The sequence below is a fragment of the Dryobates pubescens genome, chromosome 17 (assembly GCF_014839835.1).
Source record: "Dryobates pubescens isolate bDryPub1 chromosome 17, bDryPub1.pri, whole genome shotgun sequence".
Taxonomy (NCBI): Eukaryota; Metazoa; Chordata; class Aves; order Piciformes; family Picidae; genus Dryobates; species Dryobates pubescens.
In genome coordinates, this window is record NC_071628.1 from 807738 (window position 1) to 879826 (window position 72089).

The 72089-nt window shown below is 39.2% G+C and overlaps 1 protein-coding gene across 3 annotated transcripts; it reads right to left on the minus strand.

Moving 5' to 3' along the window:
- Nucleotides 1–7059: 7059 nt before the first annotated feature.
- Nucleotides 7060–57227, minus strand: LRRC28 (leucine rich repeat containing 28). 3 transcript variants are annotated; one of them, XM_054168863.1, is made up of 10 exons: nucleotides 57144–57221; nucleotides 54515–54743; nucleotides 50132–50172; nucleotides 47569–47606; nucleotides 46692–46829; nucleotides 23231–23437; nucleotides 16855–16957; nucleotides 13107–13282; nucleotides 10518–10677; nucleotides 7060–7615 (listed from the first exon to the last, which is right to left on the minus strand). In XM_054168863.1, exons 2-10 carry the CDS (start codon nucleotides 54680–54682, stop codon nucleotides 7543–7545), a joined length of 1104 nt encoding a protein of 367 aa, XP_054024838.1. In that variant the 5' UTR covers nucleotides 54683–54743; nucleotides 57144–57221; the 3' UTR covers nucleotides 7060–7542. The 3 variants fall into 3 exon arrangements, with proteins under 3 accessions (XP_054024838.1, XP_054024836.1, XP_054024837.1); XM_054168861.1 differs by lacking the exon at nucleotides 50132–50172 and having other exon boundaries at nucleotides 57144–57227; XM_054168862.1 differs by lacking the exons at nucleotides 46692–46829; nucleotides 47569–47606; nucleotides 50132–50172 and having other exon boundaries at nucleotides 57144–57227.
- Nucleotides 57228–72089: the final 14862 nt, after the last annotated feature.

Below are 72089 nucleotides of genomic sequence, written 5' to 3' on the forward strand. Positions count from 1 at the left end.
CAATATTTTTCATCTTTGCAGCTTGGGGCCAGAGAGCAGTGAGTTGGGCAAGGATGTCAGACAGCTGCCACCCAACACAGCAGGGAAGGGAACTGGCTCAGTACTGACCTGGACAGAAATTTCTAGCTGGTATGTATCAGTTCCTGTACCATTTGAGATTTCTTGAGCAAGAAAGGAAAAATAAGAGAATTACATAGAGCTTTTCAATTTAAACCTTTCCCCAGGTATCCTTATAAAACTTAGACATAATCTTGGCTACATTTTAGATGGAGCTTCTAGAGAAATTTGCGCCCCCATGTTTCATAATGGAGGCCTTAGAGCCAGGATTAGATACTGCTAGATCAAAAAATCTGATATGAAGTACTGCTTTAATATAAATGAATCCATTAATTTAAGTCAGGTATCCTCTATTCATCTCCAACCAGAAGAGAATGTGTATTTGTGATCTAGATGATTTTACAGACATGTGATTAGGTGCTTTTGCCTGAGAGAAGAACTTGTGTCACTGTGCAGGTAACACACCACTTCTATTAGACTGGGAGAGTAACAAGTGTATCAGTAGAAGTATAAAATCAATCTTCATTCTACAAAGATGTAAGATAGAAACCAACCTCCTGCCTGGCAGTTACTAATTTTTTTCAGAAACAAAGATACAGAACAGCAAGGTGTGCATATACAGAATAATTAATCCTCTTCACTGCTCAAATTGTTTTTCACACTACTTGAAAAGGAGCACTTACCTAGAATTCATACTGGCGACTCTGCCAGCCCTATTCCAAGGTAGGCTTTCTGCAGAAAGTTAAAGCTCTTTTTCTTGGTAATTCTTCTCTTCATGTATCACCTGCATTGACTTGGCTTTTTGCAAAATGAAATTACAGAGCCAACAGAGACAAGGCAAAAGCAAAGACAGCCAAATTCATGTCCATGCTCAAACTGTTTTCAAACTTCAGTGCCAGAGAAGCAATCACAGTTATCACAAACTGACCCAAGAATATTCAACTCGATCCTTCTAATTGCTTTAACAATAAAAATCAATGGTTAGAACTCTAAAGTATAAAGGAAACCTAATAAGACTGATGGAATAACTGCAAGTTCAGAACAATAGAAGCCAGAATGTGGATCAACAAAAGCAGACTGGGGTGTATTCGATACCACCATTAGTTGACACTTGCCCCGGAAGGAACTTTGGTTACCTTTTTGAATACTTTTTTTCCCAGTGTTTTCAGCATCTTCAGATCATATCTCCATTTTATCATGAATTGTGCTTCTAGCCGTTTCTCATTCTTAAACCAACATTAGCTTTCCAGTGGGCCTTGCCTCCATCAAAGTGGAATTTAACAATGCAATTTTTGTTGTCTTACTAGAATAGCTTCATTTGCTATTATAACAGTGCACCCAGAGAACATTCATAGTACCTACCAATAAACAAACACTACTGCATTTTTCATGACAAGAAAGCTTTCTCAAGTGATCTGAAGAAGAGAACTGAAACCTCACAACTTTATGAGCTTCACAGAATATGACAGCAGAACACCTGCAAGGCCCTGGTCCTCATACTGCGGTTGTAGTCAAGTTTAGCAACAGAGCAGGCAGCCGTGACTGACAGCTTTCTGTGACAGAAAGAGCCAGTCAATATTTACACTCCTCATGAACACACAAAAGAGCATCAGGGTACTTGAGAAATTAGCCCTTGATTGCCACTTGGAAGGCATCATCAGAAAGTCAAATCACTTCAGCACCTCCAACAACATAACTGCTTTCATTCTTGAGACTCAAGATCCCTCACAGATGTGTCACGGTCTTTTGCCTGGGAGTCAGGAGATGTCTGAAGGGCAAAATGGCTGCTGAAAGGCTTTATTATGTCAGAAGATAACGACAGCACTCGGTCACCACTTGCTCTGTTTCTCCTGAAGCAGCAGACAGAAATCTGATAGTTATAAAAGGCCACTCCTAGGTTCCTGAGCCAGCTATAGGGAATACCAACAGGATTTTTCAGTGCACAGCAGAGAGGTCTACTGTCATGTCACATGATCACCAGAGTTGGGGGACACTGATGCAGTGGTTCAGTTCAGCCCTCCAGTTCCCAAAATGTCACCACATAGAACAGCCCAAAATCTTGGCTTAAAAGTCACAAAACACCCAGTGCCTTTCCAACTGAGATCTCAGATCCTCTCATTTCCAGCATACAATAGCATTATTCAGCCACTGAAGTTTCCATTTAGCTTGCATTAATGCCAAGTACTTTTAATTGCAAAGGGAAAGGATGTTAAGCTCTCCCATTTGTTTCCTTCTAATTCATAAGGGATGAAGCAGTGGTTGGTAAAAGTTAGAGGTTAAGAGTTGTTCTCCCCCCACCTCCATCTCAGTTATGGGACTTGCATCCTCCTGCTGCCTCACAAACAGAGGTTACCTATTACAAGGGCAGGAAAAGTGATGTCATTTGTCAAAATGAAAAAGGTAAGTTATTGTAAACTTACAAGGATGTCTCATCAGTATCTAAACCCCACAAGGCATCCCTTACAACTGATGTTCAGAGTCACCTTGACCAACACAGGTCCCATTTAAGGATGGATATTCCAATACTCACCCAAAACACGTACAATAATTCAGACAGCATCCAACAAAAAGAGCTTGTCAGATGGACACAGAGTAGCATCTTGGACTGAAGCAAAATGCTGCACAGCAAGCAGTGAAATAACTAGAAGAAGAGACGCTTAATTTCTACTTATTTTTAGCAACTTTGTTCCTGTATTTGTTAGATGAAGGGCAAAGCTGCTGAATGTGGTTTAGTAAATAATACATGAACCATAGCCACATCTCTGGACTATCAGGGCGGCACTTAATGCAGCCCTATTGAAATTTCTCTCTTTTGATAATCATAAAAGGGTCTAGAGTAACGTTTCCATATGGGGTTTGTTCCTATTATGTAAGATCTGGTGAACTACATTGTCTGAGGCAAAGGGATTAAGTGAATTGGTGGTTTGGGCTTGGTAGTGTTTAAGAATTGTCTTCACCCCACCTCTCCAGCCCTGGGACAAGAGACTTGTTAGGTTATTACTATGCACATGAACTGAAATGTAAATTAAATGTTACATCCTAGTATACCTTCCTCTTAGTAACCCCAGGAGCAAGAATTTAGATAAATTTAATGGACTGTAATTCTATCAAAAAATATAGTTTATTAACAAGCACATATAATAAATTGCACCACTAACTTTAAGTAAAAATCTATCGAGCTCACCTTCACACTAAGTGACACTTGGTTAATACACAGCAAAAAAGCAATACACATATGCTTTCCACAGACATAGAACAAACCCAGTTGCAATCCAAGTTCAAGTTGTAATCCGAAGAAGGGCACATAAAAGCAAAAGCAATGAAGACTTCACATGAACCTTGCCATTTCTTTCCATCAGACCTTTGGTCTCTTACAAAATAGGTCTGTAATACAAAACGTAATAAAAACTCTGGATTCAGTTTACTCAGCCTCTTCCATCACAGCTTAACTGTAATGTTTTGCAACAACGTGAGTAGTATTAAGAGGGAGGTAAGAGGCAAAGATAGTTATGTCTTGGAATTACATAAGTTCAGCTGCAGGTATGAACTTCAGTGTCAGTGTCCCAGTTCTTGCAAGACATACAAATAGAGTGAAACACATTCTTCTCTCTCGGCAACTAAAACTTGATTCATTCTCCCCTGACATCAAGACAAATGTTCTTCTGTAATCAGTGGTACTCTGGTGGGGGCTGCAGTGGCCTTCAAAAAACCCCAAACAGTCATCCTTTCTAGTGAGAAGTTTGTCACCCTCCAGTCTCAGCTTGGCTATGATGTCAGTAAAACCTGACACGCTGTTACCACACGGGTCTCAGAACAGTCTTGTCCTCCCTTGCCAGAAAAAAGGATTCAGCAGAATTTGATATATAAGAATTGAAGCCAGCTTGGCAATAAACAGCTCCGCTCTGCTCAGCGTAAGATCTTAACCTCACCACAATGGAGTAAATAGAAGGTTTGTAATGAACTTCAGTAGGAGCCCAAGAGAAGCATCAGGCCAAACCAAAAAAATCCACACTTCTTGATGTTAGACCTCGTTCTCTGCACAGGAAAGAGGGCATTTGTATTTCTGACCCTCTGGGGGAGTAACGGGAAGCCTCCCAAGAACAGTGCTCCAAATGGAAGTGTCCACGGTGAAAGAACTGAAGTAGTATTTTTAAACAAAGCCAGAAACTTCTCCGTTTCCTTTGTGGCAGAACAACAACAAAAAATCTCTCTAAGCATTAGGGTCCCAATTTTATTAACATAGTGCCTATCATTACAACAAACAAAAATTACTCCCCTGCTCCCTAATCACACTAGCAACTAATCTTTACTCTGAGAAATTTTACAGCAGTAACAATGGGTTCAAGACTTAGTTTCTCTAATTTCTCTCCTGCAATGGCCTCTGTATAATGTCTACAAAAAAACCCAAAACCACTAGAAACTTCTCCTCCTCACACTCTAAGCAAAGTTAAGATCTACTTTCATGACAAAAATCAGTTTAAAAAGGACAACTTTTTTTTTCCCCCCAACTGCTGGAACCAGACTTTTTGCAGGAGAAATATCTCTCAATGTGAACCTGATGAACAAAAGCAAGCAATCAAAAACTACCTAGAAATAAAACACACTAAAGGAAGTCCAAGTGTTGTGACACCTCCTATTGAAAGTGATGCACAGTTCAATCAGCAACAAGCTCCCTCTCCCTGATGCAACTTGCACAGCTGGCTCTCATGGTAGCTACTTATGAAATACTCTTACAGTACAACAACTTTAGAAAAAATTGGACAAGTGAGAATGGAGTTATTTTAATCTTGAACAATATCAGCCAATGATAGGGATGAATACAAATACTGTTTGCATAAAGAGAAAAAAAATCAGAGAAACATGGATTTAAGCTGCATTTTCAGTCAGTATCTTGGCTTTCCTCTTCCTTGTTTTACAAAAATAGGGTATGACATTTCAGCATCAATTGCTTATGTAAGAAATTTATTCATCAAACATTCCTTTCTTCAAATACCACCTATTAAAATGTTAGCTAAGATTCATCCCACTTACAGAAGAGACTAGAATTTTGTCTGAACTGCACTTGTAGACAATAGAGAGACTGATATGAACTCAATAAAAAATAGACTAGGGAAAAAAGAAAGAAAATTAAAAATAGTTTAGAAAATAGCAAGGAATCAAGCTCCAGTCATTGACTTCTACTGCCTCACTGTTTCACTCCCAATGAAACAAACACCAGTATCTTTTAGCTGATCAAAAGATTTAGCTTGGAGATTTAACTGTGTTTGAAAGGCTGCACGTTGCTATAAAAGGAGGACAAAAACTTCCACAATAAAACAGAGGAAACCACAGTAAAAATACTGAAAATTCTTGATCAATGTATTGTATCAAAGATCAGTATTTGTAACACTACCACAGTTCTCTTATCTTCCATTTCAAAAAATGGATTCTGTACTACACTTGCACACGTCTGATAAAGGTATGACTGCACATGAGTAATTTACATGTCAGTTGTATAGTACTGAAGGAAAGAAAAAACCTGAAGCTCCCTTCTGCTGCTTTGGCAGTAAACCCCACTGGGTGGGAAGGCCTGTTGGGGATACCAACATTGAAGCAAAGGGGTGAAATGACAAGAGTCAGAAATCCAATAGCACAAAGCCTGGCTGCACATGGCTCTTTCCCCTACTGCAAAGCAGATTTAATAAATGGGATTTATTTTAGAAAGTTTCACAATTCTTAAACAGTAGATGATACTTGCATTCCTGAAGGATTAAGTTCTACATTTCTTAATGCTAATTCAACTCTCTAAAACCAACCCAATAAAACCAGCAAAGCTTTTACAAGTAACAAGCACAACCTAAAAATTCCACCCTCAAAACTGCCTTTTTGGTACTCTTTTAAGCTCTTAAAGATATTCTATTTATTGAAGAGATGCCAGGAAGCCTGCAGCGGGAACAAATGCTTCTTTGGCAAAAGGAAAACATTTTAATGCCTACTCCCTTCGAAGTATGCACACCTCACCACAACATATGCTAATAGACTACCAAATAAGTCTCTTTATCTTGCCATTTTTATAACAAACTGTTTCATTCATATCTATTTCAGCTTGTAACTACCTACTGCACAGAGCACCACACTGTGCTAAATCAACAAGTAGTTTGTAACTATGAACTAGAACGTAAGAAAGAAAAAGGAACATACTATATTAAAAAAAATTTCTATGTTCCAAAACAAGTCAGGAGGGGCTAATTTTGTGTAAACTGTTTCAATATAAAATTAGAATTTTAAGTCCTGCAGGCAATTTTGGGCCTTTTCCCACCATCCGTTGTCCTTTACTTAAGAGGAACAAAATCTATGAGAAAAAGGATCCCCACAAATAGGACAGTGAGAGGGAATTTACACTAAATCTGCTGTTAATACAGGAAAACAAGCCTTGCAGCCCTTCTGTGAAGATACCTAGGTGTGCATATGTGCATGGGATACACATACCTCTCCCTGGATTTCCAGCCTTCCTCGAGGCACACACTCCACTGACACACTTCCAAAACCAAGCTAAACGCTGACTCTAGAGAAAGATGAAGACTGACTCTTCGCAGATCTACGGTCTGCAATTGCAAAAATAAATACAGATAAATATTTGCTACCATAATACTAGATTGCTTTTTTCAAGTGAAACTGATACTTAAAGTCATCTTCTTCCTGCAGAACTCAAAGAAGCAAAAGGGTAAGTGCTTTTAAAAATGAAGAACTCGAGTGATGAAAATAAAGAAAACACTCCCTCAAACATGCTGGAGCAAGACCACGCAGTGCAGGCACCAGCCTTCTTTACTGAGACAGGGTCTTGAGTCTCCAGGCTAAATCCTAGTCCCTCCAGTTAAATCAGTGTGGCTTCTAATGATACCAGAAGGAAAGATCTGCCTGTAATAGGTGGATCTAAATGCCCCCGTTAAGTGTGAAAGGCTTGGTATACAACTGCAGTAACTCTACTGAGGACATTATTAAGATGGGAGGGAGAAAATGGGAAAGTCACTTGGATCCATCAAAACTTCCTGTAGGCTTTGATCTATACACCCAAATCCAGCTGTATGGGTGAAGAGGATGGGGAGGGAGTAAGTGAAAACTTGTTTGTCACAACTGAACCTTCCCCCCCTGCCCCATTAGAGGAATCAAAATGGCCTCAAATGATGCAATGGTTCAACCTGAAGACAGCCACATTCAAAAAACACTGGAAATCCTGAAGTCAGAGCTTGTGAATTTGTTTGGTTTGCATGCTGTCCTGGAGGAGAGAGAAGTTAATACTTTTAAAAGCTTGGTATTTACACTTCTGAAAAGTTTGTGCACTTCATCCAAATTTGATAGGACAGGATTTAAGTGCCTCTCAGTGTTCCCAACCGGGCACTTCTGCTGCTTTGGCACAGGCGCACACACAGGATTCCAGTACCAATGGGATACGACAGCTAATGCAGCTTTAAACTGGCAGCACTCCTGAGCAGTTCTAAGTGTTTATCAACTCAGTAGGTCAAAAGTCTGCAGACACTGGGTGGAGCAGCAGTATGCCACAAAACTAACAGTTGTCCTCCTAGAAAAGAAGAAGGGGAGGGGGAGAGAACAGTTGTCAGTAAAAATTAAAGCTGCTGGCCCCAAGCCAGAGCAGATGATCTCCAGTTCATAAAACACAGGATTTGCCCATCTCACCACTTCAGAAAAAGAAGGTTCAATTGCTCTACAAGTGCCTGATACGGAGGCAGGGAAACACTGCAGGGGGTCTCAAAAACTTTCCTGGTTTCTCATGTACTCAGTTTAAAGCAGCAGCATGTGGTTTTTCTTTCTGCAGAGGGTGTGGCAGCGTTACAGCCAGTAGGTTTAACAGCTAAAAGGAAAGTAGCGGCGTAATTCTTCGCTTCAGCTCTGCTCATGTGTTTCTTAAATTACTGCTTGTAGGCACCAAATGACTGAAGTCCAGTGTCCTCCTTTGGTTCAGCCGAGTGAACCTGGGCCCAGATCTTCTGAAAGGACAATCGACAGGCAGTGCTGCTGTCGCGTTGTGGCAGGCTACTAAAGCGGGGGGGGCAACATGAAAGCATGATACAACCTCGCTGTGCTCACTGTGACCCTCCTCATGCCCCCTTCCTGGCAGGAACCTAGATATCTGCTTCAGAAATGTTAAAAATTATTCGTCTCTAACCCAGAAATCACACTTTGCCCAGTGCTCATGTGACCTGTGCTTTTTCAGATACAGAAATCCAGTTCAACACTTAACTATCCTTTCCTCTAATAGGATACAGAATGTGATACGAAAATCCAGACAGAAGTTACTGGCATGGATGTGGCATGTGCTATCAGTGCTGTTCAAATATTCAGGATCCAGACCCTGTGTGTTTTCATGGTCACTGTAAGCTCTTGCCCTTCACATCTTTCTAAACCAGCTATCACACCTCTACAACTCCACATAATCTTGCCATGTCAAGTGCACAAGCTCCAGAGAGAAGGAGGACAGGCTGCCCCATTTAGATCTCCTTTTCTGTGGATTTGCATCAAATGTCAGCTGCTTAAGACTGCATTCATTAAGGCATTTGGCAGAACACAGTACATTCTTACCTAAGGGAGGGAATGATAACCCTTTCCTAAACAAGAGATAATCATGCAGAAATACATCTTTTCAATTAATATAATTTAGAATGTTAATACAGTGTGCTTCCAAAATTGCCCCATAGTATATTTTTATTGAGTTGTAACTTCATGAATTCCTAAAGGTGTCTATCATCTCACAACTTAAGTTCTACAAAGAGCAATGGCTAATAATTCTATAGAAAGCAGAAGTTCTCTACTCCATTTCAAACTCTCTGTCAGTTTATTTCAGATAATACGAGGATTTAGTGACCAGCAAGCAGTTTTCCATCACCTTCTTGTTCAGTGCTTGAAATAAGTTCTTTACAGCATGATTATAACACCTTCTGCCACTCTGAATATTAAGACTGTAATGTGGAAGCCATTTATTTTAGTCAACATGAAAGCCAATGAATTTCAAGGTATGACTGAAGTGTGGCAGAATGGCAAGTTGAAGTATGCAACCTCTACAAGTAGATCTTTCTAAGAAAGATGACTTTTCCAAAATAGCATTTATTTAGCCTTCTGGCTGCTGTCCAGATTTGGCATACCTAAGGCACTTTCATTTCATACTGCTGAATTGCCAGTAAATCAGATTCTTATGCCAAAAACTCCCAGCAAAACAATTTATGATGTAGCTGTGGAAAACAGGTACCATTGACCTGAGTCACCACTTCATCTCTCCTTTTCCTGAATTTCTTCCTACTGGAAAGTAGTTGATTATTATGGAAGATAACTGTCAAATCAATGGATTTCAGCAGGACAAGAACTAAGTGGCATTCTTGTGCATTGTACACACCACCAAGTACTTTCAGAATCACTGGTTTACAAAGCACCTTTCTTTTCTGCTCCCCACCTTCAGGCATATGCTTTGTCATTAATGCCTTGATTTTCTAAACAGAACCTGAACATCACATTTGCTTCTTTAACTCCATGTGGCTTTTCTTTAAACCTTCCTTATTAGGCTTCAAATGATACTGTGCTTTTGGTCAATTAGAACCAGTTTCAATCTCTCTGATGATGCTTTTCTGTTGCAGAAAGTGGATTTATTGATGGTACAGCTCATGGTAGGCTACAGTATCAACTCCGACTAAGAGCGGTTAAGGCAAGAACCACTGCAATGCAATCAGTGCTCACCTTAGAGATGTTTTAAATCTCTGTCTACATGAGGGCAATATTCCCTGAACCATACCCCAATTTTGAGGCCCTTCTACGACTGTACTGTCCAGCAGGCCAGGAAGTCTATGTAGGCTTGTCTACTTGACTTGTGAATACTGCAGATGCATTCACAACTGCTACAACCATAAAAAACTGAAATATTTTTAAACGGATGCATTGCTATGAAATATATGTTACAATGCAGAATACTTCACAGCATATCTCAAGTTAATTAGTGTGGAAAGGAAAACCAAGAGTATTTTACTGCAGAACATTTAAATTAAGCTCTGGCTTTAGAGCTTTTTCCATCTTTAATCCTACAGCACTTTCACTTGGCAGTGGCATTCTCCCGAAGTTGCAGTTGAGACCATCAGGGAGGTAATGGTGTTGGCTAACATCTCCTTCCCAAGGCACAGAAGTGCCATGCATATGCTGCAGTACCACAGACAGGTCAATCCCATCCTATCAAAACCTTTCACCATCTTACAGCAGTCTGAAATAGGAAAGCGTGGTAGCCCTTCTTAAACAGTCCAACCACAGTACTGTGGTTGTCTTGCAAACACAAGACGTCAACTTCCACATGCAATCACAAGACAGGGCCTTCAGATCTGAAAGACTGCTAAGTTAAAAAAAATTAAATCCTTAAGAAAATCCTTTGTTCCATAAGGTGTTTTTCTTCTTAAATGAAACCCCAGTGTAATTTCCTGTATAATTACCCTTGATGCAATCCTGCCATTGGAGTTTCCCTCAAGGGAAAGAGCTTTGGGTAGACAATGGTAAACATAGGCTGGCTGCAGCGGTGGCAGTGTCCCAAGGGACAGTGCAGCAATTCCAAGAGGCTTTTGGGTAGTGAGATTGGAGTCAGAAAGTTCAAATCTAGAGGAAAAAAAAAGAAACACAAGAGGCTTCTAACAAAATAATTGCATGATCAAGTCAAACACAACAAACATGATCCATCAACAATCAGCTGTCCTACGTTCTGAAGACTTTCTCAGAACAGCAAGGTAACAAAGATTGCCACAATGAGGGTGAAACACATGGTGCTTTCCATGATACAAGTTTAAAAAGCTTGAGATCTATGTTTAGCATCTGTAGGCATAAGATTAACTGGGCCCAAATATCCAGGTGAAAACACCATAGCAGAAGCAAATAATAAACCCCAGTAATATATAATAAAGCATTTTTAGACTCAAAGATGACCTAGACAGGTGTTTGTTAATAAATAATACACAATTCTAAAAAGGACATCAGTACTCTTTGACTGAAGTATTTCAGCAACCAGTCCAGCAGGAGAGCTAAGCTCACTGAAAAGTCCAAATCTCACAATCAGCAAAAACCAATCTGAAATATTCAGAACCACTTGAAATAAAATCCAGCCCAGCATAATTCTGCTGGATCTAACTAAACAGACCCCCCCTAGAAAGCTCAACACATTCATAATCTCCTAGTGCAGCCCTACATTTTACCAGGTGCCAGGGTCTTTTCCTGGGACAGAGCAATCACTTTCTCATGCTTGGCCCAAGCCACGTAGTGTTTTAGAAATTAAAATCGGCATGCTAATCTCCATTTGGAATCTGAGAGACAGCCAAGACAGGTGAATGAGTTTATGTGCTGAGTAATCATGACAAGATGCAGTACCTGATAAATGAGTTTTGCCATATCACACTAGTTTCAGTTTTCAAATGCTGTAAGGTTTAACCCTCCCCACACGCACTGTACCACAACAGCCTCAGCTGAGATGATGAGCGTGAGAAATGGTACATTTGCATCAGAAAGAAAAGGTCACACTCTGTAGCCAAGCAAAGATTTGAAGAAAAGTAGTCCAGTTGCTGCTGTCATCCTTACATAGCAGCCACCAAGTATTTAACAGCACCCTTGAAACTGCAAATTTAGGCAGTGATAGATCAAATCTGCTAGTTGCATTGTGTGTGCCACCTGCTTCCCCCATACACCATTATCTTACACCTGTCTGAACTATGCATTACTGCTGCCCCACCGAAATGAGGGTGCTGCCAGTGGTAATGCACATAGCCTTTAATGAGGTCACTCAGAATTAGAGCTAGATGTGTATGCATATGCAAATATAGAAAAATCTAGACAGTACTGTGCAGCAAACTGAAAGTAGGCAAGATAGTTAAAAACACAGTCATATTCTAGCAACTGTTGTTCAAGTCACAGCTGGGTGAGAAAAGTAGTTACTGATGGTTTAGAAGATCTTGTACCTAGTGTTTCCAAACTCCTTTTCAGACAGAATTTTGCAAACCACAGTGCAACAACATTCATCATTGTGTAATTTTGGTGCAGTTAGTACACTTGTCCTCAACAGGTAGAAACCTCCCCTCTCCTCACCATATGCAGAAATACCAACAGTGGGGTCAGTTGGTACATTTTCTATGTCACTAAACACACTCTCCACAAAGCAGTGTCCTTTCCTTTGAACACCTAACACTATGGTTATCCCCTTCCTCCACTTCTTGTGCAGTATTATTTGCTGCAGAAATCCTTGTACACCTTTCCTAGCAAAGCAATAATCCAGCAGTTACAATTTCCTCCAGTGGCCATGGTACAAGTGACTCCTTATCATAAAACTTCTTAATCTTTTTATTGTATCTCTCTACCTTTCTGCTTTCCACTTTCACCTCTAAAGCCGATGGTGTCCCAAAATGCCATGAATAAGGGGGAGTCACAACACATCTACAGCTGAGAGAACCTGAATCTGCAGGTTATCATCAGATATTGCTAACTCATGTGACTGCATGATGCATAACCAGATGAGCCAAAGGCCACTTTGGAACGAAGAGTCTGAATTGGGGCAGAACTAAAGCAGCTCAGCTGTCATGCTGTACTGACATGGCCACGGGCTGCTAACATTTCTTTCGCCTTATGTACAACAAGTCTGCCAGTTTAGGAGTGTGCTGCCTGGCAAGAAGTTGCATTGTTGACTGATGCATCTAATCTTGCCTCAGGAACTGTATTTCTCATCTCTGTTTTCCATTAAAGACTTTCTCCTGCAAAAAGCATCCTTCTTTACACAGTCCTCAAGTAAGAAACCATTTGTAAGCACCTCTCAACCTTAGAAATAGTCTTTGGAGTTCTGTTATTGTTTTTTTGGGAGTTTTTTTGGTTTTATTTTTAATATTGGGCATTTTTGTTCTAACACAGCATTGCAAACATAATTTGATGAAATGACTATTTTAAAATATTAACCCTAGCCCAGATCTTGGAAGAGCTATTTAAAACGTTCCTATCACTGCCAGAAAAGCACTTCCACTCTTTCGGTAAACTGAAGAAGACAAATTTCTCACCCTTTAAAAACCTGTAGTAGGTGTTATAGAGGGTCCTCATGGCCAGCTCTTGCAAAGGCAACACGTGATCTGTTTCCGTCCCGATAGATTTCACCTCTGCTGGCAGGAACACGGTTAACTGGCCCGATGAAAAAGAGAGTAGTTTCACCTCTGAAACTTGAATTGGAGAACCACAACTAGGAGAACACAAGGTATTTAGAAAGTGATTAGAATAAAATTAATAAAAACAACTTTAAGGGAAAAATCCAGATGACCAACCCAAAGTGTGCCTGATACTGTTTTTCAGTACAGCACCCTTCAAGGATTCCTTGCAGAGTGCAATATATGCTGGAGTTGGACTAGATGACCCTCAAAGGTCCCTTCCAAACCCAAACTATTTCATGACTCTGTGCTGCCACATTTTCTCTAGATTCCCACCCTCTCTAATGTGCTAGCCATGGGACATCTGCAAGTCTCTACTTGGGACATAACTTTCAAAGGCTGGAGAAAAGAGAACACAATCCCAAGGAGGTGAAGCAAGTGCACTGTGTCCCCCTTCCTTTGCCAACACGCTGATCTCTTTTAGCCTCTGAATGTCATTATTATTAAATACTTCACCAAGGGGAGCAGTTTCATACCCAACAGTTGGCTTCATGTGTTTTAGATCAAGCAGTTGATAATAGTAAAGGATTTCTCAGCTATAGTACACGGGTGATGCTTTACTATACCCGTCCCCATCCACAGAGCAACCTTGGAGGGTGCAGGGGATTAAGTGAAGAGAAAAAAAAGGAACAGCCTAAGTTGTAGTGGGAAGACACCCTCATAAATCTACTAGCCTTGTCCTTTATAAAGCATATAAGGAAGAGGAAGATTATTTGCATCCAAGGAGACTTAGCTTTTGTAAAAATAATAACTCTCTACATGATCCTGTTGCAAACTATCATACCAAAGAGACACGCATAGGAAAATTCTGCTAAGAGGTTGGGGAAGTCAACAGGGCAATTGGAATTGTTTATGACAAATTAAATTTGAAGCCAAGAGCAACTTGTTAGGGCCAGTCCTAACAAATGGAACAGAAACACAGATTTGTCAGCCTTCCCAGATATTGGACCTAAAACGGAGGTAACTACACTCAACCTTATCTGATGTGAAAGAAATCTCATAGTACTTCTCTGATGACAAAGAATCTCATCTCTTCTGATTAAAGAAAAAACAGCCCAGAGAAAAAGGAAAAGAAGAGCAGCATCAAACAGTAAGTCAATAAGCCCCTTGTTTAATACTTTCCCACAAACCATTAATTGGATTAATACATATTATTGGAATGCAGAGATCAGCTATTCCAACAATCCGTTCCCCAGCAATCCATACCCAATGCATTATCTATCACAACAGATAAATCTATAATGATGTATTTCTGAGCTTTTAACCCCTTAGCAGCCTAGCTAGGAGACACATCCATGAACTCGCTGCAGTTACTGCAGTTCAGAGCTGAGCCGTGTGGTCTACTCTATAGAAAGGATGAGTCTACTATGTCAGACCACAACACTAAAAACCAAAGTAAACAAGCAATACAGGCCATCAAGAGAAGTCATCTTAGAGATATACACCCTTAAATCAGAATGGATGAAGGGAATGAACCTCAACTCATGAGTAATACTGGGTGCAAGAACAAAGCATTGGAATAAACCTACACAAAATCCATGAGGGTTAAAAAGTAGAATAGAGGATGAGCTAACTAGCTGGAAAAAAATGAAGCTGCAGAAGAACCTTGGTGAATAAATAACTGGGGAAATAAAAGCTGTGACCACCAATTGGCTGCCTTTAACAAGACTGACAGATACCTAGCTGGAGACTGTGAAATCCAATCTGCAAAAAATAAGATCAAAATTTATTTTGAGTGATGAGATCATCACCTCTTATATAAAAGAATTTTTCAGTCAGTCTGACTGCAGGATTCCCAGACAGAGATTCATTACTTACACAATGCAATTTATATTCTATTTCCAGAAATCTAGCTTTATGTTAGTAACAGCAGCATGTCACATTTTATTCTCCAGTGAATGGCCAGGCTGAGCATAAAGCCTGGATCTTCAGCTCTCTCCGCATCCATGAAAACCTTGCACTGGTCACTAGTGCTTTCTTGGAAGGAACAGAGGAATTTTTCACGTAACTATAACTACACAAGTTAATGTCACTCAGCACATCATCAGATAACCCCTTTGGTTTCTTAATAAAAAATAGAGAGTGCTCTTGCTGTGTTGAAAAGTTTCCTTTAAAATGATCTTTGACGTTTCCAGATGGTTTCACGACATAAAGACAAATATCTCTTTGGTATACAAGTCTTATTTTGCTTACTAAAAATGACTTTGTTTATTTTTTATTATTAAGGGGAAATTTTTATTTTATTCCACAGAAGCATTAGAAAAATTCATTCCATTGCAACACCTGCAACCTGTTTCATCTTTCCTACGTCAGATTTTAGTCTCCATCCAAAATACTAGCAGCCAGCCTCACCAGCAGCGTGCATGTACAGATGTACAGCGTAGATGCAAGGACAGCAGAAAGAACTGTTTGTATCTTCACAAGAGGTCAGTGCAAAGAGAAATCGTTTTCAAGCCAGTATAAAATTACCAAGGAAATAAAGACATGGTCGTTCAAAATGACCTGAAATAGGTAGGCGAGCTGGACCAAACTTGTTGGAGTATTTCCTGCACTCTCACTAGTGGTTTTAGTCACAAGCAACACAGTTCTACTACCATGAGTGTCAATTTAATGTCTGTCATTCCATTTACAATCAGTTCTGAAAGAACAAAGACGAGAAATTGTTTTGTGAAAAAAATCAAATCAGAATTTGGAGGCTGCACACAGTTCAGCAAAATTATAATCCAACTGCAAGTATTTAAATATCACACAACCAGCTGACACAGGAATATCAGAAAAACCTTAAAATGCCAAGGCTCAGCATCTCACATATTGCAGGAGAGTGCAGGCTGCAGAGAGGGAATTTATATTTAATGGGAGATTTGCTGAGAGCGAGCATACCAGAAATTTATAATTAGATGGTAATGGGGACAATCCTCTTCTGATCAGTTTTACACCAGTAAGGCTCCATTCATCAGTGGTACTGATCCTAATTTATGCTAGTGTCAGGGCAGAAAGAATTAAGCTAGTGTCCTAGACAGACCACTTTTTTCTCACATCCTAACCACAAACATGAGACAGCCTAGGATATTTTTAAAATCCACATGTAAAAATATACCTGTCAATCCCTAATTCCTAAAAGAAGTACTTATTTTAGTTAGTAGGCACCAAGACCTACACGAATCTGATACTAGGATGTAAAATAAGTGAAGGGGCTGCAACTGATATCCAAGATATGGCCCACAATTTACTGTGAGAACTTATGAAACAGATAGATGCTGCTACACATTTAAAAACCATTTTGTTCATTCTTTAGTTCTGGAAATACTCTGAAGCCTCAATTTTTGGCCAAGCCTTAAACATAGCTAGGATTCAGCTTTAAGCCTTTCATTATCATTACAAATTGCTTCAGAACTACTGTACTGCCAGTTGCAGTTTAATACTAAAATACTGCATGTCAGTCAGCAATAGATCAGAACGGGGAGCCACAACCATCTCCTAAAAGTAACATCAGCTCTGAATCAATCACAAACACACAAAAATAATCAGCAGTATCACACAGTAAGATATTTATGAGAAATGCTACGAGGCACAAGTGTGTGAGGTAGCTGAATTAATTCATACCTACCCACTGCAACCAATGACTTTATTATACAGATAAGATGGGAGGCCTTTCAGATGAATATTGTTATCCACGTAGACATACTGCAGCTCCCGAGAACGACCTAAATCTGGGTTTAGAAAACAAGAAAAGTCAGGAGGAGAAGGGATGACATAGTGACAATTATAAGCAAGGCAATTCTCTTTAATTATAAATAAGGTAATCTGACTAAATGTAAGCAAACACAAATTAGTAGTTCTCGGGTGTAAAATTTCAGCCACCAGTTTTATTATGGCTGAGCCAAAAAGCTGCTTAGAAAATAGCATTTAAAATAACTACCCCAAACCAAAACTCCTTTTCAGTAACCCTGAAAATTCCATTGTAAATAATTAAATTCAGACATTGACAAACTCCAAAGTCAGTTTGAGGAAGCAAAGGGACAATTGATTTCAGATCCACAGCCCGTACTTCAAGCTCAGAAGGCCAAAGCTGCTTTCACTAACAGGCCTCAGGTCACTGAAATCACAGCTCTGCTATCTTTGCTGAAGTGGTAAGGATGTAGAAGAATGTGGCTTGTCTCACTCTTTCTTCTCTTTTTTTCAAGAAGAGATACTTGTCTAAATATGTTAGCCATAATCAAATACAACCAGTAATTACTCAGAAACAAGTCTCTGTGATGATGCAAATTGCAGCACACAAGAAAATACAAAAGCATTGAGCTGCAGGATATTATACAAGAAAAGCTGTGGCTACAAGTAAAGGATCAATACATCCAAAGGTATGCTTTTTAAATGATTCTCTTAAAATATTCATGGCTAGCAGTCAAAAGAACCAAGTACAGCATATTTCAGCAATACCTTCCTGGACCAGAAATAGATATTAACAGACCTCCACAGATAGGACCATCTAGGTATGGAATAATTTTATTTTGTTTCCAAAATTCAAGTGGGAAAAATTAAAAGGGAAATTCTAGGCTTCCCAGAAGAATTCTTGGAAACAAGAATTTGGCTTATTAGCAAGATCTAGTCAGGACTAAAACTGTCTATCACACTAATGTGAGAAAAACAGAAAGACAAAGCAAACAGTGAGTTAAAAAGAACAGTCTAAAAACTGGCAAGAAACATGCCACGTAGGATAATCTGGGTAGCCCATTCCACCTGCAGCTCCCTATGCCACTCGAGATACTGAATTAGGGAAAGAGAGGTGTTTGTTTTACAGAGCCCAGATCAAGTGAGCAGTGTCTCAGCTGCAACCCACATCAGCCACATTATGAAAAAAAAAACACAAAACACCACCTATTTGCCTTCCCAACTTCTTAACATTTCATGAGTATGTTATAGAAAGTAAGCAAGATAAACAGCCACACTGCAAGACAATACTAATATCCACTAATTCTGACTTCCCATAATTGTCAACTGTCAGTTACCTTGGTTAGGATAACCACAGGAATTAATGTAGGTTCCACCCCTTTTGCAATCGTGGCCAAGAGCAGAATGAAAACAACAATTTCCATGATACTTCTATTCATAAATTCTATTTGGAATAATGATCTCTTATCATTCCCCACTATGACAATAGGAAGAATATTTATTCCTGAGTAAAGTTTTATTGCACACAAGAGCTCTGGACACCACTTAGTGCAGACAAAGCAAACGATATTTTGAGTGATCCCCTCCCAAATGTTTGCCCATCTTAAAATATACTGAATGTCTTCAGCTGTCACCCACTTGAACAGCAGCTGGAAGCACCAGAAACGTTAAAAGCTCATGCTGAAGAGGAGCTTCAGAGGGTGTCACATTATCTAATCTTTCATATAAAGAATAAGTGATGATAGAAACAGAAAACAAATAGATTCCTTTTTCTGAAATAAAAATGTTAACATAGAAAACCTGAGCTTTGGGCATTTTTCTTTTAATAGAGATCCTTGCCCTGCAACAGTCTATGGAGGTTTCAGGGACCGTAATTCGGCCTTTCTTCGAACTGGACATCAGGGGACACGTTCAACCATCACAGGCTTCTTTGACCCCGTCCCAAAGACATTCTAGTTCACATACATCAACTGTCCTGCCCTAAGAAACGAGTCCAACTATCTCTGCTGACTGATGGGCACTGCTGCTAGACGCTGCTCCGCATTGTTATGCGCTAACACCTCAAAAAGCTGATTTATTTTGGCTCAGTATTGCAGGGCTGAAAATAGTTTAGTAAAATTCTGGGATATTTTTAGATGAAACAAAAACACAGTTATCCTACAATGAATAAAACTGTTGCAACGCTGAGGCACTGTAACACCATAAAGTATTGTAATGCTGGAAAAGAATCAGCCAATGAAATTCAAAGCAGATAGCATGTGTGGCACACCTAAGGCTGAGAGGACATCGCCTCATGTTGCAGAAGCCTGCTGAAAACTGTGGGTTTCTAGGGTAGCCTGAATGTGCTGCTGTTTAACTTACTAATTTAGAGAATGGAAGAAAATTTTTTGAAAGAGGCTCATCTTGCTCATTTCTACACAGATGTATGCAAATGGGCTGAAAATCAAGCAAGTCAAAAAAAGCCCTAAAGCTGTTCTTTTCATATCCACTGAGGGGGGAGTTCGGCTGCATCTCATCTCTTCCCTCTGTCTTTATCTTATGCTATGTTTAGATTCGAAGTTCTGAGTTGACTGCATTTCCTAGGTAATTAAAGCAAATTTTTGGATGTTAGACAAAATATCTCAGTAGGAAAAATTCAATTCCCAAAGCCAAATAGCCTGTAACTATAAATGTTCCTTTGATATAGTTTCTTTGCATTAAATAACCAAGCATCTTTCAGTCCCCAAAAGATTTTTTTTCCAGTTTCAAACACTATCTATAAAGTTTAAATTTAAATAAATCATCACTTTAAAAAGCTCTTTGTAATCCCATCCACATTAATTTTTATATCTTCTATCAGTCAACAAATATTGTTAAAAAGTTCTCAAAAACCCCACTCTTCTGAAGGACTTTGTAAAATAAGGATGCTGCCCATCTATGAAAAGGCTAAAGCTACAAAGAAGGTTTTCATGTGGCTTTTGCAAGCACTGTACTGTGTCTAAAACATTTCCACTTTCCTTCTTCCAGGCTCCTAGATCAAAGACCTTTCTCCCAGAAATGACCAAATGCCATGAGCCCTGAACAAACCCCAATTCTATTTTTTTCCCCCTCTCTTTTTCTCTCTTTCTCCTTTTTTTTTTTTTCCTTTTTTTTCCCCTTAACCTCAGGGCCCTGGCATATGCATTCCACATGGCTGAAGATGGAACAAAAGCTCTTGTGTGTCTGCCCTGATGCTCTTTTAACCATACTGTGAGGGCAAGGACACAAAAGCAGCATATACTGAGGCAGAATAGGACCTCTGTTTACTGTGTACTGATAATTACTAGCCCCATTTTCTAAACAAAAAAGTGCACATAAACCCTCAATAAAGTGATATAACACTGACTATGTGCTGTTATAACATCCCCTGTACTGCCAGTACACTCCAGAATTTATGGCCTATTTTAATTACATTTGTAGTTTATTACATAAATCATTTTTATTTTTGCAATGTCATCAGGTTGAGATTTCTGCTTGCAATGTAATTTTCAGGCACTGGAGTATTTGCTAATAGTAATACTTTAAAGTTTCTATCAAAGGATAATTCATATTGTAATCAGACTTACACAAAATTATCAGCAGTTCCACTCAAGAACAGCTTTGCTAACATCACTCATTGGGGCAACACTAAAGCTACACTGACAATAGCAGGGCTGTCCAGGATGCAGTTTCCTGTTCGACTTACACAATTTGGGAGCTTTTAAAGAATAAATTGATTGGGAAGGCCCAAAGGCTCAGCTCCACAGTCTTGTTTCTTTGAATACTGGAATATCCAACACTGAAAGATAGCATTTTTTATTTGTTTTAATGCTGGCATATCCAAGAGTTAAACATATTCTGCAGAACAAATAACTAATTCATTATTGTTTATGCTTGTCTATGTACCAGTTCTGAAAGTCAGCAACTAGCATCAGGTATTATCATTGTATTTTGTAAAACTGATCACTGGTGTCATACTTCTTTTTCCCCATGCCCACTAACTTAAAAAGACATCCAGGACAAAATCCTACGAAGCAGCTATGCAGCAGTGCTATTGCTGGAATTAATCTTACACCTATCCATCTAGGAACAGGACGATGCAGATTTCCATTACACTTAACAAGAGACTGGCAGCTCTGAGGGACACACTTAGCTAAGGAATGGATTCCTTGGCACAGTAGATTTCAAGCACCATATGAAATAAATAAATGGTACTTTACAAAAGCATTAAGCAGTATGTGCCAAACATTTCTTCTAATATAGATGTGTTTAACAAAAACCAAAACAAACAAGAGAGAGCGAAAGAAAAAGAAAAATCCCTCCACATTCTGCCAGGAGATGAATAAAAGGTCTGCTTTTCAACTTAACTCCCTAACTGAAAATATTTGACAGCTCTTGCCTCAGTATTGCTTGCAGGTATTTCTACAGTATCTTCCACTGTTATTTAATGTCTGGACTCAGTCATTAACTGGTAAAGTGAAGCTGGATGTGCAAGTACACACACAAACCACATTAGTCAACACGTGCAGCTAGCAGAAATAATGCTACAATCATGCCTTAACTTCACTAATACTCCAAGAAAAATATTTTCCTATACAGCTTAAGACAGATTTAATCTTTGTGCTTTTCAATGCACTAACTCTCTCTTCTACTTTATTTCATCACATCTCGACCATTCTGAAGCCTTCTGATTCTTCAGAGGAAGGATTAAACATTTACATTTATACCGGGCTGCTTTTCCTCTGAACTCTAGGATTTATGATTCAGTTTCATATCCAGAGATAGCAAATTATCTCCAAATGTTCACCAGTGAGTCACTATTAAGAACTACCGAACAAGGTCAATTGACAGTCTTTGATGTTTCCCGTTATTTTAAAAAGTTCCTTTTGAATGTTTTGAATTTGAGTCTAAAAATAAAGAAAAAAGAAGGTGTGTCATTATATTAGAGATTTATTTCCTCCTTTTGAACTTAAAACACTTCAGCAGATCTATGGCTCATCCAGGTCATGGCTCGCTCACAGATAAGCTACTAGCACAAAAGTAGCAAAAACTTTTACCCTTTTATATTACACATCTCATCTCACTGAACAGCATCTTATCTTGGCAAAACTCAAAAGATTCCACTTCCTGTCTCATGAAATGGAGGCCAAAATCAGAGAATTTACTTTGGCTTTTTTTCATTAGTATGGTGGGATCTGGATGATGCTGCTGGAAAACTTGTTTTCTCATTTATATAATGATATATGTAGGGACATAACTAAAACACTGTCTGGAGGCATGACTTGCACTTGCTGTCCAGTAGCATAAACTAAGGTGCTAAGAAAATCAGAAAGATCATAAACCTCTTTAAATTGCTAGTACTGAAAAACTTAAGTTAAACCTATCAAATGTAATTAATTTAGAAATTATTATCTCATTTTTAGCCACCTCAATTTTCAGCTTCTTTTCAATGTGATTATCAGAACTTCATCTGCACCTAATTAACACCAAACTTAGTATTCTAGAAAAAACTATTAATGGCAAGTCAACTGACATGAGAGATCTGTGTGACTATTTCAGCAGAGATTACCTCTTGGCAGGGCCAAAAGGTAACAAAGGCAGGGAAGAGGACTTGCTTTTCACCAACAGAGTATACAGTCTGCAGACACCAACACAACTGCTTCCCACCACAAACTGCCACACACTGACTGCACTCCCTACGCTTGAAGACCTGCTTCATCACTTCCAGACTCTGAAAGGGCTGAGATAAAGGCAGATACATTCTTTACTGGGCTACCAAAGTGGAAGTTTTGATGGGTGCCTATACACAGCACAAACTAAACCTGGATTATATGCAGTACTGACATTCCTAACGATGAGACATAACTTTTGTGGAATTACTGGGATTCCACAGTAGGTTTTAAACCCCAGCTGAAGAATCTTAGTTAAATCATCAGATTTAGCAAACAGAAACAGATCATTACCCAAAGTGGTAGAACTCAGATTACATAGTACTATATTTAAACACAACATGATTTAAACTTTTTTCCCCCCTCAGTTAGCTAAAAATAAAGCAAATTTGATAGCTGACCTATTGCTTTAAAACAGACATTAAACCTTAGCATGCTTTCTGGTTTATTTATTGACTTATTTTCTGACAATATTGTTGCTGTGACAACTCCAGAAAGAGAGTTTGTAAGGACCACCAAAAAAACCAACCTGTTGCATTTTTTAATGTTGGTTTGGTTGGGGTTTTTTATTTTCCTTTTGAAGACAACCAGTTTGTTTTCCTGTCTCTTCTCTGCCCAACCCCCAGCCCAATGTCAGTGGTGACTCACCAAGTGGCAAAAATGCAAGGCGGTTTCCAGCCATGGAGAGCTCATTGAGGCTTGGTAGTTGGCACAGGTGGCGGGGCACATACCACAGGTGGTTTCGATCCGCAGTCAAGTACTGCAGTGAAAGGCACATGTGCAGCCTCTCAGGTAACGTTATCAAACGGTTGGTTGAAATGTCCAGCGTCTGCAGCTCCCTCAGGTCCCCAACTTCTACAATCCAAACAGGAGACACTGAGAGTTATTAATACAATTATTTTACTAGCAAGACCACAAAAAGTATCTCATGTCAATAGAAAACAAATGTCATTAGTTAGCTGTGCTGTTTTTCTCTCAAGATACCTTGCTACAGATCTGTGTTCATAGCTGATGCTAATCATATCCAGTATCCTCTTACTTCTTTTTGATGAGGAATGCTTATCAGGTAGTATGTTTAAATAGGAGATCCCTCAAGACAGAGCATTTCTTAACTGCAGCAATTACTGCTGTCAAAAAAATCAAGGAGTTTCCTGTTTCTAAATCAGAATTAAGGAGGGAAAAAAATAATCAACCCCCAAACAAAACACATTACACAGCTCACTGTCAGGAAGGGTGTTTTACATGACCCTTAAACTCATGCAAATGCAATTATTTTTTTTAAACAGATGAGGGTGCAATGTTTATATCCATCTTCCTTAAGATTCTCTTGCAATGAGACAAATACATGCATAGCACTTCTTGCTTAGTGACAGCCTTTCACCAAGCATGCTTAGAACAGCCCTGTCTTGAGAACTCAATTCAAAAGACCTAGTTTACATTAGAAGAGGAATTTCTTAATAACCTGTGAGTGATATGGTTAAGTTATACTGTAGGAAGATACAACAATAAGCTCTAATTTACAGTTGCAATAATTACAGCTCCTAGAGATTTTCTTAACATTTTAAGAATTTTAGAAGTACATTTTGTGTTTTACATAGCATCCTATTTTTTTTTTAATGAAGTAAACACATGGAGCTCTTAAGAAGCTGTTAAGATGTGATCACAGAAGTAACTTCACTTGTGCCACAGAGTGATCGCCCCTGTGTGTGGTCTGTGGGATCAGGATGCACTTCTATGAGGACTGACAATTGTATGAAGTAGCTCTACAGGTTCTCTCTTTGATTATTTATTCCTGCACAGTTACTCTGAAAACTGGATAATTCTATAAATTATTTTCCCTAAATATGGAGAAACTAAACAGTTTTACTTTGCTTTTCAATGCTTGACAGCAATGGAATCAACTCACAGAGTGCTTGGTGAATTCTTACTGCAGTTCTCGGCATCTAGAAGAACCAAATGTACTTTGCTCTCGGCTGAATGAAACCAGCTCTCACATCTGAGAGCTGCTAAAACAAGACTCACTAGAATTTTCTGCACTGAAAACACCAGACAATCTACACAATCCACAATCTGCACAATTTACAGCTCTATCACCCAGACTTTTTTTAAAGCTATAAATAGGGTTACACTGTTTAAGTTAAAGCTAAACAGAACCTGTTGTGCCCTGAAGCTCTCTCTGCAGCAGGAGCAAGAAAATTCACTATTCCCCAAGCTCTGAGGTAGCACCTTGTACACTACACCCGAAGAGGAAAACAAAACTCGAGGTTCATTTCAAGCTGTCTTCTACACAATGGGGAAAGACATGGCAAATTTGAAGCTGACCTTGGGAAAAGCTGCTTTATTTTCAAGATTGGAAACGTGAAAAGAACAAAAAAGGGAAATTATAATTCAGTATCAGAGTTGTTTACAGAAGTCCTGATGATACAAATTGCGTATGCACATTTCAAAGGTGTTTCTGTCCACTGCAAACAATCCCAGAATTAACTATCATAATCACAAGCCACTGCTATACACAGGTGACCACATTCTTCAAACTCTCTGTTTTGATGTCAACAGGAATCATGAACTTGTTTGGGTTTGGTTGTTTTGGTTGTTGTTTTTTTAAGTTGGGGATTTTTTATTACCAGATTGAAAATGAATGGGAAAAACAAAATAATCACCACTAAATAGTAAGAGACCACTGTGAAAAAGAACTGCACTAGAACTTATTTCTAAGGAGTTTTATATTCATCACAAACAAAGCCATATGCTTGAAAACAGTGACAGGAAAAGAGCCACCTACATTTGGCCAAACCACTGACCACATGCAGTCAATAACAGGCCCAGCTATTTTCATGCACTAACCTTTTTCTCTGCCACTAAAAACAGTTTTCTAATTCAGTTAGGTCCAAAATCCCATAATGTTACGGTTGGCAAAGCTGGCAGAGTTTCAAAGGCATTGCTAGAATGATATGTTTCAAATCTAAGAGGAAATAAAAGTATTCTCACTTTATCCTTCATCCAAAAAACACATACTTGTCCAAAATTTCATCCTCTCTACCTTAATCTTCCAATGCATACCAGATGTAAACATCTACTTTCAACATACACTGCCATATGTTACAGAAACACCCACTGACCCATGAAGAAGTTAAAAAGTAAACCAAACAACCTGAAGTGCCATCAAATCAAAGATCTAATCCTCAGACTCCCCACCATAGTGTTAAAAACTCATTTTGGAAGAACATGCTCAGACACTTACTAATGACACTAGATTGGTTACTATCTCATTGAAGCAAAGGAAAACCATGAAGAGAAACAGCGTAAGATCTCAACAGCCCACGAATAAGCTTTTCAAGCTTTTACTATTATTCATGCTTTAAAAACCTCACAACATATATATAGTGAAAAATGCCTTCACTAACAAACAGTGAAAGACAAATCTTTCTTGCTCTCACCTTATCAACCACTAAGCCAAGTATGAGAAGTGGACTTCAGAAATTGCTGTTTCCAAGTAAAAAGAAACTGTCAAAGAAGGGACCTTTATTCAGAGATTTTTCTCCCCTGCCCCCAAGGATAAGAAACAAGCTTTAGACATCACCATTAAACCACAACGAGGAGCTCCAACTACATTTAAATGAAATTCATAAATCTATCATTTAAAATTTATATTAGCTCTAGGATTAACACTATCAAACTCAACATAGCAGAGTGCTGAGTCCCATTTTGATATCAGAAGACAGAAAAATATCCTCAGTAGCTTTGCCAAACCTCTAACTCTGAAAGACCTGAGTCCATGCATGAAGTTCCTGTGCTGGTTGATGGACCCAAGTGTTTCAGCCATGTCCATCTGCAGAGATTACTGCCTTCATATGTAGCTGAGCAATTCTGTGGCTTGGCCATATGGTACAAATGTGTTCATGGTGCAGCACACACCAAGTGGCTGACAGACTGTAAATCCACATACTGCCTTACCTCACAGGAACTTAAATGCAGGCTTATACCCCAAGTCCTGCCTATAGCCTTCTGAAGGTGGCTTCAGTGACACAGACACACACATAAATACCTCAGACTGTATGCTAAATCTGCCAGCACTTGAGTAATTAATTCATCTTTTTCATCCTCGATAATATGAAGATTCAGAAGTGATTACTGTGGCTCCAGAAAGCAGCCTTTGAATGCACAGTAACAGCTTTCCCAAGCACTTAGAGAAAAGGACAAGTGAACCGTCATCATAAATGTTTGGGTTGTCAAAGGAAGAACTGTCAAATAGGTTTGTTTCAACACAAACAAACACGTGTGTACCTCTTGTGTGTACCTCAAGTGCAACCTTGAATGAATTTCAGGACATTTCCAAAATTACTGACCTTCTAACAACTGAATTTGTATAAACACACCTTGCATCAGGAAGAAAGAAAGGGGGGAAAAAAAGTTATTTCTGACTCAAGTGGTTTAAATGCCAGTTTCGAAAATTAATTCCCATGGTTTTACATGAAGGAAAAAATCCATCTGGAAGCAAGCAGCCTATACAACATACAGTAATTGCCAAAGGCAATTCAAACTTCCTTAACCTTCTAGGGCTACAGGCCTCACTTGCTGCATAACTGAAAAATAGCTAACAGTTTTCTTTACACTTCAAGACCAATCCCATTGTTCCGTGTTGGGCCACAACCCCAAATTTCCTCCAAAGATATATGAAACACATACACAGTCACATCTGAGTGTGTGCAAGGCATGGATTTACTTTAAATCAAGCGCTGAGTCTTTCCATCCAAGTAAAGCAAAAAAGGGCGCAGCAAAGGGCTACAAACCTACCTGCATGAGAATGCACCTCAAAGCAGGATATTAAGAGAAAGCAGAGAACCTACAAGGAATGGAAAAAGGGACTGATCAGCAAAGAGAGCTGGCATTTAGTAGTCAGGCTGCAGAAGTTAAATGAAAACTGCCAGGAGGCCAGGAAAATGCGAACTCACAGACAAACAAAAGGTTTCTCAACAAAAAACAAAGAACAAGAAATGAAGAATTGATGTCAACAAGGGCAGAAATTAGGAAGACAGACCAAATATTAAATTAGTTTTTTTGCATCATTTTTTCCTGTAAGAGTAATGCTGTGAGGACAGAGACAGAATACCTCATGGGAGCAAGGACAAAGCACTGAAAATTACCACATCCATTACTAAAATGAAATGAGGCTGCTTAAATATTTCCATCCCAGAATACTGAAAAAACGGGTTATATATCAAAATTGCAAGCTCAGACATGAGGATTCTCAATGAGTAAGACATTTTCTGGGACAGCAGCCTAGAGCTGAAGAAATGTAGAACCTGTGTTCGAAAAAGCCCTGTTAATGTGAACTCAGTGCTCTTCAGTATCTTTTAACAACTGTTCTAGGGGGAAAGAGCAGCCAAGAGTAACCAGTGACTGGAACGTAAATAGAAGGCAGAATGAAAATGCAACCCAGATCTTTCCAAATGTAAATCATGTTATACTGGCTTGTCTTTCCTTGGTTAATGGCAACACATGAGTATCACATCTCATGGCAAATTACTGCAATGGAGAAAACAATACTGGCAGTGGTGTTTGTCAAGGGTCTACTTGTTTAGAATGTCTACCTTGGTTTAAAAAAAAAAAATACAACAAAATAGGTTTGATCTACTGTCAATACAAGCATCCAAAGCACAGCTACCATGATGGAGAACCAAATTATCACACAGGAAGAAGAGCACAAACACTTAGACTTAAGTGATTGAAAGGGAATGAAAAAGCCAGCAGAAAATAAGCATGATGTGAAGGTGTTAAAACTCAGGCCTCTGCAAAGGCAGCAAAGGACTGACTATACTGGTTCACCACCTAAAGATAATAAGCCACCAGTGAGAACAACTAATGTAAATCCTGTATGTAGCTAGCACTGTATTAGGAGCAAGAAAACATGTTAATAAATAATGAAGATCTTGCTATTATCATACAAAGATTTACATCTACCAGGCTGCTACCAAAGAGTTCCAATGTGGAGGCAATTCTTTCTGCTGCCTGCCACCCACTCTCCAATGCCAGCAGTGTATCTCTGTTCCAAGGCTGCATCACTCCATACTAAAAATCATGGCTATATACCATGAAGCAATGTTTTCCAGCATGTGACACCCATAGGGACATATTCTTATGAATTCTTTCAGAATCCAAGTGTGATGATTGGCTGTGACTGTGAAGCACTGGACCTCATGCACCAAGTGACCCCTCTCTATCCTGGGGTCAAAAAAGAAAGTTTGTTGCTTCAGGAAAGGAAGAGACAGTACTAAAACTGGCTACCATACTTCATCTATGAAATACTGTTTTAATCAACTTCCATGAACCCAAGTACAAGAAGCATCTTCCTATTAGGCCTGTAAAACCATTACAGTGTGAGTAAAAGCTGTTTCAGTTCTTTCATACACAAAGCTTATTACCTGTAGGGGGAAAAAAAAAGGCATGTCTCCATACACAGATGTGAATTTAAATTGTGATACTATTATCAGTTTAAAACTGTAATGGACAGGAAATGTAAGTTTAAATCACTAAGAGCTTGATGGAAAAAATCCCCTTTAGATCTTCTCTAGGATGTCTCAGGAGGACTTAAATAGATATTAAGATGGTTAAAACAAATTAAATAGCCTGTTACATATTGTATTACATTTACTGTCATTCCATGCAGCTCACATTTCATAGCCTATAAAAATTAAATTTTCTAGCACAAATTGGCACTTATGATAGACCTGTGCCATCTTCAAACAAGGAAGTTTGACCATAACTGAAAATTGGCATCGTTAGATTTAAGGACAAAGAAAGGAGGAAGCAAATTGAATCACATTTACATTTTGACAATGCTGTATGCAAATCTCTTACTGTATTGTGAGAGGGCTTGAAAAATGTTCTGTTTCTCCAGCCTAACAGACCTGAAAATGATTTTTATCTGGTATTTTTTCCATGCATGCTAATAGTTGTTCAATATAAGAAAAAAAGAAAAAGAAAGAGAAAGAAAAAGAGAAAGAAAAAGAGAAAGAAAAAGAGAAAGAAAAAGAGAAAGAAAAAGAGAAAGAAAAAGAGAAAGAAAAAGAGAAAGAAAAAGAGAAAGAAAAAGAGAAAGAAAAAGAGAAAGAAAAAGAGAAAGAAAAAGAGAAAGAAAAAGAGAAAGAAAAAGAGAAAGAAAAAGAGAAAGAAAAAGAGAAAGAAAAAGAGAAAGAAAAAGAGAAAGAAAAAGAGAAAGAAAAAGAGAAAGAAAAAGAGAAAGAAAAAGAGAAAGAAAAAGAGAAAGAAAAAGAGAAAGAAAAAGAGAAAGAAAAAGAGAAAGAAAAAGAGAAAGAAAAAGAGAAAGAAAAAGAGAAAGAAAAAGAGAAAGAAAAAGAGAAAGAAAAAGAGAAAGAAAAAGAGAAAGAAAAAGAGAAAGAAAAAGAGAAAGAAAAAGAGAAAAAGAAGAAAAGAAAAAGAGAAAGAGCAAAATAAAACGGGACATGATACTTCAGTAACTTTTGTGAATAACCTGTTTTTAAATAAGGTGCTGAATATGAGTTCAAACCCATAAATTCTATGAAAACAGCCTCTATCTCAGCTGATCAAACTTGTGTCTTTTACTTCATACATATGGTTGGATTTCACACACATACCCTGGTTGGAAAGAACAGGGAAAAAGATTTTCTGGGGCAGGATTGTCTTTGTGAATGAACATAGTTATGCACAAAACACCTTAAAGATGTTCCCAGCTCATAACATCACCTACTTCAGCCAAACTATATTGACTCTTCTCCAAAACATGTAAGCAGTAGACATAACCTCAGAACCAAGTGAAAAAACACACACTACTACTGAACCTACCCAAATAGAACCATTTTTCCTCATCCCTGCTAAATGTCACACGCAAATTTAGTACCCAATCTTATTTATTTTGTAGCATCACCACAAACAAAGGTGAGAAAAGTGGCTTTCTACTGTCTGTTGCAGCTAAACGGTAATTTCAGTTCGGCTAAAAGCAGCTGAAAATAGACATCAGGCATGAGGGTCTCATTAAGTCAAACTCTTCTAAAGGTCACTGGTTCCCTATCTTTTGCCATAATTGAGCTCATATTAACAGAATTGGCAGCCTTCTGTATTTCATGGGTCCAGCACTCTGCTTTCCGTGCTATCAGCACTGAAGTATCAGACAGGGAGTACAGATCCCCGATATTTATTAACTTGTGCTCCCCATTTCCCCTCAATACAGGTTTGGAATTCCATTTCCTTCCACAATTGGGTGGTCTCAGTAATAGAGGTGGGTGAAAGGGCAAGAGGAATAGAGAGGGGAAAAAGTTTTTTATGCACAAAGGTAACTCAAGGCCATGCAACGATCAGGTTTGCTGGGTTTTGGTTTGGGTTTTTGTTTGTTTGGTCAGTTTGGGGTTTTTTTAGAAGACAATCTACCCTTTCATTTTGTTCTGGTGTACTCTGCCTAGGACTTTAGTGCCACACAGGAAGGTACTATTGCTACACAACTAAGTAATACATTTGAAATTAATATTATTCTATGGTTTTATGCAATGATATCCCAAATTTTGGACAGAGGAGCCAAAATAAAGTGTGAAGAGACAGAATGGTACTTTGTCAAGCACACTGCATGAAAAATTCTGCTAGTGCCTTACTGAAAAGTCTTTAATTTAGGAAGTGATGTATTTCTGCTGTTGTCTTTCCTGTGAGGAGCAGCTATTGTCCTTTTTCTGGGTGTTCCTGGGTGGTATGCAAATAAACAAAAGTGAACAAATAAAGCATGAGACCTATTATGTTTCTCTTGCTTTGTTTATGTCTTACCATCTTTACTGCTGCACAATATCTTCAATTCACTGTGCACTAATATCAATACACAGAAGGATGGGGAAGCTTCCCACCAAACACATTTTGCACAAGAGTAAATAATAATGACTCCAGGAGCCAGCCACCTAGAGATGGATACTTCAGTACTCTGCTTTGACTAAGTACAACAAGCCAGTAATTGCTTGAAATTAAGGCAAACAAAATGAGCATCTTAAAGAGAGATTAAGAATAGCTCAGGAAGCCACAGAGTCAGGGCCAGTCCTGGCTACAAATTCTAGGTCAGCTTTTTCCTCTCCTCTTCAAAGGAAAAACTTCAGATCCACACAAGAGACTGGCAAACATAGATTAGCAGCTCCTAACCCGTTACTATACTACTGTCTAAATAATCCAAGCAAAGACCTATCTGTTGTGACTGTTGCTATCAACTGTTTCCAACCAACTGGAAACAGATGCATCTTTCTTACTTTTCTTGAGGTTGGTGGTTTGGGTTTTTTTTTTCCCCTTCCTGTCCAAGAAGTAAGCAAATGTGTAACAAAAGCAATAGGTCTAGGTTAGATTACTTTCAGTGGGAAAGTATTATACTACATCAAGCCAAGTTACGCTCACTCATCTTACTGTCGGGAGACACTAAAGAACCCTCTCCCCTAAAGGTCAACTGTCTCCATAACAAAGAAGTTCAACTACAAATTTGAGTGCAGTGAGGAAATTAATTAAAGGAAAACCTTTAGTTTGGAACCAGGCTTCTGGCAGTGGAGTCACCATATTTGTTTTTCAAAGGAATGCTATAATGGATGGGATTGTCTTAACTGAAGTCCTATGAAAATAAGGAGGTCTTCCAGGCCACTGGAGTTACTACAAATTGCAACAGTAATTACAGGGGAGGGACTGGCTAAGCACTGTCAGAAAATATTTTCACTATAATAGAGGTACACCTTTCTCAAATGTAAACAATGGATTCAGATGCCTTTTAGCAGCAGTACCAGGAGCTACTCTTGCTCCTCCTTACTAGCCCAGCTCATTTGCACTGATCAGTGCCTGTGTGGCCACCCCGTAGGCTGTCTAATTCACCAGCTGAGAAGGGCAGGCAGGAACTACTATAATGATGTGGTTACTACACATGAACCAACTAGTAACATTTTCTAGCTAAGACTATCATCAGAAAAAGAAGACATCTGACTTCAAGTAACACTAACAATGTCCGGATTCCCAAAACGCCGAAAGCAACTGCATGAAGAGACTGCTGTTCAGTGTTTCAAAGCAGCAGAAAGTAGCCAAGTAAGGCTTGCAATGATACTCCAAACCCCCCACTCAGCCATTACCCACTGCCTTCCTTTAGCAGCGGAAGTTGTCCCAGTCCATAAAGCTCTCGCACATTAAATACATACCAGAGTATACCTGCACTTGCTTGGTGTCTAAGGAGTCCATAAAGAATAACAATTTAATGCAGATTTGGACAATGCTAAGTTAAATATGGGGGGTTATTTTAAATACTACTGCAATACAATTAAGAGAACTGCAATACAGGTACCAAATGCTGTGTGTGTGATATAAACCACAGGCCAGTTAATCTCACAGAACACTTCCAGTCTTGCACATTCTCTATAAAGGCTTTTTCCATTTAGATTTAGTGTCAGTAAATGATGCATTTTATTTTGTCTCAATTTATTTAATAGACTAGGTGAGTGAAAGTGAGGATGTTGAAAATATGTAGTATTTAAACTCTCAGAATGGTATGTATAGAAGAAAATTATATTTGGCCAGCAAGGGCAAATGAAAATGAAGATATTGTAAATTTTTTTTCTGTTGCACTAATGATTTGTGTTTGTTTACTTTCCAAGACTGAATGACTTTGTTCTCCAAGCTTCCCTGAGCACTCAAGTTCTACTAGTAAATTGTATTTGCTTAATGCACATGTAAAATCAACTACCCGTTAATAGCACTAATCACTTACACAAGTTACAGAGAGCTCAGGGAAGGAAAAGCACACCAAGGGAACCAGAGACTAAAGCACATTCAGGTAACTTTACGAATAAAGACACAGAATTTAAGGGAAAAATAAGTTAAACTTTTACTACCCAGCTCTAAGAATTACAAAAACTAAGCACCAAGATCTATTTTTTTCTTGTCACAGATGTTAACTTGGTGCAACAGAAAGGAATCTCCAAAATTTCCAATTAGTAAAAGGTTTTATAGGAAAAATGAGTAGCAAGTTAGCTAAGCCTAGTTAACAGGTAATTATTTTTCACAAAATTAAAAAGCTGAATAGATTCCACGAACTAGCAACTACTGAACTTCATGAACGGGATGGCAGCCACATACTGCCACAGCAGATACACACTGCTGAACTTCTATCAGCCTTGCTCTGGTAATGAAGGATACAATGAACCGAGTTTTCAGCATTTATTTATTTTAAAATGTCAGTAAAGGCAGTAAGCACAGACATAGTCCTCCTGAAAAGCTGATTTTGCTTGTATGGCTAACTGCATCTTTGCTTAGGACCCTCCTGAAATCATTCAGTGCAGCAAAACAAAGCTGGAGCCCTTTGGCAGTACAAAATATTGAAACATGTTAGGCATTTCTAATGTAAGCCTGAATTCAGCAGACAGTTAGTATTGCCATTTCCTTTCTCACACATTTGCAAACTGCTGAAAATGTTCAAAGAAGAAATGACCCACAGTTTAATATCTGCTCAAATCAGGGGTTCTCTGAAGCCCCAACTAAACGCCATTGAACAGATTGTCTGTATTTAAGATGCTTTCAGATTACAGAAATGCAAACACCATTTGTATATGAAACACATCTTCTTCAGCACACAGCCGAGTCTCCATCTTGGAGTTTAGTCTCAGCCTTGTCCATACACATCTGTCTTCACCCATGTGAACAGGTATTGGCAAATGTTTATGAGAGGGGCCCTGAGCATCTTAAAACTCCCTTTGAGTTCAGTTTTGCTTTTGGGTAATGATTCTAAAAAGAAAGACTTTTACAAGGATTTTAAAGAGCATCTGTTCTGAAGTTTCAGAATTGAGCTTCATACACATCACATGTGCCTTGAACCAGGCAGTCAGTCAAGGCAGAAGAATTCATTGCTGACAGACGAGTTACAAGCCAACCTTTTCTTTCATTACTTTACTCAGGAAGTATATTAGGCACCATGCTCACTCGTGTTCCATTTAAATTCTTGGAAATGTTAATTCTCAATAGTAAGTGACAAGTTTTGTAAGGACAAAGTGAAAAGACTTACTAGAAGTCCCAAATTCTTCCTCTCATCAAGACAGGCTAATACATGCATTGTGCAAGAAGGAGAATCCACCCCGTGACAGCCCCAGGCTACAGTGCTCAGAACACCACTGCTGCCAGCTACAACACGGAAAACCCCTCTGCTCAAAGAGCAGGGAAGGGGCTTTGCGGTGCTCTCCGCAGTGGATTCAGCATGTTGAGGGAAGCAGTTCCCAAAGGAATGGCATGGCACCTTACAAAAGTTATAGTAACGTACAGAATTTTTATTTTAATGTCGTTTTCTTCTTATGTAAGAACAAAGTTGAAAAAGATTCCTTCTTGGGTTAGTTCTGGGGGGGTTAAAGCACAAAGGCAAGCAAAAAAGCCCCACAATATCTCAGCACAAATCCAAGCATTCTATTGTAATAAACAGCACTGAAGACAGTTGTACAGCAAATAACCGTATTTTCTCACTTACGAAGATTATCAGAATGGCCACCAAGCATGTGGAGGGTGGAGGGGATTTACCAGAGCTATGAATGGATCTGGAGCGCTTTGGAGCCCTCAAAGGTAAAATATGAAATTAAAGCAACTAGAATGGGGGTTTTTAATAGCCTTTGTGGATTTTCAGATACCTTTATATAAAAAACATATTCAGGCACTCAGAGCCAGACTACAACACAGAATTTCATACCTGAAAAATTAAACCTCTGGTTGTCTGCTTTTCTACAGCTTAGATTCAACCTCACAGGAATAGGGATGACCAAAAGCAACAAAAGACCCTCCACTTCTTCCTCTCCTCTGCTATGCAGTCAATAACTCACATAAAACAAACACCACAAATGGAATCATTATCTGAATTCAAACACAACTGTGGCCACTTCTAGAGCTATTTTTTCCTGTGGTATACAGCTGTGTCACAACCAGTCCTCTCCATAAATCTCCAAGCCAAGTTTTCAAAAAATCAAAACATAACCCCCCAATAATTCTAGCTGACCTTCATTATTTAGGTCTGTGTGCCAGGTCTAATCAGTTCTCACAAGCACATTCCACTTTTTAAAAACAGACTGTAGAGCTACATTTTTCAAATGAAAAGGAACCGAATGCATTGTTTTGATGCTACAGCCTGGAGCCCTTTATCTGAGTTTTATCAAAGTATACTCTATCACTGATCAAAGCAGCAATGACAACTTAATGCTCTTTAAAGTTATATATTGCTACATAAACTTCCCACTTTTGTCTTGTGGCCTCCGGCTCAGCATGTCATTGGGAGTATATTCAAAGGTCAAGAGACTTCTTTCAGAAGCCCTCTGTTCCCAAGTGGCAGCTCTAATGATTGCAGGAGTGGAGAGTAGAGCTCGGCAGATTAATTCCATCAGGGCTCTGTTCTCACATACCCTAGAAAATTCAGGTTGTAATTTCTACTGTCAGATGTTTGAAAGACTACTTTGTACCTTACTGTATGAACTATTTGTATGTGGCAGCAGCATTTCCATGTTACCCTGTTCCTGATTTTATTATAATCTGAAGACCTGTTCTCACTCTAGTACTGAAAGCAGTATCTCATTTTACAATCCTTTCAGTTTAGCATTTTGCATGTGCCAGGTCACTGGCTGGGTTTTGAAGGAAGGTTTGCAAGACTTACTTTATATTTTTTAAAAAATTAAACATGAATTTTAATAACTTACTGAAATATGAAATCAAATTTAGTAGAGAAATATTATGCAATTTTATTCTTAATAAACTGGGCTGAAATTACTTGTACTTCATATTCCTTATTTAATAAAAAGGCCTGAAAACATACAACATAATTACCATGCTTCTCCAGTTACACTTAAGAGCTCCAACATCTCCATGAAGTTTTAAACTTCACATGAATGCTTGTCATGATTACTCAAAGCACTCTCAACATCTTCAAAATTCTTGTTCACCCCCCACAGACAAAAGGAAAACCCCTGGAGAAACAAGGCTCAGTGACTTAAGAAGTCAAGCACTGCCAAATAGAAGGAGCCAGGATTCAAGAGGGAGTACCAAATCTCTTCACAATGGAGAATCCAGTTACATCTGCTCCCATACGCTCAGGAATGCACAGATCATCCAAGGACCTCACCAGCAGAAGCAGCACTCAAACTCCTTTATCTCCTATCTACAAGCCCTTGGGGGGTTCAGCTACCGGGGGAAAGCCCATGGCCCAGAGCTTAGAAAACATACATGTTCCTGCAAAGGCTTGGATTTTCACAAGTGGAGCACAGCAAAGCCAGGAGTGGAGCACCACAGGCTTGAGAGCACCACTGGTAATAACTAGGTTGGCTCGTCTCTGCTCCATCTTGATTTCACCTACACCTCAGCAGGTTTCTTAGAAATTCCTTTTCAGAGGAGGAAAGGAAGAGCTAGAGGGGTGGGGACTATGAGTATGGGGCCAGTGGGACCCCTGCAGCTTTGATGTTACTTTCACAAGGATCTCATGTGGAATATCAGGAAACAAATGGCAACACTGACCCCTTCTCAGAAACTAGTTTCAAAGCACTCAAACCAGGTGTCCAGGACTTTGATGCTTCAGAAGAGATCAAAATTGAAAATAAAAAACTGGGCAACAGCAGTTCACAGAAAGCCTTGCGCTGATAGATTCTTACCCTTTAAAACCATGTTTGTTCTACCAGAAATACCTTGTAATTAGAAAAGGTATTTTAGTGATTAGAACTCACATGGTGTCACTCTGACAGACAGAATCACAGAGCTGTTTTAGTTGGAGACGACCTTTAAGATCATGAAGTGCAATCACCATCTAACTCCGCCAAGCCTGGTGATAAACCATGTCCCTCAGCAGCAGATCCACGCATCTTTTAAAACACCTCCAGGGATGGCGATTCAACCACCTCCCAGAAGACCCTACTTCAATCTTTGAGAACCCTTTCAATGAAGAAGTTTCTTCTAATATCTAACCTAAACTTTCCCTGGCACAACTTTAGGTCATTTCCCCTCACCCTATCATTTGTCGCTACAGGGGAACATACTTCCACGCATCTCAATACCACCTCCTTTCAAGGAGTTGTATAGAGTGAGGTGGTCTCCCCTCAGACTCCTTTTCTCCAGATTGAAAAACCCCAGCTCCCTCAGCTGCTCCTCTGAAGACCTGTTGTCCAGACCTTCCACCAGCTTCATTGTTCTTCTCTGGACAAGTTCTTTGAGATGCTCTCAAAGCCTTTCTTGTAGTGAGAACATAGAGAGATGTCTCTTTCTAGACATGTGATTGCAACGTTACTTTCATCAAGACTCTGTGGCCAGCAAAAATATCACATAAAAAGGAGACCTTTAAAGGTCAAATTCTGCCCAGACCATGCAAGGAATTCCAATGAAATGAACAGGGTCTGAAACACTGATTCACAGGACCCTTTAATATTTCAAATTAAATCACCAAAAATCAAATTAGGGACCTAGGAAAAAGTGTGATTGATCCAAAAATCACTTATTGTTTTGCTAAAATACATAAGAAAGGAAGAAAAACCCCATTAAATCAGTAAAGTTCCGTCAGAATTTTTAGAAGCTTTCACAGTGTTTTAGACTACTTTAGGAAACTCAAACGCTTGGTCATGCCAGGCTTTTGCTTCAGTAGGATTTCATCCTTCAATTTATTGACACGAAGCATCAGCGCCACTTTCACTCTGTCCTGGATGATTCCTCCCGACAGGTAATGACCACAAAAGTCGGTTTAGGGTCCGTGTTTTACAGAAAGGCAGGTACTTGGAATGGTGATGCACTGAGCCGTATCACAATTCTCTTTTTGAACTAAACCCATGCTCATTAGAAGAGCTTCATTTCCGAACACTTTTTCCAGTGACTGCAATAAATCAGAACAGCAAATTTTAAGATGGAATTTTCTAGTCCAATAAACCCAGTACACAAAACAATACTTGAATATGGAATTTCAGCATTACAATGAAAGACACTGATGGCTTCCTCCAACTGTTTCCTATTAGTGCTCAGATTAATGAATTACAACAATACTCAGCACATGCACTTTGGAAAACCTGCTGTGCATCACCATAATGAGGAACACCACAGGCCATTGTTGAAAGAGAGAGTTTTGTTGGGTTGGTTTGTTTCTCAACGTCACTCCTGCGACAGTTATGGGAAATATTTCAGTTTCAGTATATCCAATAGAAGCCTGTGTGGAGTAAGTGTTGGAACAAAAGCATACATTAGAGCAAAATTTTAAGCTTCCAATATAGCTCTAGATTTTGTTCTCTGTTTATACTACAGTTTTTGCTACCAGCATTCAGTGACACTATGACCCTTCCATGGGATACTGAAAAATGTTGTATGATACTAACAAAGTGGAAAAAAAATAAGAGTATGAAGACAAAGAATAGTGAGCAGCTCTGTATATGAGATGATTCACTTTGACACACTACACAGGTGAGGATATACAGGAAAAACAGCAGTTAACAAACGTTTCCAGGGATTTAATTCTCTGTCCTCACTTCCCTCCCATAAATTTAAGGCACTCAGAAGTACTAGTAGTCCTCCTGAGAATTTAACCCAAACCAAATGTCTGAGGAAGGCAGACTGCTATAAAGTGTCACAGAACCAACATCCTTTAATTAAATAGGTACCACCGTGTTTGGACATGCATGAAAGCTAAGCTGTAAGGAATACCACTTGTACAATAGACTACCTCAGGCTTTGGTCACCTCTATTTAGGTCACAAAGTCCAACAACAAGCAGTGAGCATCCACGTTGCCGCTTTCTAACTCCTCAAAGATGACTCTGCTACGATTTCGTAGGGGAAACTTTGCCTATTAAAAATTTCACTCCTTACTGGCTCTCAGGACAAGGCTGTTTATGCAAGACTGAAACATGTAAAAATCTTTTCCTCCTAGAAATCCAAAGAATGTCTTAAAGATGCTATCAGGTATTTTTATTATTCTCCCACATCCATACAACAGAATTACTGAAGCCTTACTAATCCAACTATAAACAAATCCACCACTTTATCAGGCGGGCACTAGTAAGTTTTGCATCAACACTGGTAAACAATAAATAAAATATGTATTTGTTGTTGTTGAACCTAAGAGCTAATGTAAATGAATATACTGACTCTTGTTTTTATTCTGTGAACTGAATACAGAAATTCATTATTAAACAAAGCATATACTTTACAGATCTGTGCAAAGAAAAACTTGCTTTTAATACTTAGGCATTAAGCTACTTCAAGGAAAATGACACATTATGGTAATAATCAAAAGATGTATTTATTTAGGAGTCTATGTTCCTTGAAATAGTCACATACTTACAGAGTGCAAAGCTCATGCAACCTAATCTATGTTTTCCTCAAATCCCCACAAGTCCATTTACTTAAAAACACCACACTCCTGGATGGGTGCCTGGCGTACCAAACCTGTCCCGTCCTGCATATTTTTATACGCGTTACTAAATTAGGAAAGCAGAGTGGACTAAGGTTATGCCAACTCTGAAAAGAACAGGCTCTGCACCAGTTTGTGCCTTTGCTTTTAAAGTCACAATCATTATAAAAAAGATTTGATCTTTATTTAAATGTCAAAAGTGACCTACTCTAATAAGACAGTAATAAGAGCAGAAGGGAAGTAAACACAAGGAGGGGGCAGGGTGGGGAAAGAGGCAGCCAAATTAATTTCCCCCCATTTTGAAGGCTCTAAATCAAAACATGGAAAACAAGTTTAAAAATTGAGTTAGGACTACATATTTTAATGCCCGGGTCTAGAATTAGAATAGAATTATTGGCATGCTGTCCCCAGGATCAGTGGAAATCTACTGTGAAAAGGAGGTAGGGAAGAAGGTGTGTTTATATGCCTTTAATTAAGACTTACTGAAATACCTTATATTGAGCTCTATTCAGAATTACTAAGTTGTGTATTCAAGAAATCTTTAGCAGTGAAATACAGGTATGAATAGTAAATACAGATATTGTGTTTTAGAGCAACTTTTAAAAAGTGAGAGGAATGAATATGCAGTTTTCATGTCTCAAGGTTTCTGTTGCCCCCAATTAGCAAAGCAAATTCCTAAGTAAAACAGACTTAGCAATAACGAATTAACATTCTGAGGGTTACTTTATAAATAGACAAAGCAGTAATCAACATGTAGTTCAATTTATAATGTTAATAACAACTGAACTTTTTTTGTCATTACTACTGAAGTTATCTATGCAAGAAAAAAAATTATCTAGTATTTATCTCCATGAACTTTTCCAGCCTTCTGGAAGCACAAGTTGTTTCACTTATAAAACCTCACTGATCTTACTGCTATTAATTTCCTATTAACTTAGAGGGCTATTAGTTATGCAGAGATAATTATTAATTTGCTAATAATGGGTAGAAAGACTAGATCCTCCCCCATATTAAGTATGATCAACCTCAAAAAGGTGTGGTCTTAACAAATGGAATGGGAACACCCAAGTTCTATTTCTGGCTAACACTGACTCCTGCTGTGGCCTGGAGCAAATCACTTCTGTTAAAAACACTTTTTTCCATTCTGTAAAATGAGGATAACACTCCCTTATCAGCTTCACAGGATCTTTCTCAAATGCTTTGAAGATGAAGTTTTATAAGCCTATGAACGTATTTTAATGAGGCTTAAACAGAGTATATTTCTAAAACATTTTGCCTTAAAAAGGAAGATTTGACCAGAAATGAAATTAAGAGTACATGTGCTATTAACCTCCCCTAAATATGGTTGCCATTTGCCCTTTCAAAACACCAAAGACAGATGAATAGATTTTCCCTTGAATTTTACTTAAGTGAAGCAAAATGGCAACAAGTGGACGCAATGAGCAGAAGTCTCAAAAGACAACACAGAAATGTCAGTTTGGAATGGAAGCCATGCATTTCCTCCTATGGGGAAGAAAGGGCATTTGCTAAACCTAAACCTGCCTTTGACTCTTGCAGAGATGTGTACTCCAGCAACAGCAGCTGCTGGTGCTCCCCAGTCACCTGCACTTTCGCTTTACAGATTAAAGAAAAAGCATCCCACAGTTTATATGAGGTTTGGTATTACTTGACTGCATTTCATATTTTTGGCTGATCAATGTGGTCAACTCTTGCTTTTGAAAGTTCCAAGACAACAAACGCAGAGGAAAACCTGGGCTAGCCCATGTGGAGACAACTGCTGCTATTTTTTTTTTCCTTCTTAAAAAGATCTTTGCCAAAAGATGGGCTGAGATCATGCACCATACCCTATTCTTTGTTTAATTACTTAGCTTTTGCTCTTAACTTGGCAAAGCATTAAGCTTTTCATTTTAGTATATCTATAATTAACTCCAACATGTGCTGAGTAAACATAACCTCATTTTTAATTAAATCTTAGGACAAGATGCTACAACTTGCCATTTCTAAGGAGAACTCTCTCTCAAGTAATGTGCATCGTAAAAAAAAAAGGTCTAATTCTTGTCAAATACAAAACTGAAATCCAACTTTGAGTATAACCCACTCTCTTACATCACTTGTTGTCAGAGCGCGCGCTAACTACACGACCAAAACGGAAATCTGAAGAGCAACCACTTGACACCAGATGTTTTCAAGTCTAAAGTAAAACCAAGTCTAAATGGTAGCACAGCAAAAGTGAGCAGTAACTTTGGCTGTAGGACTCCAAAAGGGAAGAATATTTTTTCTAGTGTATCTAGTACACTGATTTTTTTTTCAAATGATGCAATAATCCATAGACAAAGAGACAATAAATATTATTTCTCAAGAATGAAAGGAGTTGAAATATCATATGCACTATAAATATCAGAAACAGCAGAGACCTTTCTAATTAGTCATTTATGAGTGAGAAGATTCAGAAAATTACTTTTCATATAGCACATTCAGATAGGACTAACTCTACAATTCTAAATTAGAACGAGACCTCAGTTCCCTGAATAAAAGGAAATCTCTGAAGTGAAGCTGCTGTGAAAATGTAATAATGTCAACTCTAAGTCAAGCTTACACATGAACTGACAATCATATGAAATAAGAACTATCTTTTGTTTACGTTGCAACCTGAAGAGTTTTTCAAAGAAGATCTCTGGTGTTAAATATTTCCAAATGGCCCTCAAGAATTTAAATTAAGTTAAATTAAGTTAGAGAACTACACATACCAGAGCCAAATGGAAGAACCAAGAAGTTGTTAGACAGAAGCTGCAAGATTTACAGTTTGCAGAACAAAAAAGCCTGTGCACCTCAATGAAAAAAAGTGCTCAGGAGAACTATATAATGTTAAATCTCATCTTTACTCTCTCCATCAGCTCTCCTCCCAAAGACAGTCCCTCAGTTACTGATTCTGCATACCACAGAATCTAGATAACGATGACTGCATTAAGCAGGTGATCCACTTATTAACCCTTTCCAAAGTATATCTGGAGCATGACTTCCATAGAATTTCACAAAGCTTTTTCTCCAGCTATTTTATATTGTATTTTAATGTCAACACCTTATTCTGAACAAATGTTTACTTTTACTTCTCCAAGTTTAACCCAGTCATCTTTCAACAATTCTCACATACATGATGGACCTCCCATTGTTTCAGTGGTGGTACACAATTAATCAAAGTCCTCTGCAGCCAAAGTACACGATCTTACCCATGGGCAACACTGAGTTGGTTGCACTTGCTAAGCACAGAATTATCATTTGCACAAGAGTGGCATAGCAGAGAAAGTGCTTTCTGATCTCCAAGGAACACAAGTTCCATGATTCACCTAACGTCATTTTCCCCCTCATCAGTCCTGTATTGCCCAACTTCTTCAGGAAACCAAGGCTTATGTATTCATACTGTTTGCAGGTATTTTCATCATTCTTCCCATCTCCTCCCTTAAATTAGCTTTTTAAAACTGCTCGGGCAGTAATCTCCAAACCCAAGAAAGAAGAGTGTACTTCACTGTTACATTCTCACAAGTCCAACAAAAACAGTTGCTTAGAGACAAAAATCTTGCCTATCACACTGAAGGTAAACCATAGCAGAGGCTCAACCGTTATTAGAGTCCAAATGTCTACAGTCAGACTGAAGACATAAATCTTTAGAGAGCTTCACCACACATACTTTTTCAATTCCTTTTCATATTAGATATGCTAGATTCCTATGAGGCAAATCTTTAAAAAATGAGGGTTAAGAGCATAGGGGTTGGTCTCTTCTCTCTTAGCAACCAGCACCAGAACAAGAGGACACAGTCTCAAGCTGTGCCAGGGGAAGTTTAGGCTCAAGGTGAGGAGAAAGTTCTTCACCGTGCGAGTCGTTCATCATTGGAACGTGCTGCCCAGGGAGGTGGTGGAGTCACCATCCCTGGAGGTGTTCAAGAGGGGATTGGATGTGGCTCTTGGTGCCATGGTCTAGTCATGAGGTCTGTGGTGACAGGTTGGACTCAATGATCTTTGAGGTCTCATCCAACCTTAGTGATACTGGGAAAAATTTGTACAAACCTTTTACAAATGAACAATGAATCAACATATGCTATTAATTGCATTGGGGTTTTTTCAGTTCTAAATCATTCTTAAAATACAAAATGCAATTAAAAAAGTGTGGGTGTTTAGACACTTAATGGTAAACATTCACCATCCAACTGTCTGCAGTAGTAATGAAAACAGTTTGTAGCAATTGATTAAAGATATTACTAAGTGTATCCTCCCAGATATCCATGTAGTTTCAATAAAAACTGAGGGTGGTTATCACACCAGACACTGGCAAGGGAGAGACAAGAAGGATGACAGGTCAGCAGCACTAAAATAAGCTATTTATGTGATGACATCATTATGCTGCAAGTTGGCCTATCTGGCTGCAAAAGGTGAATACTGATCAGTCTTTTCTCACTGGATCCTCTGTTGTGATAAACAGTTTGCTGCCATTTGTGCAATATGTCCAGGACAAACTCAGGAAGAAAAGGGTCATGAAATGACCATAAATGGCCATCACCTATACCTGAAAGATATTTTGTAATACAGACCTTTAAATTCTGCACAAGCTGCACCAGTAGAAGTTAAATTCTATCATAAATGGTTACTTCTTATAAATTAAGAGCAATTAAGAGCTGTCAGTTTCTCTAACAGTGCATTGCAATGCAGTGTCTGATGTAAAGCTGTTAAGGCACAGTAAAATGATGGACTGCAGCAAAATCACATCTCATCCTAGTTAATTTATTAACTTTGCTAGCATTCCTGGTAGAATGCTACCTAACAATATCATGAAGATTCATGCTACCAAAAAGTAAGGATGAAACAATTCATCTCAACTTACTATTTTGCACTTTTTTTTCCCCAACTGTTGAACATCAATTTTATTTTCAACAATTTTGTTATAAAGTCATCTTTGAATTTTTCACCATTTTATAAAGAAAACCTCTGAAAGTATGCTTGGAAACTCTCTTAACAGTTTAGGAAACACCAGTGCAGTAAATTAACTCTCCAGTGGGCAAACTCTGCAATGTAAGTGAAAGACTAATCTTGCTGGGACTGATAACACTTAAAGCTGTACGACATCCATCTTGTTGATAGCAACAGCATCCAAACAGACAGGATTAGCAATGACAGCAGTAATGGCATATGCATAAACTGATGGTACACTAGTAGCAAAACCAGGAAGACCAGCCACCACTGGATTCTCTGATTCAAAACCAGGCAACAGCAGTACTGTTTTCAAGCATGCACAATTTTCATACACACACACACAACTAAATGCTCTTTGGGACATTGCTCAGTACTGAATTTTGTAAACTTCAGGAGACACGCAATGCACTGTTCCTAAGCAGCTGATACCAGTTCCTAATCAAATGTGGTAGACTCAAAATCAACTCTTCAGTAATGTAAATTATCCTTTTGAAAGTCTTTTTTGGAACCCTTTTTAAGTTAATGTGTGAAGTTTTGCAGCAAATGTGTCACTTTTTCTTTGAACAAGTCTTTCTTTCATGGTACAGCACCATAAGGTAAATTATCTTTGAGGAACATAAAGCACACTCAAGTCACTCCTTTCTTTTGAATGTAGGACATCTGAAAATTGATGGAAATTTTATTGGCCTTGGGTCATAATGTTTAACAAGTTTATCTAATTTCATTCCAGAGCATTTACATAGTCATATAATATTTTTTTTCTTTCTAATCATCATCATCCTTGGACACGTTCTTATTAAGCTTATCATGCTTAGAAAAATACAAGGAAAGGACAGCTAGATTCCTGCTCCAGAACCTTTAAGGAGCAATTGGAATCTATTTCTCAAAAATAAGCAATGTGAGCTTAAAAACACAAGAAGGTCATATTGGGAAGTTAGTTAAAATTAGAGCCCAAAGCTAATCCTGCTAGCTTAATTTAGACCTGCTTTTTCAAAATGCTGGCCTTCGATTTTTATCATCTCTGCAGATCAGAAAATGAAAAACAGCAAAGAAAGATTTCAAAATAAAACCAAATAAATCTTAAAATCACCATCATCTAATCTGGAAAAATACAAGGGCAACAGAAGAAGAATAATCAGTTATGTCTGCTTATCAAAGTATTTAGAAGGAGAAAAAATAATTCATTCAAAATCTGCCTCTGGCCAACTTTTGCTGACTTTGTGTCACATTTACTTTGAATAAATTTTGGGGGTTTGTTATAAACTAGCCAGACAAACATTCGTTATTTACTGTCATAGTGAGGTAGAACTGCCATAGGCAAACCTACTAGACATGTGTCTTTTCAGAAAATACAAGAATGGGGCTGTTGGGCAAATAAAAAGCAAGGAAGGATAGGAACTCTTCACAGTCTGGAAAACAGGAAGAAACAGACCTTTATCACAATGACACTTGTCACTGGCATTTTATGTCTTCTCAAGGAAGTTCAATATTTTCTTCATACAATGGCAAAGACTGTTAAATGGACTTTTTTTCCCCCCACTTTAGAAGCATTTTCCAAGACTTTTCCTTACCTCCAGTACACACAGCTTGGCTTTTTTCTAACTACAGCATATACTTAGTACAATATACACAATAGCAGTCCCTGCTTGGTCTTTAAATGCAGGTTGCACCATGCTTCAACTGTAAGATACAAATAAACCTAGAGCAGATCACGATGCAAATTAAGTTCAAGTGGCATTTGTCATTGCTGTAATCCCTCAGGCACTTGTACTTACCTGCAGGTAAGTATTTCAGCTGGTTGTTAGCCAAGCGAAGATGACGTAAAGACCTCAGGCGGCCAATCTCTGGACACACAATTTCGAGGGCATTATCACTTAGGTCCAGAAACTGCAGTTTAACGAGGGAGCCAATGGCTTTGTGAGAGAACAGATTAAAACATGAATGTGACCCAACAGTAATGTTAAAATCTTAATAGGACTTTGAGAGGATAAAAAGCCTTGGTACCTAACACCTATGTCTGAGCACATTCTGGTGTATTAAAGCCGGCCTCACAGCTGAATGACATAGCTTGTAGAAATGCTTATCTATCTGACAAACGGTACTGCTGGCAGTGAGACAGGGAAAAAACAAAGTGTCATGTACAGAACACTCCCACTTCTAGATTCTCCTCAGACAATTCTGCTCTGAAACCAATTTTTCCATTCCTTACTTTGAGTCTATCCAATTTATATATTCAGAAAGAGTTTAAAGTATTTCCCTGAAGTTGGACACAAAACTCTACAATTAAGTTAAAGAAGAGAAACCTCTATGACTTCTTGATACTTCAAGTTTCAAATGTGTCAGGACCTAAATCAGCAGAGTAACTGGCAACTGGCTGAAAGCAGAAGACACTCTGGATCAAGTGCCATTTAGCCTGTTGGCTTTCTGCAATTAGAACTGAAGCAAACAGCATTTAGGTGCATTTGAGAATTCATTAAAAGAATGTAAGGTAGCATAAACAAGGATATTATTGACTAAGAAATACACTGGTTTATTTTGTATTAAAATCTTTAATGTTTTATGGGAAAATAAAGGAAAAATAGGCCTCTTCAAAGAAGAAAAATTAATATTTTATGATTCCTGCCACTTATTGTAAGCTGGTATATTACTTACCTTCAGGTACAACAACTATGTTATTTGAATGAAGGTACCTGGGGGAAGGAGAAAAAAAGCAGAGAACACCACCTGTTACCCTCAAGGACTTCTGCTACATAATCAGTTTGCAAAATATCCAATTTCAGACTGAAAGAGCACCCTCAAAGCCATTCCTCTCTATGACCACAAAAGCTGTGGAAACTGTATAAACTGGCAATGGATAGGTACTTAAGTTTCACTCAGACTATTGCATAATTAACATAAAAATAAAAGAGAATGACATACAAGCATGCAAAACAAAACATTCATAATTACAACAATTATGGGCTTTGGTTCTGAGAGGCATAAGTGGAAAGCAAAAAGAAAAAATAATAAAGCAGATGGAATAACCAGAATGAGCCATTTCTGATCAGCAGGTTATTCCACAAAAAAACTACAGGCACGAAAAGAAAAAATCCCCAACCCACCTAAGTTACACAATTATAGACATTCTCCCCTGCACAGACTCTTGCACCTTTATGGACTGAAGAAACAAGCACATGATCCAGTCACTGCAAGTGGGTTTTTCAAATCTAGAGTAGATATTCAAAAGAAAAACCCAGTCCCACACGTGGTTATTCAGACACTGAGGGTGGCCAGTTTTCTCACTAAGAATATTCAGCACCCTCTGCTGCAGCACTCCCAGTACTGCTAGTAACATAAAAACCTGACACATTTTAGTTGTCAATAAGCATTGCTGCCGATGAACCAATGGGTCTTGTGGACAACAACACTTTCAAGTACCGGTATCTCTAATTGTACAGGAATCGTGAATACTCAATGTCCAATTGCTCAGGACACATGAAAATTTTTTTCTAGCATATCCTCTTTAAACAACATTTCCTAAAGTAGAAGTCCATCTTTTGGGGGAAGATAGGGGCAAAAGATATATGAACATTTCAAGTGCCTTCTCTTTTTCTTTAAAAATTGCAGATGTTTAAAGTTTATTAACAATATAACAAAGATAGTGGATATGTTTGCAGAAATCCTTATGTATGATTTCAGGATGAGAATTCTACCCCTTTTCAGCTGCAGCTCCTGAAAATAGTTGTGAAATATTTTGATCAAGCTAAAAAATAAAAAGGCCACTATAAGGCTCCACATCCAATATCCCAACATGAGAGACATGATGTACAAAAACCCCACAGATAGTAGTAAAGTTTTTTAAAACATCTAATGAAATGGCTGAGGAAGTAGCTTTCAGGAAAATTAAAATCAGTTAAGTTTTTCTTTGAAAATGTGAAGTAACTGTAACAAATTGTTCTTTCAATAAATCTTTATTTTGTAGTCTCTTCTCTATCAACAAAAGACCTTACTGTCTGATCAAAATGAACTTGTACTATTGGAGCTGCACAAATCACAGGCTCACTGCAGTCCTCTGTAGACCATCAGGATGTGTGGGATAATGGTGGTGCAACTAAGCTTGCTGAACCCCAGTTAGGTTTGAATCCTACAATTCAGTGTTTGTAAGAGACTACTTTAAGGTGTAACTTACACAAGTTTTCCTAAGAGCACCATCAGATGACACTGGGATTTCCTGATGCCCCATGGCAAACCATTAAATACTAAGTATATGAAATACAAACATATTTATTTTACTGCTTCAGAGCATAAATATACTCTCAAGACTCAGGCTGCATGAGACAAGACTGTCTCTTAAGCAAGCTGAAGACTGCAGTGACCTACAAAACAGTTCAATTATACTGTGGTCGAGTGTACCAGAAAGGTGTGGTTTCAAGGGCCAAATTATGATGATGAGATCAGACAGCTGAGTGTACTAGGCTACTCAGACAGACACCTCCTCCTGCCTTCCATTAAACAACAGGATCAATGGTCCACCAGTTACACAACTGAAAGGAAGCCAAATGAGTTAAAAGTGGAAAAGAGGGTGTCCTTCATAACTCTCTTGCTGCAAATTCTACCACACAAGGAAATCATAACCTTACTAGAAGGAGAAGCAAGAAAACATTGACTCTGAGGCTTACAGCTTAAAATTGATTGCCAAAACAATACAGTTCATGTGACATTCATTCCTTGGACAAGATTGGATAAACAACACTGCCTATAGCAGATGTCATTAAACAGTGACTAACCCTGCTTGCTCATTCCTGCTCCTGTTTGACAATCTTTGACTTTGTTCCAAAAAATGTTATTACTACTGTCAGAAAGACTGAGATAATAGTAACTATGTAAGTGAGGTAGAAAGGAGCAACTAGGGATGGGCTGGAGGCAGTAACTTGTTACCCTGTCTCTGTCACAGCCATCTACCCATTCGGAGGCTCCAGTGTTTTATCAGGGCGACAACAGTCCACACAGGAGTTGGAAAGTTACACAATAAACAAGCAATTATAAATATACATTAGCATGAGACTGCATACAACTGAATATATCTCCTTTAAAAAAAAAAAGACTCTTTTTTGCCCTCCAAGAAAACCTTTCACACTTAAGAGGCAGTTATGTACAAGCAATGTGTTCTACAATTATTTTAAGATATGAAGAATCAGCATAATAAAAATGCATTAGAGCTCCTACACAAACTCACAATTCCACGAGGTTTGGAAGCTTCTGTGCAAGGTTTTCGGGCTGAAAAAGAGTTAGAGATTTTTTAGGTTTCTAAACAAAAACCAGACATACATGTTGTGCACCCAAGTCATTTTAATAACCATACTAAAACATGTCTGCAACTAACTCACAGAAAAAAAATGAAACAATCAGCACAGAGTTGGTACATAATACCCTGTCTCCATATCCCCAGACTGCACATTCCCCATCCCTGCAGTCTGAGATATATCAAGGGTGAGCAGTTCTCTACTAAACAGAACTACAGCCTGGAAGTGACATTATGTGTCCTCAACCAAATGATAGTCAGACTTCTGAAGCTGAAAAGATGGATTACCAAAACTTTACTTTGAAAATATATTCAAATACAACTGAGTTAGTTGAAGCCAAGAGACTGCTACAAAGCTGCAGCCTTTACTGATTAAAGAACAAGAACTACACAAGACATATCCATAGTGTATTTTATTCTGTAATGCTGCTAAACTGAGAGATGACCTACAAACTTTGTGTAGCTTAATCAATTCCCACTAAGCCAGAAGTGTTGAATCCATGTAACTAGATTTCCATATTTCCATATTAACATGCATATAATTTTCTAAATGCTAACTGATCCCTAGTTGCAACTCCATTTCATGATGGCATTTATAACCATGAGCACGTACCACAGAATTGGCTTCATAAATTTCAGATGTCATGTTGGCAACCATCTCAAAACTACTGAAGGTTAAAACAGTTTTATTGCTTAAGATATCTACCTTAAATAGATACATTTGATTGGGAAAGGGTTTTACAGTACATATAGATGCAGAAATTAATTTTAAAAGCTGCTCAATTTTATGAACAATTCCCTGCTCATAAACAGCCTCACAATTGTCACAGTCATGTAAATTTAAGGTATATTATCATCCAAAAGGTAACTTTGTGTTTACAAATTTATTATGTAGGAATATGCTAATCTGGAAAATTAACCTTAGAATACTGTAATGCATCAAACACACCACATCACAGATCTGAGTAAAAGGAGTAGTTTGGTTTTAACTGTGGTGCAGCAAATGATGGCTCCAGAAGCAAATTGTTGACGTCATGACCAGACCACCATAACTAATCCGTTGCTGCCACCTGCTGGAAGGCTTCCTACAATACAGCTACCTTAGAAATTTTTGATGAGAGGGGAAAAAACCCTTCAGCTGGGAAAATAGGCAAAAGCTGCAACATGCTCAAGCACAGAAATACCCAAGATTTAATTAAAAAAACAATAATAAGAGGGAACTTGAAAAAAAACAACAAACCAAACCCCAACAAACCACCAACCCTGCACACTGCCATCTGTTAGAGTAAGGACCCTAACCTGAACCATGAACTATTTTCACATTAGACATGAAGGTCATACTCCTCTTCTTGCTTTAACTGCTTCATATGTCAAGAGAGCGAAACTCGGGTGAAACACATTTTTACTTTAGCAAGTCTAGAATAGAAATTCTCTTTATCCTCTTGAGTACCCCAATAACAATGGGTCTGAGTCAAAGTTGTTTCACACAACATCCTACAGTGAAACTAAGATTAAAAAAATAAATAAATACGTGGTCCTTCAGTTGAGAGGTAAAGCTAAGTCTGCTCTCTGCTGGTGACATGACAGCAGACAATGACAAATGAATTATCAATTCTGCCATCAGCTGAAGCTTCCCTTGCCCTCACACCCACTGGGCATTTTTCCAAACATGACCCTGCTGGTCTGCCTGGCCAGGACAGCATTGCATAGTCTGAGTTAGCAAATTAACAACTGTCTGTTCACACGGCTAGCTCACGGTTCTGACAGTGCCATCGAGGCACACCAGTATTTCCTTTAATAGATAGGGAAATAGGATTACTGGAAGGCTAGTGTTATCAATCAAATATTACATGAGCAGAAATTGGAAGACTCAGTGCTGGGATAGATGTGTGCTATACAGCTTCTAGATCCCTTCATGATGTCAGAGCCCCCTAGCATTTCCACCTTGTCAACGAAAACAAAGATTGAATTATTCTTTGGCAAGGTATGAATAAATTCTGTCAGTGTTAACTATTCCAGACATTTTCATAGGAGCTATCTGTTAGGGACTAGAGTAATTTGCGAAGAGCAAAAAAGGGGAAAAAAAAGTTGATTTAGTCAAGATTTTTCATAACTCTGAAGGAATGAGCCAGTGGGACAGAAGCGCCACCTTACAGATGTAGTCTGCATGATTGCTAATAATTCATATGCAATTTCAAGTATTCATTGATAAGCTTATGCTCACCATCCTGCACAGAATCAAAGGAGCACAAGGCTGAACTAGACATTAAAATTACTCTTCTCAGACAAGATCACCCCTCAAAGGAACTGGTGCATTTTCCCTTTCAAAAGTCTCAGTGAACAGAACACAGAGTCCTTCAATAACCTGTTTCGTTTTAGCAGCTCTCAGATGAGAGTCCCTCCTCTGCCTCTCCCATGTAAGTAACTTACTGTTTCTTTACTGAAACTGAGTATTACTTGTCCTACCAGCTTAAAAAAAACATTATGAAAATACTGCTTTGTAAATACAGTGATGACTTCTGCTCTCCCTCATTTTTCCTCCTCCTCTTCTGTTTTTTTTCTGCTCTGCCTTTTCTTTTTGCAAGTGGAATTAACCTAAACCTCTCGACCTTCTCTCACAGGGCATGTTCTCTAAAAATCCCTTATTGCTGCTTTCTAGCTTCTTCCCAATTTTCCTGGGTTGTTCATAAGCATGAAACCTCACACTCAATCTCTGCTCCAGCTTGTGCTTTAACAGTATCCAGTAATTATTTCCCTCCACTGTTAATAGAGATTGTGAAACTTTCTATGTTCCAAAAAGACATCTGCCTTTTTGTAACATGCTGCTGCCTCGATCGATTCCTGTCCACTGAAACTTCCAACACCTATTCTGCTGAACAGATGCTTGGTGAATTAGACCCAGTTTTGTTTGCCTAGGTCCCAGCTATAGTAAGGAAGGAGATTCCATCAGTTTTCCTGATCATTTGGAATCCTAGTGCTCTACTTCACGCTGTTTACAAGTCATTCTGCCTAGCTATGATGTACGCATTTTAAGTGCTGCTTTGAGAAGAACAAAACCCAGACTAACACACATGGAGAAAACGGATATTCAAAAGCCTCTTTAGCATTGTCTTCACTTTCGAGCACTACAAACTTCACAAAACTTACACCATTAAATAATCACTGAATGGCAGAGTGTCAAAGCAGGACTGTTTATGGGCCCTGGTTAAATTTTTAAAGCACCTTTAACTTGTAAGCATAATTCCTATCCTCCCATTAAATTACTAAGCAAAGGACTTGACCAAAACAAAAAAGTGCCAAAATACTTCTCTACAGTACATGAAAACTTCAGTGACTCATTCAACAAGAATAAAAGGCATTACATCTGCAGATTAATTTCCATTTTCTGCCCAAGAACTGAAACTTTTATTGAGGAATTCTAATGTGCCATTGTCAAAGTTTTAAACCCTTTTCCTTAAACTGAAGTCCAGGACCTTTTCTAGGAGGCACTCAAAAGGATACATACTATAAACAGTACAATACTGTAATTTTAGCAGTCAGGCCTTCAAGCTCCTCTACTCTGGCTGTTATTTTACCTCTCACACCATGGAAGACCCCAAGGGAAAAAAAAAGTAAACATAAACAAGTGAATTAGCTGGAGACTTGAGCCTATTGACAGTGGCAGGTTTTGACTCTCTAAGCAATGTTAGTTATGTAACTAGCCCACGTTGCATACTAAGGTCACATTCATTGAGGGTGAGAAATCATTCAATTCAGGTTAAAAAAAAAGAAAGAAAGAAGAAGGCACAAAGCCCTCACAATCCTGGAACTAACTGTTCGTCCTAGCAGCAGCAGCCCACAGACACAGGCTTTTGCTGGGATTTTAACAGCATGCTTCAAATTAGGCCCTGAGACTGACACCACCTTTAAAATAAGGCACACACCAAGGTAAAAGTTGTTAGGGTTATGAAGGAAAGTAGACTTGCCTTGCATAGCATCACCCAACAGCTGAAAGGCCCGACTACAGACGTGAGCAAAATTTATAGCAGCTGAAAGGCCCCCAAACAACAAAGCTCACAATAAACTCCCAGCAGATCTTCACAGAGCTTTGAGGGCAACCAAATACATCATAAATGTTCAATTATTATACTCTACATTACCCATGAAAATTCAAACAATAATACAACTAAATACCCATATTTCACAACACAGGACACCAATCAGGATCAGATGTGCTAGAAGACTATTCTTTTTTCTTCATATTGGGGTTTTGCATTCCAAAAACCAGAACTCCTAAACATACAAACAGCAAACGTTACAACAAAAAAGCTGTCGTACCAATGTGGTCAGGGAATTCCTTTTCATATAAAGTCTCTCCAGGTACTGCAGCCCCTCATCTTTCAGTAACTCCAAAGGAAAGTGATGGAGATTTCGGTAATTTAAGAACAAGTTCTTGTGCCTTTCCAACTTTGCTTCAGAGATTGTTTTACATAGTTCTGATGCCATGACTGCTGCTCTTCCAAGCACCACATCTAGTGCATTGCATCTTCTGAAACCAGACCCATTTCTAGGAGACAAAAAGAAAAGAACAAACCACAAGAAGGCATTATTAAGGTGTACACCATACATTCTTTGGCAGAAAGAGTTTGTGAAAACATACTACCTGATAATTTATCTAAACACACTTGCTCCACTTAATCTGTAAATAAAGTACCCAGAACATCCACACCAGAAGGTATGTTAGAAGCAAGACTTGGACTATTTTCTGGATGAAGGGTGTCTTTGGACTGACAATAACAAAATCTTAAGGCATACATATTGCATTTTTTCAACCATTTTCCATGGACTCTTCAGATAATTCTGTCAAAGTTGCCACCACAAAGAAAAAAAAAAGACTCTCTATTAACCACTGTTGATATCCTACACTTATCCTGTAAAGTATGCTAGAAGAATCCACAGATCATAAGTCTTCTTACCTTTAGATTACTAAAATGCTTTTCATTCAGGATGACAAAGCAAGGAAATATTGTTAATCTTTTCCACATAAAAGGATCAGAAGCATTTATCAGTTGGAGGAGACAGTGTAGATTGCAGCCAGTTAGTGTATTTTAAAATAATAAACTAATAAAAGGAGAAATCTGAAACTTACAGCAAGAAAACTTACAAAGAACTAAAGGTGAGAGCAGATTTTCAACTCTCATTCCTAAAAAGAAAACTAGAAGGAACTAAATGTCAAGCTTTAACTGACAACTTCCCAAATGCAAAACAAAAGCATGAAGACAAATTAAAAACTAACTAATTCCTGGAACCAGACTTTCCTTAGCTTGTTTGTCAGGTATAACCAAAATTCTAGTCATCTCTATTCAGGTATACCAGCAATGCTACATTCATCTTTTCCATTTTCTCCAAGTCAAGGAACAAAATAAATCCAGACAATTAATTAAAAGTTACCCCTTTTCTACAGACTCATTGCATAAATTAATTTCCATTAATGAAAGACACAGAATTGTAACTGGCTTACATTAATACCATTTTCTGGTTTAGTTCATTCCTTTACTGAAGGAGAGATTTCTAATTATAACAAGTCTTGGAAATGAAGGTACTGAATTAGGAACAAGAGTCTTATCTGATTATATGGCAATCTGTGGAAACAAAATGCTTGCAGAGCACTCTTCCAGCTGAAGAGTGACAACTGAATGATACCTGTAAATCAAACTACTTGATCAGTTTCAGCAGTTCCCTCTATTTGCAGATCAGCTGCTCTTACCAGCAATCTATGTCCTTTTGGAAGACAACAGCATTTTTCTTACATTTCCACACACACTACTAATCAAAACTGAGGTGTAACACCCTGTACACCTTTTCTGGTCTTCATTTATCCTCAGTTCAAGGCACACAACGATCAGTTCTGCAAGCAGATAATTAGCCTTTGGAGAATTCTATGTAAGATTAGAAAGCATCAGTTCAGCTTTGGTTTAGCAATGTTCATGTGAGACGAACCACTGCTCCAGCATTTACCTTCCTCAGCTATCTTCAGGAGACAGGGTACACACACATCTGGCCTCCAGCACTAGCAACATAAAAAAATCCCTTGGTTCAGCAAAGGAAATTAAGGCATTACAGTTTGTCCAGAGATCTTTTTTAGGTGTTCTGCACTTACACACTTCTCTTCAGAGTTGTGACTCCACACACCAACTGGACCACATTTAGCCACAGCACACATGAGGACATACACAAGCCCACAAGCGCAAAGTTCAGCTTACTTCAGAGGAAAACTCTCCTACTCCCTTCCACCAGAAGTCAAACTTTCTAAACAGTCTTTTTCCAGAGATAAGAGCGATACCAAAAAGGACACAATCATGGTCTTTAACTAAAGGGAAAAGGGAGAGTTAGGGCAAGTAATAGCCAATGACGATGGCCCTGTGAAGTCATCAGAGCAGAAAGCCGCCGCTGCACAGAGAAGGGACAAATAAGCCCACACTGAGCACAGGTCAGGGAGTGGAGGCTGTGAAGGGTGACACTGGGAGGCTTAGGACACCCCCAGACCTCCAGGCCACCAAGCGGGACTGACTGGTGGGAAAGGCCACTGAAAACTTGTAGGAGCCGCAGGGCACGAGAGAAAGAGGCTCTGGGCTGCACGAAGCCGCCCGACTCGATTCTCCTCGGGCCCTGAGGAGGGGTGGGTGCAGACGAACCGGCCTGTCCCGACTGTGCGGGGTGCGTGTGTGGCGACCGCCACAGGCGGAGGCTTGTGAGGGTTCAGGAGACGGCGGGAGGCCGCCCCCACGGCTGAGGTAGGGAGGAAGGACCTCGGCCCGGTGAAGGATCACACCCCCTCACGGAGACGCAGCGGTGCTCCGGTGGGCGGACAGCAGAGGGCAGAGCAGTAAAGGCACTCGCACACTCCCTCTGAACCCGATGCGCGGCGCCCCACTATCCCCCTCACGCCGCGGGTAAAGCCACTCACCGGCATGGGTGCCGCCGGGGCGGGGAGCGGCGACCAGCTCGGACGGGCTTTGCTCGGCGCCGGCGCCGGCCCAAGCACCCGGGGCGGAGCTGCACACAGCCACGCGAGAGCGCTGCCACCACGCGACTCTCGCGAGACACCGCCCCGCCTCGCGTCCCGCCACAACGCCGCCCCGTCTCCGCGCGCTCCGCCTTCCCGCCCAGCCAGCGGCCGTCCCGCCGGCGGCCGTGCGGGCGCGGGCCGCTCGCCCTTGTCGCCCTGTGATCTCCTTCCCTGGCGTGGAGTCATCGAGTTATAGAATCAGTAAGGTTGGAAAAGGCCCTTAAGATCATTGAGTCCAATCGTAACCCAACTACACTGACTCCTGAACCGCATTCTGGAGCGCCGCATCCACAGCTTCTGGGACTTCAGCGATGGCGACTGCTCAGGGATGCCTGTTCCTATGGCTCCCCACTTGCTCAGTGAAGTTTTTCCTAAGGTCCAATCTAAACCTCCCCTGGCATGACTTAAACCAATTTCCTCACCGCCTGTTGCTGGTTACTTGGGAGAAGAGACCAATACCAGCCTCAATCCACTGTGCTGTCAGGGAGTTGTAGAGAGCAACAAGATCTCAGCCCTCTCCTCTCCAGAGTAAACACCCTCAGCTTCCTCAGCTGTTCCTTGTCGTGCCCTCTGAACCCCCCACCAGCCTCATTGCTCTTCTCTGGACATGTTCCAGCACCTTGATGTCTTTCCTATACTGTGGTGCCCAGAACTGACCACAGTACTCAGGCTGTGGCCTCACCAGGGCTGAGTACAGGGGCACAATGACTTCCTTACACCTGCTGGATGTACTGTGGATACAGCCAGGATGCTGTTGGCCTTCCTGGGCACGCTGATGGCTCACGTTCATCTGGCTGTTCACCAGCACCCCTAGATCGTTTTCCACCTGGCTGCGACTCTTCCCCAGGCCTGTAGCATTGCTTGGGATTGTTGTGACCAAAGTGCAGGACCTGGCACATTGATCTTGTTAAACCTCGTTCCACTGAGCATTGAAGAAAAATGTCATGTGCAGGTAACAGTTGTGGCAACCAGAGATGTCTTCCCAGCCAAACTGGGGGAGAACGAACTACCTTTTATTTCTTTGTTAACAGCACACCAGAGACCCTTGAGCAATCCTGTCTGCATCCCCAACTTGCCCATCACATTCACTTTTATCCATGATAAGTTTGCCTGTTGAAACAGGTAAGGGAATTATGGAAGCTCAATTTTCCTATTTATTGTTCACTTGATTTTAATTTTACATATGTTCTCACATACTGAGATGACCCAATACATGAATCCTGTCTTAGGGAGGGTTTTGTTAGTGTTGTGTCAGTACTAATTCCCTCATACTCAAAATATTTGATGTTGCTGGGAATTAGATGTCCTTCTTTGCTGAAGACTAGCCCTACCAGCTGCCTAAAAAGGAATCCTGGCTGCAGAAATCCTCTTTCTAGTTCCCACTGACTAATTAACATAAACTTGTCTTAACAAGATTCACGTAGCAGGTCTGCAGGGGAACCAGAAGCTGAAAGTAGAAGATTAATACCTTGCAGAAGGCATTTGTTTTCTCCTGTATATGAACAGAACTTTGATTTGAAGCAAAGTAACATGCAGGGAAAAAAAAAGATTTTTTTTTTCTTGAGGAGTCATTTCTCTCTTTTCCAGTTCTAATTAAAGCAGAGCAATTCTTAACTGCTCATTTCTCATTTTCTTTCACTTCATAGGCAATAATTGATTTTGACAGGTATACTTGCTCAGCCTTACTTGCCACTTGCAGTCTTTCTGAAGTTGTTTTTTTCCAGTCAAATAGATTGGATTTTGTTGAAATGGTTGGAGACTAAATAATTTGCCTTTCAAAATTCAACATCTTCTGTATTTATCATATCATATCATATCATATCATACTGCACACAGTATCTTTTACTGTGGTTGATAGTACATGACTTAGCTGGATGTTAAATTCCAGGAAGTGGCCTGGTTGTATACCACCACAGTTTTAAAAACAGCAGTTACATTGCATATCTTAACGTCTCTTCAGTCCCACATTATAAATAACTGAGAAATGAGAAGATAAGCATACTTCAGACTGAAGTGGAAGCTGAATATGAGCACAGTTAGCAACACTTTCCTCAGAAGGAATTCAGTGATGGCTCAAACCAAATGTTTTCCAGGATATTGAGTCATTGATCAGGACAGCAACTGTGTTCCTGCTTTCTTCCACTAAAGTAGAGACAGGAAAGGTAAAGCTTTATACTTGGGAGACCTGCTCTTAACACAGCCAGGACATTTAAAGAGTTTCTTTGCTGATGTGTTGCAATGGTTTTGGTCTTTTGGTTTGGGATTTTTTTTTGACAGCATGATGGAGGAGATAAGATTACTACAGTCTAGTATTTTTCAGAGCAAATTTTTGTCTGTTTCTTCTGCTCACACCAACAAAAGGTCTACAGAATTTAGATCAATGCTAAAATTTCTGTGGTTCTGCCATTACATGAATTATAAATGACACTGTACACATGGATTCAAGATAAACTGCAGGAGCAGCTTAGGACCACTGAAACTGTTTTTTTTTTCTGAATGAGTTTCTATTAGCAGTATGTGAAATGTCTTCTCCCTACTGATAATAATGCCTATGATTTGCTCCAGACTGCTTTTCAGCTGTCAGAAGAGTCTGTAGAACAGGATGTGCTCTTTTTTGCCAAGACAAAGAAACACCCTCGCCTACCTCAACTGTATTACATTTTCCTTCCTTGTTGAGCTGTGTCAGGTTCATACCAGCAAATGGCAGTGGCAGTTAGCTTATAGCATTATGGTATCCACAAGATTTCTAATGTGATTTGAATGTTCACACACCACTGTATCTTGTGTCTCTTTTCCTGAAGCAGTCACTCAGGCTTATCACTTTATTGTCTTGCATAACCTGCAGTCATCACGCTCATTCATTCCCAACCTGATTTTTTTGCCCCTTAACCAACACCCTCACAATCTCCCAGGCTTGTGTCATCAAATTCTGTGCAGTGCTTCTGAAAAGCACTGCTGTCTCAGATCTGAAAGCTGATCTCTGAAGCGCTGATCCTGCGCAGCACAGGTGTACGGTCTTGCCTGTGCAGTCATGAGGCTAAAAATGATGAGCAGAGCAGGGGGCATTGGAATCTGATCTTCCTATAAGGAAAGTGCTTGCCTCATGGTTGCCAAGTCATTCTCATTTAACAAGTGAGTCTAGAGGGACATCCTTTGTTATGTGGATTTCTGCTGTTTGTTTACCCTATTTCATTCTAAACTTTGTCTTGAAGACCTACCTGCATCAGTTGGTCTACTGAAAAAAAACCAATAACTGAAACTAATGGGCACAGCTCCACCAGTGATCCCTTGTTTGTGCCAAACTTACACAAGGCAGATGAATGTTGTGTGAATAAAAAGAGGTGATGATTTGTTATCAGATTTCTTACACAAGGTGTCTATTTATGACCAACAACTTTGAGAACATGCAGCTGGAAATATCTGTTGTAGTAAAGCTTTGTGAAATACTTTTCTTCTGTTTTGCTGAGTGAAACATGAAGAAATTATTTTTAATTGAGGTTTTTGGGAGCTCTCAATTTCATAGAACTCTGAGATCTTACTTTTGAATTTGAGTTCCAAACATTGAGGCTCAGCCTTCCTAATAATCCTGGGTGAGTCTTTTCCACCCAGTACTGTGGATACCACTTATATTGAATCATGGGTATTAAATTAGACATTGTAAGTTTAGATTATGATCAAAATATTCACTGAGCAACTAAAGGTCAGTTTTTAGCAGCAGGAGACTTCAGTGTGGCTGATGCATGACAGGAAGAGAGTTCTTTAAGGTCATATAACTAGTAAATACTTTTAAGTTTTTCTCTCTAGTGTGTCAACTAGCAGAGCAAGATGGGCAAGATGGGCTTTCTTGGACATCACTGGGTAACCCAGTGGGCTGTCCAGTACCTCTGCCAGGTCTCACAGCCAGTGAACATCTTTCCATAGTCAGATGGGAGAAGGCTCTGCTCCACACACGCTTGGCTTGTTTGACATGGTCTAGCAAAATGGCAGAGGTCTCCCTTACAAGGAAGGATTTTAGTGTGGGGGCTTAATGGTTCGTGCTTTTTGTCTTCCGCTTATTCCTAGAAACTGTATGTTGCCTAGAATTGTACAAGTTCTCATGCAGTTCAGCACACAAGTTTGTTCTTCTGCTCTTGCAGACTCTGAGGGTGGCTTTCTCCCCATCTGTGAGGACCACTGACTTAAAATTTTTCTCCTGACAAGTGCTGAAGGCCACATGTCATCACCAGAGTTGCAAACTGAGACTTTAAGAAGCACGCTTTCCTGCTTTGCTGGAGAGACAATGTATGCCATGGTGTGATTGTCACTGCTAAGCATTTTCTCAGCTGGCATCCTTCTTTCTTGGATTTCCAATCTATCCATTCTAGTTACCCTTGGTTTCACTTTACAGTGGCATACATAATGCCTGTCCAGTATATACAGCTTTGATATACACAATGATGCAAGATCTCAATTGGCAGAAATTTCCACAGTTTAGGATCTGTCCTTTCCATAGGAGGATTTTTTTACATTACACATACAGTTACTGATTTTTTTCTCATAACAAGAAGAAATAAACTCAATAAGATGTTCTGGATTTACTGATGGAGAAAGAATCCACAAAGTCCTGGTTCTTCTTAGCTTTTTCCTGGCTTCCAGTTAGTAATTTTGGTGTAGTGACAAAGCTATCTTATTTGAGTGGGGTAATGTTACAGTGACTCATCACAGTACTGCTAACTTCGATTCCACAATCGTCTTACTTCAAACTCTGGCTTCCGTAGCAGTACCAGAAACTGGACAGCAGACGGAGCTCTTGCATGCTGAGTGACAACCGGACAGCTATCCACCTTTGGCTTAAGTCTTTTTACTTTCAGTTTGTTACTGTATTTGTTAAATTTGAATTAATTCCTGTTTTAACAGCACGGTAATGGTAATGACAAAGCTAATTTGAACAAAGGTCACTTGTACTGCCTGGTATGGTTCAACTCAATGTACAAAATGTAAGCTCGTAAAACATTCTATCACAAATTTGGACTGAACTCAGTTTTTGAGGGGAATTTCCTGGTAATCCCATTGATTATTGTGTAGAACAGATTTCCTAAGAAGTAATGGAGAGTACTAGTAACTCGGACAAACTGCAGTTTGGATGGAACCAACCCTAGCACAGAATAAGTGAGCAGTGGATTTTGGCCCTGATCATGCAGTTTCTGCTCATTCTAAATTCCCTCTGATCTAATTAATCTCAGTTGGAAAAAGAACAATGCCTCTCTGCCCCAGAAACCAAATTCCTCTATTAACGCGCTAAGCAAATGTACCAGCGTGCAGAGTCAACATTTCCGCCTCTGCTCCGTCAGGACATCTCAATATGGAATCACCACAGAGGTAACAAATCAGCCATCTTTCCACAGATTATTCACCTGTTAGCCCACCTTTCATGGATTCTGAAGGTGCACACAGCTGTTATGGACGTATTTTGTGTTACCTCCTGTTGGTAACAAGGTTGTCAAATTTACTTCAATTAACTAAGTATTAATTTTCAACTTACCAACATGGCCACAAATGCATAAATAAAGTTTCCTTCATCTTCTGGAATTCACTTCATGAAACTCCTTAATCTTGACTGATTTGGTTTGACTAAAGCCACTTAGACTATGATTTACACTGTTGCTTGCCTTTAAGCTAGAGAAGTAATAAAACTTAAATAGCAAATTTAGGCAGCACATGGACGTTTATTAGTTTCAGGCAACAAATGGCACGAAACATTCTTTGGTCTATTTTTACATGACCTCAATAGTATTCGTTGTTACCACCTCCCTCCGCTGTCATTTTGAGTCTCTGATGGTTATGTCCCCATCTTTCTGCCTGGCCCAAGATCTCCTTTCTTTTTATCTTCACTGCACTTGCCTTAAGTTCAACCTACAGATTTGCAGAATTCCTGAGTATTTCTAATGATTCAGTCATCTGAAAACTTACTCTGAAGGAGTCCCTACCCCTGGTACAACTATTGCTGCCTAATATGATTACCTTTCTCCTCTCTTAGCCATTGATTTTCCAAAGGAGAAGTTCTGTGCTATTCTGTGAGTCAGAACAAACCCATATTTTGTAGCAAGACTCCATATGGTCAGTAAAGCTCCATTGTTCTTACAAGCACACTTAATTTTTTTGATAAGATGCTAACTCCTTATGCACCTGTCTGCACATTCTGTCATTTTAGTACCTGTAATTTTGAAATGGAAGTGTGTTGCATGTGATTCTTGGTGACAATACACATCCTCAAAATAACATTTTTATCTATTTATAAGATGTTTGTTTCTTATGGAAAGATTCCAAGTGAGGTGCCAAGTGTCTTGGTTGTGTAAGAGTGACCTTTTTTTTTTTTTGTAATTTTATTCTGCCATTCACATCAGAAGGGTGTTAATTTTGTGGCCTGTTACATTATGATAGAATTGAGGCAGGTGGTGAGCTATTTTTCATTCCAAGTGAATATAAATAGTGAAGAGAAGCGTGGTGTATACACAGCTCTTTGATTTATGCAAGCATATTGTAGAACCTGTTTAGTGAAGTCAGACACAGAAATCTGCTGTTCCTGAGACCAGTAGGAGATTTGCTTTTAGAGACCTTGTAGCATTTCTCCCTTTCACATAAGCCATCCCTTTGGTTCCACCAGGGGTTTGACCTTTCTTGTTATTGGACACGCTAGGAGTAGCTTAAATATATGCCACATGTTGGGGACTCAGGAAACTGCTTCCTGTTGAATGCAGGATTTGTAGGTTTTTGAGAGGAAATAGACTGGTGGCCAGTTTAGTTTCAGCAAAACCAGTTTTAGATTATCTCCTCCTCTCTCCAGGGTGTCCTACCATGTGCAATTCAGACTGCCTTTGCCTGGTGGAGACTTCTTAGGTAAAGCTCAGTACCTTTTTAAAAGCAGATTACTAATTATCTTACTCTAACAGAAGTGCAAAGAATGCATGTAACTTACATGAAACATGTTCTGGTTTGGATTTTGTTACTGTTTGATCCCCATTAGCTCCAAACAGCTACAAGTTGGTTGGTTGGTTGGTTTTATTTTGACATAATTTCCTTATTCTAGCTTGAGAATAGCTAGTGTGGTGAGAAATAGATCAGTCTGGAGCTGGAAAACAGGTGGATAAATGCACCATGGTTTGGCCTCTACTTTTTGTTTTTTAAAAAATAGCTTAAATAGTCTTAATATAGTCTTCAATAAGAGGTGAAAGAGAGGAAACTGGTAACATGGTGTCATGTTATGACGTGGAGAAGCACACTTCCATGGAAGATTTATGTGGTACACTATGCCAGCATTTAGCAGCATATGTCAAGTTTGTATGGGTTGATGACAGGGTAAATTTTATGTTGCTGAAGAGGGGGCTCAGCTCTCAATGGCTTGGCTGTCCCTGATGCAGAGAAGACTGCCCGTGAAGCAAATAATTTTTCCTTTCTTCCATGTGGAGGTGTTCCCTCCCTGACCTCTTCACCACACATACACAATTTTCAAAGCAATACAGGGGGAGTGGCAAATACCATGTGTGTGAAAACTATCAAGTTCCTTAGGGGAAGGACTGTACTGAAAAAGCATGAAACAACTACTGAAGATGCTTTTCCTCTCTGAAAAATACATAACATCAATACTGAAAGATAATGGCAAAAAGGGAAAGGAGCAAAGGTAAGTAGATAAAAGCATCACAACAGAAATGTTTAGACAAGTCTCAGTGTTCTGACCTCTGCTGCTGTCATAAAATGTTTGTTTATTAAATACCTGATAGAAAAAGAGTCCCAAGCCCACAGAAGGTGCAGCACATAAAGAGGAATTTCCTTGTTCAGTAAGGATGGAAGTTATGCCACAGTAGACAAGCCTATTCAGACAGAAGCACCATCTTTCAGAGCAGTGTTTTGAGGCACATGCAGCGTTGTGTCTCCACATTAAGATACGGAAGTACTTTCCCTCCCCTTCAAGTTGTATTTTTGAGTCTTTGTTGCAGATTATAAGGCAATGAGATAAACAATGTCAGTATGCATAGAATGTTGCATTTATAACTTTGATTCCCTCAGAAAAGGTAGTCCTACTACTGACTTCTTTTGTTACCCTACAGAAGACAATCATCTTTGTGTCAGCAAGTCAAAGATTTGCAGTATTTGAAGTTCCTGATTCATTTTGTGTTGTATTTCTGATGGAATATTGTCTTGGCAGCTTTCAGTGCTCTGTATAATCAGAGCCCTTGCTCTGTCTAAGCCAAGGCTTTTATGAGCACTGAGTTACCAGATGCAGCTACAGAGAGGCTTGAAGTAACATGAAGAGCTACTTTGTGACAGGTCATAAAATATTGATGAAGCTTAGGTTTGTGTAACATCAAACTAACTGTAAGTTTCAGTGCCGAAGCTGAAAAACATTGACCTGAGGGGCAGCACCATAATTTTTCCCATCCTAACTAAAGTCTGTCTACAACTAGCATGTTGAGTTATTTGATTTTTGTTAGAATTTGAGATTTATCTTTCTACCCTAAATTCTGTCTGTGGTACAGACCTCAGCAATATACAAATATTGCAATAAAAACCTAGCAGTCCAGTGAAATGACAGAAGCAGAAATATGCCCAAAACAGAAAAGCAAACTTACTGTCATATCTATGTTTTCATTAATCCTACCACTATTTTAGCCAATAAACATGTCCCTTCTTCTTTTCTTTCTATTTGCTGGCTTCTTTTGACGTGGCTGTTTGTTAGTTCTGCTTGCTTTCTTCAAGAGCTTTAGAAGAAACATGGTGACATCTCAATTTTTGCTGAGTATTGTGGCAGAGAAAAGAACTTTGATTATGTCAGGCTACTGAAGGCTTGAATTAGCCCCAAGCTCATAGTGAATAAAACAATATATTTGTCCTCATTTTCCATATCTACTCTTTTATTGCAGACTGCAGCTTTCCTTCAGGTTTGGGTGTTGGCTTTTTTTTTTTTTAATTATTATTGGGGGGGGTGTGTTGTTTTGTTTGTTTAACTAGAGCTGTCCCTTCATCAGGTAACACTATGTCCCTTCAACTTCTCTTCCAGCAAATCTGCAAAAGAGAGCTCTTGCTGATGGCTCTAGGTAGCTCTAGCTCTAGGCATCCACACAACTCTTCAGTATTGGGCTTGGGTACAAGTCTAATGCTCCCAAGAGAGGCAGGAATGAATCCATATATAGCCATATGGTGATCCACATTTGGGCTCCAGACTAACACAGCAATATAGATAAACCCTGGATTAGCTCTGTATCACTTCTGGGACTGGATAAACATTTTAAAATGTCATACAACCAAAGTCAGATTGAGCAGTGCAGCTGATAAGGCCAGCAATATTTAATGACTGCAGTAGCATAGAAGTTCTACCTACAGATTACTAGTCAGCTCTTTTCCCAGCAAACTGCAACTGTACATGTAAACCGTCCACTTAAAAAATCTCTAGTGCTTTAATTTCCCGGAGATGTTTACAAATCTTAGAGTCCACACAGGAAACAGCCTCAAAAGGGTAAGAAAAGCCACTGCTCTTACTGGAGGCAGAAAAGTCCTGTTGTGAGGCTGATTGACGAAAGGGTGAAAAACTTGAAAGCAACAGTCAGTTGTAGATGATACTAAAAGGCATGTCTGGACTTTACTTAATGTTGCTGGTGAGAAGGGAGCGCACAGGTAAACCAGCTCTCAGAACATGCAGGGCTTATGAATTGTAATTGAATGGTGCACATTTAGGTAGAACATGTTGTCAAATTCACCCATCTGAATTTCAGCTCATTTCTAATGCTTATATATACTTGTAGTGCAAAGAAGGGCATAGACGCCCCTTTGGAGGTGACTTACCAAGATACTCATGTCATCACAGCCTCTTCCTTATGCCCTTAGAATGCAAGGGTTCGCAGGCTGTTCAAGGTTTTAGAGGCTGTTGGCTAACAGCTCATACAGTTTAGATGACTGCAGAAACAGCTCTGTTACTCAAATGTCACTGTTACTTTAAATTTTGTTTTCATTTCAACTCACCTGGATGCACAAAGAATTTAGAAAGGGGGAGACAACGGACTACAGTCTTGTTACTTTCTGTTTTGCTGGCCTGGAAAATGCTGCTGACCTGAGGCAGCCTAGCCTTAGCAGCGCAGCCAGGGTCAGCTGGTGTCAGACGTCCATGATGACACTACATCCCAGCACTGAAAAGCATTCCAGACTTTTGTCTTTTGTTTATAGCTCTTTCCATAAATGACATTAATCTGAAGTAGCATGTGTGGCAAGAGTACTTCGCTGTGAACCTTCAAAGGGTGATACCAGAAACAGAGCTGCACACAGGCAGCCTTCTTTGGAATTGTTTCCCTCTTTGCTTTTTAATGCTTGAGCCCCTTCCAGACTGTGTTCTTTAAAGAGCATTTGAGTACAGAGTCTGCACAACATACCAGGCACCAGGCAAAGACACATTTCTTTAGCTCTGCTGCTCTTCCTCAGGTTGCAGTTGTCACAGTTCTAATGGTACCAAATTTTGGTAGCAGATCTAGGCCATGTTCAGTTATTAGGGAATGAGTCCTGCTTGCTGCATACTTGCCCCATTTATATTTCATGCTTAGGTATGTCATACTTTATGCTATGCAAAACATATCAGCACTTTCCTTACAATTATATAAATGATGGTATTACAGTTTTATGGCACCTTTGATATGACAATCTAATCACATTTCATAAACACTGCTATGCCTGTTGGGTTCTTTAAACTGGTTTGAGAGATGATTAAACTGGGATTCTGAATTTTGGAAAGAATGCTCCTAATAAGCAAGTGAAGATTCAGGAATAGAACCCAAATTCTTGTTCATATTTCTGTCCAGAAATATCATTGTGTAATACTAGGCAATGATCAGAGGTTTAATATGGATCAGTTTCAATGCCATTAATTTTCAAGCTCTTATCATCAAGTCAAGCACAAAAAAGATAAATGAATTTTCATGGAAAAACCATCTATAGTGAATCACTTGCTTGTCACTCAATAGAATACATACATTGAAATTAACAAATGTTTAGTGTTTTCATAGAAAACACTTTTATCATCCCCAAATCAAAACAGCTCAGTGGTTTGACCATGATGGCAGCTTCACTTGCAGTGTATGTATCTTGCGTGTTCTCTTAACAAACTATTATCCCCGTCTTCAAGTCCTGTACTTGTGTTCACAATTCAATTATATGGCCATTTTGTTGGGGAAAAAATAGTTAGAAGCATGTGTACATGTTTTGCATCACTGAAGAGCTAATAATGTCATCTTAGCATAGACCCTCTGTCTATCACTAGGATTTTAGTTCAGAGATGTTCAATGTCCAAATCAGTCAACCTGAATTTAATTTAGACATCGAACTCCCTCAGGCTTGGTCAGAAAATGTCAGCCTAAAATAGAATATGCTTGAGTACAACAAACTAGAAAGGCACCACTGATTTATGTATTTGTGTGTACAAACAAATGTCATAAACAGTATCTCAGAAGAGCAACCAACCCCTTCTTCACAGAGCTGAATTACCACTTCCTGAATTAAGATAACTATATGGATTTTCAGGAATAATGCTTCCACTTGTGTAGAGCCTGAACAAAATGAGAGAAAGAGCTCCTTAACTTCACCAGGTAGTGACTGCTGATCATAGGAAAGATTAAAATAGCTACCACTGACTGTTACAGCTACCACTGTAGTGTAGCTACCACTATAGCTACCACTACCAGTTACAGACTACCCCCCAAATGCCAAGGGTTTAGAAAGTGAGCTAATGCTCTAAACAAGATTAAATATATTGGGTAACTTGCAAGTCAAGAACAGGATTTGATGCTACTCAGTAATATGAACACAGGACATAGCAGTAACAATTTGATTATTTGCTTTTGATCAGGACCAAGTTAAATGTTTCTTAGCTTCATTTTCAGTGAGAGAAATAGGATATCAAATGTAGATGCACAAATAATTTAATTACAAACAAATTTTTTAATGTCATTAAGCAAATGAAATGCATAGGTTACCCATACCTTTGTCAAAGTGGCATTTCAAACCTCCACTGGAAGCAAGTGAGAAGCTTGTTTAAAGTGTGCTGAAAAGTAAATAAAGCATTTAACAGACCAGAGAAAACATTTTTTCCTCCTTTCTCTAACCACCAGTTCCTAAACCTTTTAGTCACTCTTTCTCTCACAAAAAGCGACTGTGCTGCTTGACAGAAGGGTCGGAAATTGGAGTAGCTACATACAGGGATCTTAGCCCAGAAGTAACCAAGACAGAGAGGCGCCTGGAAGTGGCAGGATGGGTAAAAGGGCAGACGAATACAGCCCACACGAAACCTAAGCAGGTACAATCATTAGTTTAAGAGCTGGCAGTGTTAGAAAGATTTTTTTCAGATAGGCAATTTATACCCTGGCACATCTTATTCTGGCTGACTCTTTGTAATGTTCTTCATCCCAGTAACAGGAACTTGGCTCATCCGAGTCATCCGCAGAGCTAGGGAAGTGCAAAAGCAAGCAGTGAAGAGAAATCCCATATTTGTAGTTGCTGCTGACCAGTTCTGCTGGAGAGTCTGACACTGGCATCTGCACACTATAACTCATGGAAAAAGTTACAGCTTTCATCTTTGCTGCCTAATATTAATCTGTATCTAATTTATTCCTTAGCCTGTCAGCACTTCTGAAAACTTTGCTGTGGTAGGAGGCAGGTACTTTTCTCCAGTAGGGACGCTGGACTTTATCATGAACTCTACTAAGTTTCCTACTCCCCTGTTGTGGATTGTGCATTGTGACAAGCAGGCATCAGCGTACAGGACTAAAAGACACCAGGCATAGAAGGATGTTCATCTGCTCAGATTCACAACTCATAACTAGCTATATGGTTTAATCAGAAATTTAACCATTACCTATTTCAGCCTAAACTAACACTGTCATGTCTGTGAGCTGCAGAAGCTGAAGAAGTTGTATGTCCCCTTCTGTTGCCCTTGATACAGTGCCAGCTAATTGTTGGCAGATAACTGGGGGCTATAATCTTCTAAAGTGACAGACCCCATCTGCTAGAGCCCTCCTACACTCTTGGGAATTTGGCTGGTGGCTCACAGGCAGAGCTAATGGGAGTTTCCTTCCCTCTGCTCTTGCTGGCAGGAAGTGTTTTATTTATGATATCACCAAATACTTGCTCTGTTTCAAGACAAAAGGAGTTGTTACTGCTGACTTCCCAAAAATTTTTTCAACCCTACTCCATTCAAAACAAGTCCTAAAAGGAAGTCACCAGGTTACATTGCTGTGGGTTTGATCATCTCTTGCATGGAATTCATGTCTCACTATTTGTTTTAATGATGCAGGATCAGGGCCTAACTCTTAGCCATTCTTTGCAAAGCATACCATATTCCAGTAACTGCTAAGAAACACTTCTTCTCCCCCAGGTTCCCCAAGCTGAAAGTTATTTGTGCCAGGAGAAAAGAGAGATCAGTAAGCCAACAATATATTGTCTGGCCTGCCAGACAACTGCTTTACATGAAACAATCATAATTTAGGAACTCCGTGATTTTAGTAATGAGCACCCCCCTTGTAAGTTTCCAGAAAAGGGAAAACTAACGTAATTATTACAGGATACTGTGCTTCTGTTCTGACAGACCATTATATCCGCTTAGGAATGCTAGCACAATTTTACTTATCTTTTTGTTTTCCCCTAGTGTTACTGTACACTTAAAGTGAACTCCCATGCTTCAAAAGAGGTTAATCTACTTTCAGCCACAAGTATAACTAAACCATATTTGGTATCACAGAGAATCAACAGATCTGTGGTTTACATCTTATTATGCCAGTTTAACCTATTGCTGTGTTACTTTTAGTTGAACAGTGGCACCAAACACCATGTATGGTTATTAAAGAAAAAAGAGGGCTGTTATAAAACTTTCCTTTTAAGGAATTAAATGTATTTTGTTCATTTTCTTTAAGAAATGGCAAGAAATTAGCCTGCTTGGCCTCCCTGCTTTGGCAAATTCAGCATTCAAAGTAACTATCACTTGCTGCAAACATTTCCTAGGAAAAATGGAAGTAGCTTGGTAGATTTTATCACCGTGGAGTTTTTTACTTGATCTCAAACACAACTCTAGCAGTCTAGCAGAGATGTTATGGCTCACTTCACTTAAAAAAAAAAGAATACAGAACACTTGTTTTTCCCCTCCCACATTACTTTGCTCTGAAGTTGATCTTTTCATTCTCCAGGAAAATTCTACTGTTCTAAACAGTAGTCATTGAACAGGTCTGGTTGAAAAAGACCTTTAAGAGCATCAAGTCTACCATTATCTAACTCTACCAAGTCTAGTGCTAAACCATGTCCCATAGCACATCATCTATGTGCCTTTTAAACAAACTTGATCAACTTTCCAGAGAAAGGATTTTCAATGACGACTGTGCAAGCTGTTTCTTTGTAATAATACTCTAATACTGAATAGCAGCATCTAACAAAAACTTACAAAGCTGAACCCAAGCCACAGAAGTTGCCCAATTCAGAATTCAAAAAGCAAGGCCAGCAGTCTCTTAGCACAGGCTGGTTTTCTGGACTGTTTTAACCATCCATTCTGCATTATAACAGCAGCTGCAGGGGTAGTTTCCAGCATAGCTGTTTGGAAACCATTTCAAGAGAAGTTTTTCCAGATGTAGGTTCAAGTGTGCCAAATGGTCTGGCTCTTCAGTATAAAAAGCAAATTTGAAGTTGAGACTATGGTGCTTCAGTAGCAAGCAGCTTTAATCAATGCTCTGCTCAAAGAACCTGCCTGCTCTCAAAAATTTTAATGATTCTGCAGGGCTTCATGTAGAGAGTGATACAAAATCCATGTCAAATCCCCCTCCACCCCTTTGTATTTTTCCCCTCCCA

Coding starts and splice junctions, on each gene's coding strand:
- LRRC28 (XM_054168863.1), bottom strand. CDS start 54,682: ATGGCATCAGAACTATGTAAAACAATCTCTGAAGCAAAGTTGGAAAGG. Junction 47,607..50,131: donor CTTCCAAACCTCGTGGAATT/GTGAGTTTGTGT, acceptor TCCTTCCCCCAG/GTACCTTCATTCAAATAACA. Junction 13,283..16,854: donor AAAGTCATTGGTTGCAGTGG/GTAGGTATGAAT, acceptor GTGTTCTCCTAG/TTGTGGTTCTCCAATTCAAG.